Genomic DNA, 52,820 nt, shown 5'->3' with positions numbered 1-52,820 from the left:
CACACTGACACCACCCACTGGTGACCGCGCGTTCACACACGTGCGCGGCGCGCTGTTTTGTTTCAGTCATCAAAGGAAAGAGATCGGGCTCTGTCTCAGCGAGTCATGCAACAAAACACAAAGCTAGACGTTTGCTTAATGAAAAAGTACTGTACGCCCTGAGAGACAGCAACATGCTGTATCACTGAATGCAAATTAAGATTCCTTAAAACCATTCGATTGCATTTAGGAGGATTTAATGCGCCAGGGGTTTGAAAAATGTCTGTGTAAGAGAAATCTTGCACTGCACTCAAAATGAAAATATTTTTTTGCTAACCTACAAAATGTCTTTGACATTTTAAATAAAAAGGGAACTGTTGACCTCAATTTATTTAGTTTTAAGGAAGGTTATACAGTATATCTCCAAGGATTAAATATCAAGCCCTTATCTTCAATACACACACACATTATTAAATATATAAGAGACATGAGTGACATTTTGTTTTCAAAAGTTGTGTTTTTTTCTTTGTCTGTCTGTGTTGTAATTAGTTTTATTTCCAATTTAAAAACAGACAGCCAAACTCAGTGTTCTTGAAGCATATCATCATTATCATTAGCTGCATAAAAATAAAGAGGAATTGCATTTGAAATATTGGGGTAAATTTGCAAGAACCCTAAATGAGCAATTGATGAGTTGCTATTAGTTTCCAATCACCACCAATTGTTGCGCTTGGAGATTTATGTGCGATTTTTAGTGTTTTAGATCTATTATGTGTGTTTTCTGTTATCTATCTATATCTTTGAAATAATTTACAAAATAAACATTGCCTGAAAAAGCCCAAATCTAATTTCACTACATGTACATTTTAGACCTCCGAGAAAGAGATTTCTTCTAAGAATAGAACAACACAGATCAAATCCCGAGTAATAGTCTGAATGTGTTTTGTTTCAACAAGAAAGATCTTGAAATTATGCAGGAGATTGTCTAGATGGCATTGCCTGTAAATAAACAATTGAGACCCGTTTTCACATTATTCCTCAGAGGTGTCATACACGAGAACAATAACTTAAGTAAAAAATGATTAAAATCAGAGGCTGTTAAAACACACACACCTGCCTTCACAAGACACGTGTGTCTGACTTAAAGCTCCTGTGAGCTCAAGCTACATAATAAACAGAGCTTTTGCCTTTACAGCCCCATCACAGAAGAAGTTCCTCGGCAGTCGCAAATCCTTCAGTCTTGTGTGGTTATTTTCTGTGAGTTTGAATGACATTGATGGTGGCCGTTTGAACAGCTCAAAGGCATACAATGCCTTACAGCTCTAAAACTCTAGCCCTGAAGAATTGCGAGCATTCTGGGGTCTCTGTGTGGGTGTTTGAAAAATGGTACTTGAGACAGAAATGATGTTTAAATAACAAAGTTCGTGGCCGCCCGCGGGGAAGCCGGCACAGCAGGATTTCGCCACAGATTTCCCGGACTCCATGAACCCACAGGTCCCTCTCGCCGTAGGCCAGCTTCGGCCTGCTGCCAAACATCCCTCCAGCAGTTAACACTGCGGGACGCCCACGAAACATTAGCTCACCAGCACCTGGAGCTCCGGTGCTTTACCACAGATTCCCCGCCCCTGGCTCTTGGCCCACAGCGCCTCCGTCGACCACTAGCGCGAGGCTGCCTCAGCTAGCGATGCAGGCGCCGTTTCTTGGTCATTTCCCAACCACCTTAGTAGCCGCTGCTAGCGCGAGCATGGCTCCGCTAGCCGCTCAGGCGGCCCCCACTCCCCTCCTTTTCTCTCTTCCGCAGAACCGATCGAACTTCTCATTGGCTACGGTGACAGCAATGCCAGTGCCAATTAACGCACCAGCCTTGGAACCGCCTCCAGTTTCGGGGAACATCAGATCTCAGATCTTGACAGGTGCGGACACAGACCTTTATTTTCTCCTCGCACCTTTATTACCCCCATCAACCGAGCGGCAATCACTTAAGGCGATCTATCACTCACGTTTGAAAATCAGTCACCCAACCACACCCGCACACTGTTTTTACCCGAAATTAACGTCGCTTTTTCCGTACACAGACGTGATCAGCACTGCGTTCCCTCATAGGAGGTGAGCTGGGCGATTACCTCGCCATCGTGGCAGAGCTCACTCTCTCCTACGGGGGCGCGCATTTCTACACGTACCACAAACTTTTCTCCGCCAAATGAGGAATTTTCCCTGCACTATCATAACATTACTTTAATGTAATTACCAAGCCATTACTTTATAAAACATGCAGGTTGTGGCGCTCGACTAGCCAAAGTCGATATTACATCTGCGTTTAAAGTAATGCCCATCCACCCAGACTTCTGGCACCTTTTCGGCATTCGATGGCGCTATTAAACACCATGTTTATCCTAGCCTTTTTCGGCTTTCTAAGATGTTCGGAAACTTCCACCACATCCATCTTCAACCCCGTAATCCATCCAACGTTATCGGACCTATCAGTACTCGATTCATAGGCTGGGCTCGAACCTCTACCACTTCAGCCTTCATCTCCCTAGCAGGAGATCTCACCGCCATTGCAACCGCCTCAGCAATCACCAGGGATTCAGACCCCACCCGCAGGGGCCATCACCCAAGTCTCGGGCTCTGCCGCAGCAGACTCTTCAGCAGAAGCCAACATCGCAGCAGCGACCTCCTCAGCTGAGGCCAGTGCTTCCATCCAAGACATTGAAGTCAGCATTGCAACAGCCTGAGCCGGGGACAGCTTTTTCATTCAAGCATGGAAACAAGCACCGCGACAAGCACCCAAAGAAGCCAGAATTTCCATCTAAAGCGCTAAAAAGCCAGTGTCGCAGCAGTGATCGCCACCGCAGAGGCCAGAGCTTCCATCTAAGGCGTCGAAGCAGCGATCGCCTCCGCAGATGCCAGAGCTTCAATCTCAGGCATCAAAGCCAGCGTCGCAGCAGCGATCGCCTCCGCAGAGGCCAGTGCCTCCAACTAAGGCGTCGAAGCCAGTGTCGAAGCCAGCGTCGCAGCAGCGATCGCCTCCACAGAGGCCAGAGCTTCCATCTAAGGCGTCGAAGCAGCGATCGCCTCCGCAGATGCCAGTGCTTCCAACTAAGGCATCGAAGCCAGCGTCGCAGCAGCGATCGCCTCCGCAGATGCCAGTGCTTCCAACTAAGGCATCGAAGCCAGCGTTGCAGCAGGGATCGCCTCCACAGAGGCCAGTGCTTCCAACTAAGGCGTTGAAGCCAGCGTCGCAGCAGCGATCGCCTCCGCAGAGGCCAGTGCTTCCAACTAAGGCGTCGAAGCCAGCGTCGCAGCAGCGATCGCCTCCGCAGAAGCCAGTGCTTCCAACTAAGACGTCGAAGCCAGCGTCGCAGCAGCAATCGCCTCCGCAGAGGCCAGTGCTTCCAACTAAGGCGTCGAAGCCAGCGTCGCAGCAGCGATCGCCTACGCAGAGGCCAGTGCTTCCAACTAAGACGTCGAAGCCAGCGTCGCAGCAGCGATCGCCTCCGCAGAAGCCAGTGCTTCCATCTCGCGTTCTGTCATCCACGACTTTCTACGGATCAAGCACAACAGCAGCTTTCTCCCCAGCAGGAACCTCCATCAGGGACACCCATGAAGATGTGTTCATTTTAGATAGTTTCCGAATTCCTATATTTACAACCTCCACGGGCACTTGGCCTACTTCCAGCCACTCATGGGTTCCAACTTCTCATCACTCCAGCAGGCATCCTCACTCCATATCAGTCTCAACCATCCTTGGAGGAACCCCTGCCCCATTCTTGCCTCATCACAAACCACACCTCCTAAGGAGCCATCATCCTCTTGTCCTTATCCGAGCGCAGTCCACGGCTCCATACTGTTCAGCACCGCGCTTGGGGGGGTATGCGTACTCCGGCGGCTGTCCCACTTCTTGCTTTATGGGGTGTGCTCTGGGCTCAAACCGGTTCCGAGCTCGGCGCACTCACCCTGACCAAGGTGTAGTGTTTCGGGTTCGGATAGATCTGCGAGCTCGGAGCCCGCTTCCCGGACAGCACGCCAAATACGCATAACCTTCATAACCAAGCTCTTGCTTTATTATCCCTATCAACATCACTGTTATCTGCGCAGGTGAACTCGTGAAATGATGTTTAAATAACAATGTTCGGGAGGAGCCGTAGCATATAATCAGCCGGCTGGTCCACAATCAGCAATCACCGCACATACACAATCGGCCATTGTGAGCTCGCTCATAAATAGAGAAACCATCTTACCTGCTCGATCTCCTAAGATTATGCATCCCTCCTCCACCCCGGCTCCTCTACCAAACTCATTTTCTTGCAAGAGCCCTGGGGGGTGTGCTCTGGGCTCAAACCGGTTCCGAGCTCGGCGCACTCACCCTGACCAAGGTGTAGTGTTTCGGGTTCGGATAGATCTGGCAAGCTCGGAGCCCGCTTCCCGGACAGCACGCCAAATATGCATAACCTTCATAACCAAGCTCTTGCTTTATTATCCCTATCAACATCACTGTTATCTGCACAGGTGAACTCGTGAATCATGCTGGGGTGCACTCACAGAGTTCTGCTTCAATTCATTAAAAAGAAATGCTCAATGTAGACTTGAAATTGCATTGGAGACACTGGAGAGCATTCAAGCGTGATGAGATTTGACGCATTGACAGAGAATATCGAGACCTGATTAGTTCATTATGTTGGAAGTGTTTATTCCCCGATGGTTTGCAGACTTGCGCCTTAAACCTGCTTTGAGTGTTTTATGGTATTCTCCATTAGGATCGACATTTTATCTCGTAAGTAGTTGAATGCATTCAGCTCAGATACAAGACCACCTGCTTCCCTATACACACACACATATAGAGAAGATAATTGGGCCTATAAGTAGAAAACAACATCAATTCAATTTGCGTATCTGCTGCAAATCCAGCTTGAGGACAGGGATCTATCCGACAATCTAAGATGGCTCATGTAATTCTTCTCAAGTGCAGGTTAATACAGCACATCTGAGGGATTTTCCAACATACAGTAGCTGCCAGTTTTGTATTAATATATTATGTAATAGCGCAATGTTCACACACCACCAGAGGGACAAAGATGCATTATTGCGCCGGTCACTGAGTCCATAAAGAAAGGACCCATCACACACAAACCACTGAGGATCTATTACATTATTCTAAAAAGACAAATTGCAATATCATTCTAACACAGCGACGAGAAGGCCTGAGTTACCAGAAATCCATAACACTGTTGTCACAAATTAACTTATCTTAGCTTTTATAACTTCTCTTAGCAGTTATCAAACGCCATAACATGATGAGAGAAATTAATATACTGACACCTTCTGGTCGAAGTGTTAATAGCACTGTAGCTGCCTGTACCAAACAGTTTTATTAATATTGGTGAAGACATTTATCCACAGCAGCTTCCCTATATGGACTGTTGAGCTGTCGATATGTATATGTTTATTTCAGACATAACACATTTGCCAAGATTCAGCTTTCATTTGATTTAAATAATCATTTTGCGTAACTTCAAAAATCAAATAAGGAGGCATGCTTTCACTTTATAGCTACACTTTGGTCTTAATGGTTCTCAGTCTCTTCTATCACAAAGAGAGGCTTTACTCATTGTAATAGGCCATTACGCACATTATGTGTGTGGTCTACTGTGTCTTTGGAGTTTGCTACAGACTCCAAAGACACAGTAGACCACACGCATACACGCACGCACGCTCACACACACACACACACACACACACACACACACACACACACACACACACACACACACACACACACACACACACAGATGCACGTGTTTATGATTTTGCTGTAATTTCTTCACCATATACATTTATTTTCCGTATTATTTACACTTGCAAAGTAGATGCACCCTCATTACAAAGCCAATTTCTCATTAGCCTATCACCTCACCATTTAAAAGGCCTGAATACGAAATACTGAATGAATTTGTAATATATATTTTGAACTTATTAAAAATATTGCTTGAGATTGAGAAGGCATTCCAAAATCACATCTTGGTTGTCATTTATTTATTGCATACTAATGTGTGTGTGTCTTATGAGGACACTGAAACTACCAAACTGTGAACCTTTTTTAACCTGCACAGAAGGAAAATGTTACTGTAGATGAAAATGTTACTGTAAGCAGACTACCATTTTCATTACAATTTACAATTTGGTTTGACTACAAAAAACTGTCATCAGATGCACGTGCCCGGGTCCAAAGTTAAAGAGATAGTTCACATAAAAATGAAAATTCTGTCATTATTTCTTCGGCCTTAAGATGTTTCAAATTCGTATAAATGTCTTTGACTCGACACAACAGAAGATATTTTAAAGATAATGGAAACCAAGCCATTCTGGGCACGACAGTAGTTTTGTTTCCTACTATAGTATAGGTGTGTACCTTTGTGTTAAATAAATTGTACACTTCTCTCAACTGTTATTGGTCTAGCTTTTGTTGAAACTAACTTTGTATTAGCACCTATCCTACTATTGCTCTTTTATTACATATCGCTTATTGCTCCCTGAATTAGGATAAAAGCGTCTGCTAAATGGCGTCTGCTAAATGTAAATGTAGATTCCCTAGAAATGTTTGGTTACAAATGTGTAATGTAACCAAATGTAAATGTACAAACATTCTTCCAAATATCTTCTTTTGTGTTGAGTTCAACAATACAGATTCGGAACAATCTCAGACAAAATTAATGATGATAGCATTTTTTTCCTTTTCGGGTGAACTATCACTTTAACATCCAGTCTGTGTTTGGTTATTGGTCAGGCTACAACAATTTATTTAAAAATGATATAATGTCTAGGAAGTTATGTTTTAACCGCAATGACATTTGTATCAGCTGAAACCTTCTATAAATAAAACCTGGTTCATTTTCTTAAGGGTTAAAGGAATGAATTAAGGTTTGTTTTTGCTAACATGGACTACCTATAGCGCACTGTTTAGGATGTGTATTCGGTTCAAAGCTCTCGCAGCGGCGAGGAAGGAGTTTCGTGTATTCCGCGCGCACGCCCCCTAAACGCGTCTCCTCCTCTTCTCCTCACATCCATCCATCCATCCATCCATCCATCCACAGGAGAGCTGTTCTCCCCCTCCGTCCGCTGCTCCCCTCATTTATCCCTTTCGGACGGTCTACATCCTCTGACGGAGGACAGAAGCAGCAGGGCGGTGGCAATCGCTGGCGTGAGACCTCAATGGTCGACATTTGGACGGTTATCCGAGCGTCAGACCTAGAGAGACAGGTAGGGCTCTTTGTTGCGATACCTCCCGGTATATGCTCACTACTCGCGTAGTCACCGCGGTAAATAGACTGGATGTATAATCTTGGTGTTAAAAACGAGGGCTTCGGCGTATGTAGTGTACCCTTGCAAGAAGGTTGAAAGTGTGTGTTATTCGGACATTTAACAGCAGGCCGGGTGTCTTAACAATGAATCTCTTCCGTCCATCGGTCATGTGGTTATTTTATCAACGTAAAAACCGGGTAGCGGACAGGGGAAGGATGCCGTTCTGTCTAACGGGTCATGCTGAACAATACCTGTGACGAGAATGATCTTGCACGGGTATACAAACCCATTTCACAGAGATCACATTGTGTTAACGAACTGAGCTTATACAAATCCTCACACTGGGTCTAACTGTGACTTTAGGCTATTGTCGCTATTACCCTGAGGATGCCAACTCTTGCGTTTCGAACTCATCGTGTAGAATAGCGTTTAATGCTCGGGCTTGCGTCATTTTAAACGCAGCTTTTTGCGGTGTAACCGAGATGTCAAGGCTGTAGTTAATGAAAAGAGGGTGTGGCACCGGGGGCAGTCGCGCGCGCTTCGCGTGGCTCGAGAAGCCAATTAAGCGAAAGATGCTGAGACTCGGGGAGAGAAGGAGCGCATATGCTCGCGAGCGCAGCGCATTTCTTTACAATAAAAGAGCTGCTGCCACGAGCAGATGGGAAGATGAACGTTTGACAATGCAATTCAAAAAACCGGTCTTGACCATTTTTTGTGGAGCTACAGGGTTTGTTTTGTTGTGCGTGTCTTGTTCAGCATCAGAGTTCTCTGTGGGGAAGTGAAATAGGTTGTTTTCTTTAACTTACAACCGACCAAGTCAAGTTGCGATTCCCAGTGTCATGGACAACCTGGATGTAGCCTCATTGGTTTGTGTTCCAATCCTGCAAAAGCAATCGTTTTCCCTGGAAAAACATTCATTCATCTTAAATGAATGAATGTTTCTAAAATGAAACATTTCTAGTTCTTGTTATGAAGCCCATTGTTATTTGTAAATTGTAAGCGACTTTTCAAGACAAATGCAAAAATGCGATGAAAAATGTGTTGGTCAAAAACTATAACGCACCATTGTTTTCCTAAATTCTTCAAAATATTTTCTTTAGTGTTCAATGGGGAAAAAATACTTTTATTCTTTCTACTATGGCACTGCAGTTGACGGTGCCACAGAAATCTCAGCTAATCTCCTACTTTCTTCCAAATATCTTTCTTTTTGTTTAACAGAACAAAGAAATGAATGAGGGTTTGGGACGACTTGAGGAAGAGTAATTCATGACAGATCTTTTAATTTTGGGTGAACTATCGCTTAACCAACTTGGATTTTAAACGTTCTTGATAAAATAGAACGGTTACTCGCCCATGCAAAACCAAGTCTGTGTGGTATTCTGGTCTTAACATAAAATGATCATATGGTTAGGCCTCTTCTTGAACGTAACTTGGATTTCTTTTCACATCTTTCATCTTTCTGCCAGGGTAAAAATTGCAAGTTTGATTGCTTGGAAAAGTAATAACACACCTCAACTCAACAAGCCGCATGATTCGAGGTATCGTTCGCTTCCGTGGCATAAACAGAGCAGGCCGAGTTACGTCTTAAGTTTGTTCCAATCCTCAAGCCTGAGCGGTAGTAATCGTGATAATTAGCTAAAACCAACAGTTTAATTCCTGACAAGGTTGTTTATTGCACCCAGCATGCTATTAATGGCTGTACAGTTAGGAGATATAATATCTGACTGTCATCCTCCAGACGCTTCCAACATACTCTCAGCGTTCCTTTGTGTTTCATGAGTTCCTCTGTTTACTGACATTCAACGGGTTGTACATGACAAGGTCCAGCCCTTTGATGATGTTGCAAAGTTCATCAGGAGGTAATCGTGCAATCAGGCTAATCAATAAACTAAACACTTATTCTGAAACCTAAGGCAGACTTTCTGCTTCCCTACCAATACAGCCATCAACTTAACAAGCAGTGTTTGTTAGGAAGCAAAAATGTTGTGTATCACGGTAAAAATGACAGCATGCAGGAATGACATGAGGGTGGGTAAATATTGAACGATTTTTTTGTTTTGGGATGAACTAACTATGCTTTGGTTTATTTTTTAACCAATCAATAAATTGTTCATACCGCTCGTGGGATGTTACAGTTAGCAAAGTATACATCAACAGTCAACCAGCCCATCAATGCGAGTTTCAATCTAATGTCTGTGCAAAATCTGTCTCCCTCAGGAAAACGGTCCATGGTTTAACCCTAGAAACCATGTTTGCTTCAGTCGTGGTAAAACCGTATAAACCAAAAATGAACCAGATGATAATTATACTTAAACTTTGATCATAGTAACACACTATAATCATACAAACCAATCTGCCAAAAACTAATTTACGTTGCTTCTTAGACAAGATATTCAAAAAGACAAATATTCAACCTGATCTCACGGGAATTCGTACATTTTATATAAGGTGGCAGATTCGTATGAAATCGTATGATATTGGACAAAAACATACGATTACTAGGAAAAAGCAACACTGAAGCCCCTCCCCACCTTGTAATATATGCACAAATTCCTGCGATTCGAACGTAGGCATTTGTTCATAAACCATTTCTGGATATATTAACGTTCGTTCATTCATAAGGTTACGAAGGGCTAGTCGCAATCTTGTCCGTTACGTCAAATGGTGTGTCTCGCTGATGTCGGGTTTGATCGATCTGCCCCGAGCTCAGAGGTCGGATAACTGATTTCGTTTGCCGTTCCAGACGTTTACTTTCGGAATTGAGGTGGGCAATACCTGAAATCGGAGTTGGCAGGGACGCAGCGTAACACACACTAACCCTTCTTCTCCACCGTCCAGCAAGGCTGGCTGTGTGAAATTCACTCCTTTTGTTTATAGTATCATAACTTTGTGCTTTGTCTGTCCACCAAGGGGAGGACAGCTTGGATAGCAGAGGGTACCTGTATGATTGGATCAGGGCTGCAAAGATGTTTTGATGTTTTCTGTAGCTAACAGATGGAGAGGAGTCTCCCGTGGGAGCTTATTTGCCTATATATGTGTGGGTGTATTTTATGTATGAAGCTCTGTTCTAACAGAACAGAGAAATATAAATTATTCACAGGCCTGTTAAGCTTTGTGGTCTAAAGGGTGACAGCATGACTCGGCCTGATTGCAGTGAGTCAGCGCAATCTTCTCTTGCCGCTTCATCAGAGCCCCTTTCACATTCATCGGATTCACTGACATCTTTTAAATAGACAGCCAGGTGGAAATGAAGGGGAAGTGCAGCGATGTGTCCTAAAGAGACATTTGATACCTGGACCTAAATGTAGCTTCATTTCTAAAAGATCAGATTTTTGCTCTGCTTTGCCCTTGAGGACTCCGGAACACAGGAGACGTGTGGATCAAGATACTTCAAAAGAAGGCTTGTGTAATTAGGTTGGTTTTGGATTCACCTGACCTCCATTGGATTCATTTGCATTAGACACGTACTCACCTTACGCCGAAACAGGATGAAACAGAACGCAGGGGTCTTAAGATGCACATTTGACTTCTTTTAACTCGACACGCTGTAAAATCGGACGCTTAGGGCGGCGCGCCAAAAAATCGTTGTGATGGCTGAAGGTAATGTCTGTCTGGATGTGTAATTGGTGTAGATGGGGTGCTTTATAGTTTATTTTAACCTCAGATCGTTGGAGGCTAATGTGAAGGCAAAAATCGCTATTATGAGGGGTTTGTGGGTTTATTCTTAATCTTCAAACCCCAGGTGTTAAACATTGGTTAAACATTACTTATTGAGAAAATTGTTTATGGAAACTAATATCACAGAGGCCAGAAAGCAACCTGTTAAAGAGTCCATATTGTGTTCATTATAAAGTTTATAATATTATTTATAGGGTTTGCTGGAATACATTTACATGATTTAAAGTTGAAAAAAGACATTATTTTCTCATACCGTACATTAATGCAGCAGCTGTTTTCACATTCTGCCGTTAAAAGCCTCCTTCTGAAAAGCCTTGTGTGCTCACGCTACACGTTACTGGGTTCACAATTATGATTGTTTTACCATAATCTGAACAAACTTTGAAAAAACGAAGATTAATATCAGATTTCCAAAACCCCAACAGTTTTATTTCAAAGTGAAATAAAACGTTCTGTATCCCATGACTCTGAATAGATTAAGGTTAAGCTATAAACTATTGGGACAACTAGGATAAGCTATTTGAATGCCATTACATTTTAAATACATCAATACTTCACCTAGTTATGTCTTGGTAATAATGACAGGACTACAACGTCACAATCACGTATTGGAAATCACCAAGACACAATGCCATCATGAAAATGAGGTTTGCACAGAAATGCAAAAGCTTTTTTTACTAAACAGTGAAATGTTGGATCTCAATGTTAACCATCGTGATCTGAACCGATCAAGACACATTCTCATGTTCAAACAGAGATTGAAAGCATGCGGTTTGATGTCAGCGTCAGTGATGACAGATGTGTCTTAATGTTTGTTTCATTTAACAGAACCCTTAGTTTTGAAAACAGAAGCGCTCATTTGCATAACCCTAATGAGGCCGTCTGCCTATACGCTCATTTCTAAGTCCATTTGATCTCACAGTTGAGCAATACATCTCAAGCAGGGCACTCGAGACTCATGAGACGGTGAGTTAAATGGGATAGATGTATTGACAAGCGAATAAGTCTGGCCAAAAGTGCCGGTTAGTAATTTGTGAATTGAGTTGGCCGCTTTGGCTGCCATTTTAAGAAATTAGTTTAATCAGTAAATGAGCATTTTGTTACCTCAGGCATTCTGCCACTGCGCCCTTGCTGGGCCTGACAAGGGCTAATCTAGTTTTCTTCTTACATATTTTATTTTTAGTCTCCTATTTTGCAATACACAGACTCTCTGCTAGATCTGCAGCTTAAGTTATTTACTTCAAACCGTCACGACTTCAAAATCATCATATTTAAATTCTCTCCGCACAGCAATTTCAAGTGCTTTGCCCAATGCTAAATCCTCACCATGATAATGAACTTCTTCTGTGGGAAAGAGCAGCCAAGCAATGATTCACAGTTGTTTTGGGGGCTTCATTGGTTATTCATTTCATCCCCAAAACTCATCATGATGTGAATCTTTAAACTCAGTTTAAGACCCAGAAAAAAACAAGCTCCAGTTGTTATATAGAGTATTCTGATGTCAGTCATCCAGAGAATGCACATCGGCACCAATTCTTCCTTATTTCTTTTTATGTTTTGACGGCCACTTTCTCCATTGACAGTTCATGTTTGTATCACCATGGCAACGAAGTTTTTTAACGTCTTACCTTGTTGCCTCAGCCTTGCATGGCTTTTTGTTGTCATCTTCCTGTCTTTGGATGGGTTCCTCAATCAATATGTCAACCCAAACTCTGTCATTGTGTCACGCTGGATATTTTGAAGTAGCTTTTTCTAGTAGCGGTTAAAATAACTATAATAATGAAGGTATTCGTGTTTTTCACAGGAATTGAACTTCATTTCATCTAGGATGAAGACGCTAAGTAAAATGAATCAAGCTAGCCCTCGGCAATAGGGATTCCTCCAGGAGCCTCTGTAATTTGTGATACAGCTAAATTTTATTACAAAATTAGCATCGTCAAATTTGTTGTGTCCGCATCTTTTTGTGACAGCTGTAGAAAGGGAGGATTTCGTAAGAAACACACATTCCACATTATCCCCCCACATTCTTTACTGATAACTGATATATGGAAATAATGTAAAAACATGTTTGAAACATGAATATAATCTGTATAATATATATTATTTTATATATCAAAATATATATAGTCATGCACAAGTTTTCTATTGAAAAAAATGGGAACATGTGTTATAAATGGGGCAAAAAAAGACACTGTTTTTGAGACACAACATACTTTGTTGGATTTCTCAGAAAGCAATAATACCCAACAAATGGAGATGGGGTGACTCTTTATAGAACATTAAATAGTTACTATATTTAGATTTTCATGTGCACAGTTATGAGGAATATGTACCATTATGGGTGTGACATAATGACAAAATCTTTGAAAATTTTAATTTGAGAGACATTTTAATTTTTAGTTAGATAGTAAAAATATGATCCATATTCTTTAATAATCATACAGATGTAATATACAAGTACAGATTTACTATTCATAGGTATGTTTATAGGTTAAATTATATATTTTTTATTCTGTAAACTACTAACAATATTTCTCCCAAATTTTAAATAGAGAAATTATATTCGCATTTATTTGCAGAAAATAAAAACTGGAGAAACCGGTCAAAATAACAGATAAGATGTTCTTCTTTTTTAGACCTCAAACACAACGAAGAAAACAAGTTGATATTCACTGTTAAGCAATAATATTTGTACATTTATTTAGGAAAAGTTCAATAATTCTTTAACATTGCTGTTGGATGACTTTGAGGTTTGATTTTGTTGAAAATCAACAAGCACTGGACTGGAATGGCCAAATACATCTAGAAATGCTGATTATTGAGAATGGTCTCTTACATTTGTTTTCATTTGTTTGTAAATGTAAATAGTTATTTTGAATTCTTCTGTGTGAAATAATCTTTTAATGCAGTCATCTAGGGTACAGATTAAGGCATAAAGTATACGTTGAACCACAAGAAATACTATTATACAGGATTTTTCAAGGTTGGCCTTGAGGTGATGCTGCTATAGTTGAGCAGGATGTCCACACTTACACTGGACTGCGTTTTATCCCATCCAAGCAATAAAAGGCCTCTCTGGTTTAAGGTTTAACACCCTTGCTGAGAACCCAACATGCTTGGCAGCTTTTCTATTTAACTCCTGTTGCTTCATAGGATGCCTTTCAGAAACACAGGCAACATCCCGGATCGATTTCAATGGGCTTTAGCTTCAAACCGCTGACATAAAAGACTCATTCTTGGGACTCTTCCTAGCTGGACTGTACCTCAGCCAAACTTGGGTCAGAGTGGTTTGATGGATTGGAGGTAAACAGCATTAATATGAATGCTTCAATTAATTTGAGAGGGGCTGTGTGTGATGTGCATGCTAACTAAAGGCCCTGAAGGAAGACGCTTTACTTGCTTTGTTTTTCTCCTCCTCTACGAGTGTGATTATGCCGATGATATCATCGCTTCTTTTTGTTCGCCACTGTTTGAAGACTCATTGGCTCGAGGCTGCAAATTAATCCAAAGTTAATATGTTTTGCCGCACATGAGCGCCTTTGACACGTTTACACGAAGGCTGTGAATTACGTCTTTATAGACGAGACGTGCTGTTTGAAAAGATACATATGGTAAGTAGAGCTTGCAAAATTGAGATAGCATATCCACAGATTTGTATATACAACTCAGTTGATAGAATACTTTCAAGCATTGAAAAAGGGAAGTTTTGTGTCTTTTGAAAGGGCACCACAGGGCACCTTCAAAAACAGGCTCTGGCCATCACTCTGTCTTCATGTGCCAAGATGGGAATTTACTAAAAATAAATCACGGCCGCTGGTAGTGTTGTTTATTTGCATGCAATGCACGTCTGTGTTCTTTTTGATACACGACTAAAGGAGTTATGCAGGTCACGAATTATGAAATAATAAAACAATTTAGCTTCCGCTGCATGAATTTCTCTTTTGCAAGCTGACATTGAGTTTTGGTAATCTAGTTGTGGAGGATGAAGCAGACCACCTTGATCTGGCGTACCCAAGTACATTTCTTGTAGGCACTCGAATGGGCTTTTGTAAATGCTGCAAGTGGTCTTGACGATACCATCAATCTGGTTATGGCCAATTACTGCTGCCGTGATCAATAGAAAATGCACACAAACACTTCTTAAACTAAATTCTTGTAATAGCGCAACAATAGTGCCAGACAAAAACCATTGACTTCTGTGAATATGATGAAGCCTATTTTGCGTAAAAGACGAGACCTTGTATAGAGGTAGGTACTTATTTACACAATGGTTATTAGTTTACTAGTACTGAAATACCCCACTTTGAAGTGCCACAATTGTTCAGTGATTTCAGAGTCTATCCGTCATTGCATCTGCTTCTTGCACATTTTGTCCTTGCCCGAAATCGTTTCGTGTAAACTGTAGACATGTTTGTCTTGAGTTACTAGAGCCTCTGCCCTTTCCTTTCTCCCAAGCTGGCATGAATTATGCCATAAATGATGGATTCCTTTAGCAGATTGCTCTACAGATGAGCGATCGTGCTCGGAGCTACGGAGAACCGCTCGCCAAGTGTAGATCCATTTCCCAACAGCAAGGCTGCAGCGAGCGAGTGAAAGGGAGGATGCTCGATGACAAATGGCCTAGTGTGGCCGTCATTTTGCAGGAAATGATTCCCCATCATTTTGCTGGTGTAGAGGGCATTTATCTACGCAGACTGGCATCTTGAGCAACATTATAAAACTATTGCTGTAAAAAGGTTTTGTTTGTATTCTGTGATTTAGTATTTATTCTGAATGTAAACATTAATGTAATAATATGAGACATTTTTAAAGTGATTTTTTATTTTAGTCTGAGTTGTACTTGAAAGTCAAAGAGGCTGTACCTGTTTTATGATCAAGGAATTGAAAATAAAATCAAGAGGTATGGCTACAGAAAACAGACTGTAAAGAGATTTACAATTTCCTAGGCTCTATGGCAATGATGTTTTGCTCCAATGACCACTTGAATTTTATCTTTTTTATTTTCTCAAAATTATTTTCTACTTTTATTTTATACTTTGCGCTGCCTCCACAAAACCTAGACTCACCAAGAGATTATTAAATATACATTAAAGGGATAGTTCGCCCCAAAAATTCTTCAATCATTTATTCATCCTCATGTCATTCCAAACCTGCGACTCTTTCTTCTGTAAAACACAAACGAAGATATTTTGAGAAATGTTTTAGTGGCTTTGTGTTCATACAATGAAAATCAATGGGCGGCAATGTTGTTCGGTTAGCAAAAAAAGATCTTATTTTGTGTTCCGCAGATGAAAGAAAGTAATACAGGTTTAAAATGACATGAGAGTGAATAAATGATCAAAGAAGTTTCATATTCGGGTGATATATCCCTTTAAAGTTAATAAAAGTGTGAATAAAAAATGTGTCTCTCAACAAAACTACTGTGCCGTGCTTCATAAGGTGTCACAGCTACTGATGATTTATTCATTTTTTATATTAATGTTACGTTTCAATAATAAAAAAGATTTGAAGATCTAGTTCTAAGTCATCTTTTGTTTACAATGCTTTGGAAATCATGAAGCACAGACGTTCTCTTTGTCTACCTCAGAAATGAATAGAAACTTGGCACCAGAATTCAATATGTAGTACATTTAGGCACACTGGAGTACAGTAGCCTACTTGTCTCTGGATTATCTGCTTGCCCTTGAGCGTAAAGATGCATCAAATTCAATTGCTTGTATTTTTTTCTCTCATCATTTGGTTATTTCTTTTTTTATTCGTAATGATTGTTGTTAGGCTTTGGTGGTTGAAGGTTGCTATTTTAATAGCCTCTTTTTCTATGTCTCCGGTTATGTCCATATGGCCTTGGGCGATGCCAGCTCACCACGGAGCCATCAACGTGCAGCATGGCAGAACTGGCAAACCAGAAGTAGCTGTCTCGTTCTATTATGTCTGTGTGTGAACATTTTATGATCATTGCAGATAAATCAATAATCCGTTCAGATGGTTAGCGATCAAAGCTGAGTTCTGACATTCTATTAATAAACAAAATAAGATTGCTGTCCAAACATGGCTTTGGCTCCAGATATGTTTAAATTCTCAGTGCAGCACTTGGATGCTATGAAGCAGCGTGATCTCTCTAAAAAAAATGTAATGACCCGTCATCATTTGTGTCAAAGCGGTTTTGATCACGGACAACTCTTTGCTGGAGATGATGCTGCACATTAAACAGAAAACATATTCTCTTCTCTTCACCGTGACATTTTGAGACTGCAGAAAGCTGAAAGAGTGCATGTTATTACTTCTGTTTGATAAAAGCATCAAGCAAATAATTTTTAGCTTTTTTACAACATCCACTTCATTTACATATTTAGTTCATCCAAAAAGAATCTTGTATCATTCACTTATCCTCATGTCATTTCAAACAAGTTTCTTTCTTCCGTGAAACACAAAAACAGACATTTTGGTCTAATATACACACAGGTTGTGTATATTAACATTTGGCAAGTGAACATGCATTTAGCACTTTTTTGTCAATGTTTTAAAGGTTCAGTGCATGAAATTTAGCGGCATCATGTGGTGAGGTTGCCAATTGCGACCAACGTCTCACTCCACAACTCCCATTCGAAGCACTACGGTGGCTGACACAGAACTAAGATGTCGTCACGTTTTCGCTTCTTTGCCGAAGGATATAACGTATTTACGAAACGCGCTCTGTAGAGCAGTTTTTCTGTTTAGGGCTACTGTAGAAACTACATGGTGAATTCCATGTAAGATCCAAAAGATGATAAAAGTTATGCTACCGTCTAGGGATTTACTGATGGTCCGTGTAGTTTTTATTTATATAATATTTATATAATAATTTGCTGTATAATCATTTATCTTTAAAAGGTCCAATATGTAATTTTTTGAAGGATCTATTGACAGAAATGCAATATAATATCCATAACTATGTCTTCAGAGGTGTAAAATATATTTGGAAGTATCCTTATAACAAGAAAGATTTTGCTCCACATTGACTTCCATAGTAAAGTGAAAGTCAAGTTTCACTTTTGCCTTTCCAGCTTTATAGTCTTGTGTTACCCGCAGCAACATCTCTAAGTTACCTCAATATCCGTCTATTTTAAAAAACTGTCTTTGCTCCACATTGCCGCGAAATAATAAGGCCAAAAGTAAATAAACTCCTGACAGAAATGAGATTTTTCTCATGCGCAGTACATGAATGTATGCGTTTTCAGACGTTTCAGTGTGGATGTGGAGCATTTGAGAAACGCTTGAAAACGCTAGTGTGGACTTGTTTCTCCTAAAAATTTACCAGGTGTTTAATCTAAGAAGATATATAATAATACCTTTCTCGCTTCTGCAGAGCATTTAGATGGAAAAGGGAATGTTAGAAGCATGAGAGGCTAGACCAGATGTGCTGCAATTCATCTTGCACAGTTTCGGAAATCTTTCTCTTTAAGAGGTTTTACAATTTAAAATTACATTTACTGTAAATGTGCGTTTTAAAAGAAGGTTGTATTAAAAGCAAGATTTAAAGTCGGCATGAAATTAATAAAGATCATTCTAATTGTTGGTGGTGAAGTATTTATTATAAATGATTTATCCTTGCACATCATTATATTTTTTAATTAATTTGCACTTGTTGTCTTTAATCAAAAACGTTAACCTCCTCCCCTCTCAAAACTACCTCTTTTCATTTCTGGTCATGAGGAATGGCACTTCTGAAATGAGAAAGGTAAAAAAAATTATCATTTCAGAAGTCGTTTCACTTGGGTATACATCAAGGTACAGAAACAAGATACTACACCAACAGCTCAGATATTAACATTTGGTGGTTCAAATACCCATGTGAGGTGTTTGTTCAGGTTCTTAAAGCATTTGTTCTATTTTTAGTGCATGATTTTTCATAGTCAGGTAAGTGCCATTTTCAGGATTTGTCACATGCATAACAGGATATATTCCTCATGAATGGGCACATGAAAATTTTAATATAGTTTAATATCCTACAAAGTTTTTAGCACCCTAAAAACCGTGTACTTTTTTTGTTAACATCCATAACGTAATGTTCATTTCCATTTTTAAAACAGAAAACTTATTAACAAGGGTTTAGTAAAATGTAAACAAATTGTTCAGTATATTGTTAACAGATACTTTCTCTTAGTGTTTTTATGTCACATCCAAAACGTTGGAATGTACACTATACACTGTGGAAAAGATAATATAGGGCTAAGTATAAGATAAATCTAAAGTAAAGACATACATTTCGAAGATAGAAATGTAAGGAGTGTAGGCGAAGAAAAAGGAATTTCAACTTGGAATTAACCATAAATATAACTTTAAAATGTATCACTTGTGTTTTTTGGGAATCAAACCGATAATCTTACCATGGCTAGTGCCATGTTAAGCTACACGAACTGTAGTACTAACAACGTCACCATCTTAAGTCAAGTGCTTGGTTATTATACTTTACATCTTTTTAAAGCAACACTAAATAATTTTTGCTCACTGCTCCCCCATCTGGTTGATAAGTGCAATTGTCTGTTACCAGTGTTGTAAATAGTGTCGCTGTATAAGCTTCCCATGGGTACCCAATACATGTGAATTTGTTTAAGTAAGCTGATGGTACTGGCGAATGCAGAAACGTTGTTTGGAAACCATGTGGCACTCTTCCGCAGGGAGAGGATGGGCGGGGCTGTGTGTACCGACCTGAATACAGAACTTACAGTGTGTGGTTGTAGCCGGTGTGAGGATGCTCAAGTTGCAGTGGCAGAAGAATATCTCTGTTTGAAATAATTTTAGAAACATTATTTTAAGGTACAAAGTGTTGCTTTAATCTCCACGGATATGTTTCTTCAAGTGCAAATTCCCATATGTTTGGTTTAAAAACTCAAAGGCATTGAATCTGGATATTATATGGTAATCTTGGCTTTTCTTGCCGCTTTAGTTACTAATGTCACATTATCCATCATCTGTTTACAAGCAAAATGTAATTATACAGTGGAATTATAGTCTCACTTATTAGGTAGAGATTATTTGGATCTTCACTCCTTCAAAAGTCTTTTCTCGTCCAGCTGTCTGAGAACACATTTTGTCTTTATAAACAGAAACAGAATCTGATTATTTTATGTATTATTGTTCAGTTTAGTGGACGAGACATTGAAAATGGACTTCTGCGCTAGTGTTTATAAAGTGTTTATAGGCTACATGATGGATAGATTCGGTGCAGAATCTTAACTTTATTACAATAGCATTTTTTATCAACGTGGATGAAAGTGGTCTGATAATGAAGTGCTATTATTTTGTGCAGCTATGCGTGTCCCCTCAGAGACAGTGCGTTTGGTTCCATTCTAACGGGTTGCTTTGTGTAGTTTCATCTATTCTTGGATATTGTCTTTGGGGGGAAAATGGCCACAATGTTGTTGTTGTTTTTTAAATCCGTTCATGCTGTGGCTACATTAAAGCAAACACAGTTTTCTGAACACTAAGCAGGGTTGACTGAGCTTTCAGAAGAAAGGACAGCTTTGCTCCCTAAGCCATTCGTTTATGAACCTTCAGAGTATTTAAAGTCTAAAGTTTAAACGCTTAAATTAAGAAAAACAGCCTTCCCTTTTTATGTGACAACACATATAAAAATGAAAAATTCACACTGTTCATTTCAAGCGGCAGAGGCCACCGGAATAGAAGCCCAGCGCTCCGCGTCACATCTACAACGCGCGTCTGACGCGTACCTTATGCATGCGCATGCTCGATCAGGATCCTAGTTTACACCCGGACGCAGGATGGGACACTTTAACTTTATTTTTATAATGTTTCAGTTAAAAACGTGTGGCTCATATCACCGTTATCGAAATGACATCTATCGCGATAGATTTCATTGTTATCGAATTATGGTCCTAATTTCTGTCAATAGATCCTAAATAAAATACACATTGGACCTTTAAATACTAAATATGTTTTATACAAATATTAAAGCTGTGGTTCCATTACTGACCAGACTGTTGGACCTCAATCTATTGAGAGTTGTAAAATGAATTTATTTCTGCACTTTAAGGTGACCTTTCTTAGACCCCATCAATATATTGATCTAAAGACACATTAACAGAAACAGAAGCAGCTGGAAATGCAAGGACCTGCTACTATTTTGGAGCTATTTCCTTCTGTCATTTCACTTCATTCAGCCATTTGTAGTAACTGAGGTTTGACTGTTACTCCGCGGTCACCTACAATCATGAAGCTGTTGTGCTTACATCGGCATTGTGGGTTTGAATCTGACTTAAGGCGTTTATGTGAGTTTTGTGGTACTCCAAAAAATATCAGGCCTTTTGGATCTAGATTTCTCCACAATCCAGCTATTAAAGAGCCAGAAGATTCAACACAGCGGACTCTCTTGCAGAGCTTCAGTTAAACCCAGTTCATTTGTAAAAGAGAAAAGTCAGCGACTGAAGGTAAATGTATAGATCGGCCAGATCCTTTATTGGTCTGGCTCTTTGCCTTACGGGTGAATTATGTGTCAACTTCTGCACAGCGAACAGAGGCTAATGGGGAGGTTTGTTTGTTTGGACCTGGCTGCTTATATTTAGTGATATTCAGAGATTTTAAATGGGGGAGATGTTTGGGGCTTTTAGAAGCACAGCGTGACGCAAGTGAATGAGATGGAAATGAAGGCGATTAGCATATTCACAGTGGTATCAAATTGTCAAGCTGTGACACCTCAACTCCATTAAACACAGAAAAGTTTATGTGCTATAAAAGGCTTGCACTTTTAGTCAGGTTTTAAGGAACTGTCTTTTTTTAGATTCAACACCTACTACAACCGCTTCTCCAATCTATTTTATGGCGGTCCTGTTATTCTGGAAACGAAATAAACAACAGCACAGAGAATAAATCAAATCGACGTATTAGTACGGTTCCTCTGAATTTACTGAATTAGTTGGTGACTTTCCTCAAAGTGTATTTATAATAGTGTGTGAATTGTGATTTCATATAAGATCAATATAAACGCATTCATTCAATTTGATGCCGTGCACACGGTTCATAGTGTCTTATTGGTTTTTCATGAACATCCCTCGTTCACACAGGTCAGAGATTTGGTGGAGATTTGGTGGAGTTGTGTATTTAAAGAGACAGGTGTAGCAACAAGACCAAGCGGCAGTGCTGCACAGTAGCAGAGTGTACATCTGAAGTAAAAACATTAAAAGTAAAAAAAAAACATTGTCACATTGATGTTCCTGTTGGGTAAACATCAGATATGGTTGTAATATGAGTAAGAATATGTTCAGGACAGAGTGTAGACACTATTAAAACTGATTTCAAATCATTTACTGTGAAACGTGAAAAAAGAAATGTTATGCCACTGTTGCTGTAATATAATCTCATAACCTCATCTTTCCAGCCTTAACACCAGCAAGATTTCAATTACAGATAAGATTATAATGTTGTTATAATCCTGAAGATCATTAAGATTAAAAATTCTCGTACAAAGCTATGGCTTTAGAACACTGATTTTCCTGATAGTGTTATTTTTTGGGTATATTTATAACATTTTAGGAAATATAACACATTTACTATAAAATCCACAGGAAATCAAAACTGACCCTGTTTACGTTGTAAATGCAAATTACTATAAATGTAAATTTTGCCATTATTCATTCTTTGTTCACGTCAGTTTGACAGATCAGGCAGAACATCTGTTAAAGAGACAGTTCACCCAAATAGGAAAATGTGTTCATAATTTATTTACCTTTGAGTTTTTCCAGTTCTGAAAAAAAATTGTTTTTTGATGAACACACAGAAAGATATTTGGAAGAATGCTTATGACCAAACAGTTGCCACCATTCATTACCACACAAAATATAATGTAGGAAACAGTTCTGGGGCACTTTTGACAACCAATGTCATTTTCCTACTATGGTAGTCAATGGGGTCCAAGAACTGTTTGGTTACAAGCAAGAAACCAAGTGAATGAATAATTGAGTAAATGACGACAGAATCTTTATTTTTGGGTGAACTGTCCCTTTAACTCCTCCCCTCAAACTGTCAGTCTGCTTTGCGAAACGCCTACTTCTCTAGATCCAATCCATTTACAGAGGAAAGACACAAGTCACACACAAACATGTCACAATACTTAAACAATTACGATTTCCAGTTCACACAGGTTTTAAAATACAGAAGTAAAAGAAGAGTACATCGAATTAAAAGTAATTAAATAAAACTAAATATAAATAAGAAATTATTGCCAGAGAAAAATATGTTTAAATAATAAAATGTACAGTTTGAAAGAATATACATTTTTGTCTGAACTATTTCTTTAATAGCTACTTCCATGGACTAATTTTATACTAACTCTTTGTATTGGTTTTTTCCAGGACTATCAGTGATCACTATGTCTGAAAGAGGTTCAGCCACAAAGAACACAGCCGACGGAGACAGACGGGGCTACTCGGTAAGCCTTAAATCTATTATTCTACAATATCTATAATGTATTAAAAAATTATATATTATAACATGCAACTGTGCACATTTCACGTTGTACAGTAAGTAATGCATAGCAGACATTCACCTCGACCACATTCAGACCAGTTGTTTTTCTATCTCCTCTGGAGAGCTTAATGTTAAAGCTACTGGGCGCGCTTTCATCACTTTCAATTAGGATCACGACTCAAAGATGTCGGACGAGCACCGAGACACTGATGATTCCTCGGAGAAAACCCCAAGCAGGATGTCCAGATCCCCTCAGAAATCCTCCAAAAGACCAAAGACTGCAACTGTGAAAGTCACGCTGCTGGATGGATCTGCCTACGAGACCGGAGTGGAGGTACAGCAGTCGCCTGCACGCACTGAAACTCATTTGTGTTGTTTTCAAGAAACAAATATTATGAACAGTATTTCACAGACTGTCCTCCAGTAGCACTGTAGACACACTGGTACGCGACTGATCAAATAACAAGATGAGGTGAAAAGAAAATGATAAATCCAGCCTTTACAATGTGTTGATTTTTATAAAGTGTGGACAAGCTGAATGATTTCACTTTAAACATTGAATTCATTCGATTTTGGGGTGAACTGTTCCTTTTAACGCAGTGGTTCACAAAGATTTTTGTTTTAAGACCCCCCTTGTGTAGACTGCATTGCGGCCCCCCCAAATTAAGATTTATAATCTAATCCCTGAGTTTGAGAAGCACTGCTTTAATCGCATACCATAACAAAGTTATGATATTTCTGGTCGTGAATGTAAACTATAAATTGTACGGCCCCTCTATGCGCACCAACATTACTCCAACCTATTAGAAATGCCTTGAACAGGCAAAACAATCCAACGTGATCTATGAATCTCACATTTCATTGCCTTCAACGGCATTTCACAGCCCGCAACTGCAGTCCCATCTTCCCCACTGCAGTGCTCCTGGGAATGAGCAATGAATGCTAGTGTGGGGGGGATGTTCATTGATAGGTGAAAAGCCCTCCCACACTAGTCGCTCTCTAGGGAGCGTCACATACTGCTCTGAGATCAGCCTCACATCTGCCTGTGCCCCGGAGGGTCTGACCAGCTGATGGATATATCCTGTGCGGAAACAGACACAGCTCATCTCCGGGGTCTTATTCATGGCTTTCTAGCCACGTGTCCCATCCCTTTGCTATTACTGATGTTGCAACACCAAGAAAGAAAGACTCCAATGTAAAGGTCAGAAGGCGTCTTATACTTCCAGCATTCTACGGCTCGCTGAAGAGGGGGAGGATGGGAAATCTATAATGGTGACATGTTAGCGGTCCCATGGAGTAAATAATGCTACTGTCTTTCAGAGGAGGGTTATGCCTCACCAGACATGTGTGCAGCCTGGACCCCTGGCTTAAAGGGATAGTTCACCCAAAGAAAAGGATGTAATTTCATCTGTATTTCATCTTGCTTTCTTACGCAGAACACAAAAGAGGATATTTTGAAGAAGTTGTTAACTGGCCCCATTCCCTTGCATTAGTGTCAAATTAAAGGGATAGTTACCCAACAATGAAAATTCAATCATCATTTACAATCTAAATATACAGAAATGACTATGGATTTAAATTCTGATCCAAGCTGATCTTTTCTGATCATGGAAATAAACGTATTGGCCAAAAGTGATGTCCAGAAGGCTTATTTGTACAATATTTGCAATATGATGTATATGGTACAAAATTTACAAAACTTTTAGGGTATTTAATTCACTAAATAATTTGTCTGAAAGGGGTTTTATTGCAATTTACGAAAATGCACCAAAAGAAGCTCATGGAAAATAAAGCAAATATTGACAGTTCTATCTGTTATTAATATGTGTTGTTCCTCTCTTGTATCATTTCTTATGTGCCGTGACTTTATAAGCTTCGCATGTGTTGTGTCTTTTTTTGCCAAGTCTCCATTCATTTTTTTTTCCAAAGCTGATTACATTTTTAATATCACATTTGAATAAAGAGTAAAGATGGCAATGTTTTTCCAAGGGTCCCAAAGCTATGTGCTGTGAGAAACTCCATAAAATCTCTCAAATCCTATTCAAATGTGAGCATACTTTTACAATTGTAAACCTTTAGGTCAGGATTCTGATTTCAAGGCCCCCAACTGCAATATTTGAAGGCCCCTGCTGACAAAAACTCACAATTTCTACCCCATATAATATTTTAGAGCTTTTAAAAGGAAAAATGTTTATTCATTAATTCATTAAAAATATCTTGGTTTTTAGTTTTTAAATGCATCGCAGTGCTCATTTCTGTCTACAAGCTGTCATCTTGGGGTCCCCTTGTGTGCCACGGCCCCCCGTTGAGAACCAGTGTATACGGTGCACGCTACCATCCCTTTAAATTGGGTTGACTTCTGAAAAATACCTTAACGTGGTGGAGGGGTTTAAGTACCCGAGTGACCCTAGGAGCTATGTTGTCTGGGGCTATATGCCACTGGTAGGGTCTCCCAAGGCAAACAGGTCCTAGGCGACGGGTCAGACTAAGAGTCGTTAAAAAATCCCTTATGATGCTTAATAAATCAAGGACCGTGACGTCGCCCGGTATGGCGCTACCGGGGCACCACCCTGGAGCCAGGCCCGGGGGTGGTGCTCGTATGCGAGCGCCTGGTGGCCGGGCCTTTCCCCACGGGGTCCGGCCGGGCTCAGCCCGAAGGAGCGACGTGGGGCCGCCTTCCCGTGGGCTCACCACGTGCGGGAGGGACCACAGGGGGTCGGTGCATAATGGATCGGGTGGCAGTCGAAGGAGAGTGTCTCGACAGCCCAATCCCTGGACACGGAAGCTAGGACGTGGAACGTCACCTCGCTGGTGGGGAAGAAGCCTGAGATGGTGCGTGAGGTTGAGAGGTTACGACTAGAGATAGTCGGGATCACCTCTACGCATGGCTTGGGCTCTGGAACCACACTCCTCGAGAGAGGATGGACACTTCATCACTCTGGAGTTGCACATGGTGAGAGGCGGCGGGCTAGTGTGGGTTTGCTTATAGCCCCCCAGCTCTCCCGCCATGTGTTGGAGTTTACCCCGGTGAACGAGAGGGACGTTTCCCTGCGCCTACGGGTCGGGGTTAGGTCTCTCACTGTTGTTTGTGCCTACTGGCCAAACGGCAGTGCAGAGTACCCGACCTTCTTGGAGTCTCTGGGAGGGGTGCTGGAAAGTGCTCCGATCGGGGACTCCATCGTCCTACTGGGGGACTTCGAAGTAAGGGAAGTAAGGGAAACCGTCAAGCTGAAGAAGGAGTACTATTGGGCCTGGTTGGCTTGTGGGACTCCTGAGGCAGCTGACGGGTACCGGCAGGCCAAGCGGACTGCTGCCCGGGTGGTTGTGGAGGCAAAAACTCGGGCCTGGGAGGAGTTTGGTGAGGCCATGGAGAAGGACTATCGACTGGCCTCGAAGAGATTCTGGCAAACCGTCCGGCGCCTCAGGAGAGGGAAACAGTGCCCTACCAACACTGTTTACAGTGGAGGTGGGAAGCTGTTGACCTCAACAGGGGATGTCGTCGGACGGTGGAAGGAGTACTTCGAGGATCTCCTCAATCCCACCGTCACGTCTTCCACTGAGGAAGCAGAGGCCGAGGGCTCAGAGGTGGACTCGTCCATCACCCAAGCCGAAGTCACTGAGGTAGTCAAGAATCTCCTCAGTGGCAAGGCTCCGGGGGTGGATGAGATTCGCCCTGAGTACCTCTAGTCTCTGGATGTTGTGGGGCTGTCTTGGCTGACACGCCTCTGCAGCATCGCGTGGCGGTCGGGGACAGTGCCTCTGGGATGGCAAACCGGGGTGGTGGTCCCTCTTTTTAAGAAGGGGGACCGGAGGGTGTGTTCCAACTACAGGGGGATCACACTTCTCAGACTCCCCGGGAAAGTCTATGCCAGGGTACTGGAAAGGAGAATACGGCCGATAGTAGAACCTCGGATTCAGGAGGAACAGTGTGGTTTTCGTCTGGGCCGTGGAACGCTGAACCAGCTCTACACCCTCTACAGAGTGCTGGAGGGTTCATGGGAGTTTGCCCAACCAATCCACGTGTGTTTTGTGGATTTGGAGAAGGCATTCGACTGTGTCCCTCGCGGCATCCTGTGGAGGGTGCTTCGGGAGTATGGGGTCGGTGGTCCTTTGCTAAGGGCTGTCAGGTCCCTGTGCGACCGAAGCAGGAGCTTGGTTCGCATTGCCGGCAGTAAGTCGGACTTGTTCCCAGTGCATGTCGGACTCCGGCAGGGCTGCCCTTTGTCGCCGGTTCTGTTCGTAATTTTTATGGACAGAATTTCTAGGCGCAGCCATGGGCCGGAGGGTGTCAGGTTTGGGGACCACACGATTTCGTCTCTGCTATTTGCGGATGATGTTGTTTTGTTGGCCCCTTCAAACCAGGACCTTCAGCATGCATTGGGATGGTTTACAGCCGAGTGTGAAGCGGCTGGAATGAAAATCAGTACCTCTAAATCCGAGGCCATGGTCCTCAGTCGGAAAAGGGTGGCTTGCCCACTTCAGGTTGGCCTGGGAACGCCTCGGTGTCCCCCCGGAAGAGCTAGAGGAAGTGTCTAGGGTGAAGGATGTCTGGGCATCTCTACTTAGACTGCTGCCCCCGCGACCCGTCCCCGGATAAAGCGGAAGAAAATGGATGGATGGATGGACTTCTGAAACAGCGGCTTGTTCGTATGCTGCCAAGCCTGATTTAAAGTTGTTATTGCCACATGACACAATGCCTCTTATAGTAATAAATTACCAGGGTAATAATTAAAGCCTGTTAATGAATATCCGGCTGTCACAACATTAAGGAGCTGCATGTAAACAAAATACTGTATGTGTCATTTTTCTTACTCATTACAAACCTTGTCCTATCGGATGCTTACTGGAGATGTACAATATCGCATGCAGTCACTGTTGGCAACAAGTACTGTACAGTACTGTTGGTTACTCGTGACGGAATATTAACTGTGAAATTGTCTTTACATACTAAAATAATTTGTTTGGGTAATTGAGGTCCTAACAGTCCTTTTTTGTGGTAGCACACCCACTCTTTCTCTCTTTATAAAAACCTTGTGTTTCAGCCACGAGAGGCCAGTGAGGCGACACACACACATGCACACAAAACCTTAGCAATTCTGTTGCCATGGAAACAGCTGCGCTGTATCCCTGTCGCCGCGGGAAAAGGGCTCCCTAGGCGGCGAGTGCTCAGTGTTTCTGTAGAGAGGCAAAGCCAGGGCTGGTGTCTCAAGCGTGCTGCATATGCCACTCTTTTGTGCAGAAATGATGGGTGTGGTCAGATGGCAGCGCAAATGCTGAGCCTTGACTCAGAAAATAAACGACAGGAATTAATTTATTTGGGATCTGTTACGAGTGTTTGATTTGTCTGTAACCCCCATGGTCTGTTGATGTGACTTGCTCTTGCGTTTTGGGGTGCCGGAGACATGTAGAAACACAATGCGTTTGAATAAACTGAATAATGAAGATAAGATGAGAAATTATTCCATTATTTATTTACTATCATGGCGTTCAAAAACTGCACAACTTTCTTCTGTCGTAAACAAAATAAGATATTTTGAGAAATCTCAGTGGTTTTGTGTTCATACAATGGAGGTCAACGGGGGACCTTACTGTTTGGTTTCCAACATTCTTCAAAATATCTTCTTTTGTGATCTGCAGAAGAAAGAAAGTCATTCATGTTTTTGGGGTGAACTATCCCTTTAAAATCAGTTCTTGTACGGTTAGTGAAATCGAATGGTATATTATCTAAAATTTCAATGATATACTTGGTCCCATAAACCTCACAAACATTAAATGCGTAAGAGGCCATTATCTCATTTCTCTTTTTTCTGTCACTTTTCCTCAATGTGTGTTCGTGTGAGACAGAAGCTCTGTAAGGGGCAGATGTTACTGGATCTGGTGTGCGAACATCTCAACCTGCTGGAGAAGGACTACTTTGGCTTGACCTTCAGTGACACAGAGAGTCAAAAGGTCAGAGTTCACCTTTTGTCATCCTTCACTGCTTCTCTTATTCAATGGTGTAATTAGTTTATAATGACAAATCATTATACAATAAACAAAGGGGTCATTTGCTAAATAACACAAAATGTCACAAATATTTGTTTTATTCTGAATGTTTTATTAATATCAATCAAACTGAAGTTGGATTGTTTTGATTAAGGAAAAATACAGCTAACTTACACAATAAAACAAAATAAAAACACGATAACACAATAAAAGCATGATTTTGAAAATAAAACAAAAAGGTACTGTATACTGTATCTATCTGTTTTTGCAAGTAACTCTTCAATTGCAGTCCACAGAGAACACATTCAAGGTGGGTGTATATTCTCATGGTACGTTATTTCTTTTCTAAATACCACGTCCTATTACTTATCATTTCTTATTTAAATACCAAACTTTGAATGTCAGTGACCCTGAATATACTATTTCCTTTGGGAACCCCTTCCTGAAATATATGCAGCTATATTTTTTCATGCATACAGTGCCGTTTATATCATTTATACTGTAAGTGTGACTCTCAGTCATTCGAAAACCACTTTAAATAAATGTATCGATTGACTCACGGTTAACATGTACAGTAGTCAAATGCAAACACATTTTCTTTCATTTGTAACTAGGCAACAGAGGATGTTGCCCTACGCGGGTGACATGCTGTGAACAAGAAGAATCCGTTGTTTTCCACGTACATACTGACACAAGCTCTTTTTCTAAACATGCACCATCACGGCCTCTGTTGTGCACATAATATGAGATGATGGTGCTTGTTAAGTGGCTTTACGGTCTTGAGAATCAGTCATTAGTGCAAGATTTGATTGACAGAACCGTTCTTGTTCAAACTCCAGAATCTGCCTGAGCCACCGCACCTCACTAGATTCCCTCGGTCTAGTTCCACTTGATTGTTTTGCTCAGTGGTTTCTTGTGAACGCTGCTATTACCAGCTGGGATCTTTGCCAGGCCAGCGAAGCTGATAGACTGCAGTTTGAAATGTGAACGATTTTCGTTTCAAAACCACATGCATCAAACGTCGGGGAGAGAAACTTGCGGAGAGCGCAAGACGCTAGTGCGATGCAGTAGCATATGTGGGTACATTTTTCAAAGGTGATGGGGAAGATTTATGTCACGACATTTTTTCGTATCAGGCTGATACAAATAACCATAGAAAATGAGGTTGAGTGGAGGAAAGAACAGTGATTTCGTAGGCAATTTTCAGTTGTAATTGATGGATGTCGATACTGTGAGATGGGAACGAGGCACTTTCTATTCATTTCATCTAGGCCGAGGTGAGCTGACGTTAAACGTTTTCAAGTGTCACCAAGCTTTGGGTGACCTTACTGAAGTGCGGCGTGGGGAGATGACATTTGTCTACTCTTTTACTCTTCCTTGAATATTAATGCACTGACCATTTCATAGAATATGTATGAGGCGATTGCTCCTGCAGAGCCACTGAATCTTTTGTTATTTTTTTAAATCTGGTTTTCTTCTGTTTTTCAGCATTGGCTCGATCCTTCGAAAGAAATCAAGAAGCAAATTCGTGGTAAGTGTAATGAACATAAAAGACTCTGGCTTTGTAAGCTCATCCGAGTGAGTCTGATCAATGTGTGTTTTTTAGTGGGTCCCTGGTATTTCTACTTCGCTGTCAAGTTTTATCCACCCGATCCATCTCAGCTGATTGAAGACATCACGCGGTAAGTTCATCGTCACGCGTTGCGACTTTTGTTCCACCGATAGGATTTGCAAAATTATCAATTGTTTTGTCCCCATGTGTCATTGGTCTGATAAGTAGTCCCAAAATAAGGGCATTGGTTGAGCCTGTTGTGCTGGTGAAAATGCTTCAATGTTTTGAGTCACAGCGTTCACACTTTTAGGGAAAAACTGCTTATATATGGCTTGACTACAGAAGATAGATAATCATTATTAGACAGATTTATCTCCTCCACCCAGCTATCCTATCTTTGTCTTATCTTTGAGAGTTGTGAATTATTCTCATGTACTTATTGTTTCCCTTTCCCCCACATGGTAACAATGTTCCCCTCCAGGTTTCATTGTAAGATTGAATATAATAAAAATTTGTATGTAAATCGCATTATGGTAGAGGTTGATGAATGCTTCTTTAAAGGTGAATCATAAAGGTCAACCTTTGCAGAATTCAATATAATGATACGTCTATAACCGCTCAGCAGCATGAGACATATTACAAGATCCAAGTCCAACAGTGATAGGTTTAGGATAACTTATTTATTCACTTAATATATTTTCTAGACTGTAGAATAATAAAAAAACGAATAAAAAAGATTATGTGATGTCACTGTACCATTCTGTTCCCATGCCTGTTTTCCTTAGCATCCCCATTGGACTCAATCTCCCATCATCCCTCACCTGTCCCTGGTTTGCCATCCCCTCCAGTCTTCCCATGCATTCGTTGTCCTTTCTCTGTTTATGTTTGTAGCATTGGGTGCCACTTGCTAAATGAAGCAAAGTTTCTGCTGTTTTTCCAACACTGAATCTAATAACACGTTCTTTTTATGGTTTTCAGAAGATGAGGATTTGTTAAAACCGGTTACCTTGTGAAAAACTGTATGTTTTCATATATTGATTATAGTTGAGTATTTCATCTTATTTAAAAACAAGCATTTTTCTACATACAGCTCATTTTTCTGGGTTCCCTTAGAAATGTTCCTAACAGATTTGTAGACGTATACGTGTGGGCTGTTGTTTGACATGTTTTGTTGTGTGTGGACAGGTTTTACCTGTGTCTGCAGCTGAGGGAGGATATACTGTCAGGACGTTTACCCTGCTCATTCGTCACTCACGCTCTGCTGGGCTCCTACGCCGTTCAGGCTGAGCTGGGAGATTACGACCCGGAGGAACACGCGCCCGACTACATCAGCGACTTCCGCTTCGCCCCTAATCAGACCCGTGAGCTGGAGGAGAGGGTGATGGAGCTCCACCGCACCTACCGGTGAGACGAGATGACCTCTGCAGGGAGCTGTGATCACAGATATTAGTGAACTGCAGCACAAGTGCTCAACAGAAGAAATATTCAGCCACATCTCATAATGATGTTTTTACACTTAAAAATGCGATGTTATAAATATTTCTTTAAAAATGTCTTGTGCTTAGGGGCATGAGTCCTGCAGAGGCTGAAATCAACTTCCTGGAGAACGCCAAGAAGCTCTCCATGTATGGTGTTGATCTTCATCATGCTAAGGTAAGAGGCTGTAGATACGTTTCAGTTTCTTTTATGTACAGGAAACTCAAAATGCACAAATGAAATATACACTAGACCAGCGGTTCCCAAACTTTTTTTCCTGCGCACCCCCTTCTATGTCCCAACAGGGTTGGCGCACCCCCAATCCCCACTTAAAAAAAAACGCAACAAAGATTTGTTTTATCGCCATATAAAGACTCATGTTTAATCATGCGCAAAAAAACAAAACACGCATGACAATAACATCAACAAAATTTCAATATAATACAACAACTTTTTTGCCTCTTTCACTCCAATCATACACTCCACCATCTCTTTGGCCGCTGGCAAACACACGTCTTCGGCAATTGTGTGCGGCAGCCCCTTTCTCCCCACTCTGTAACTGAGTAGATATGACGCCCGTAATGCGTCTTTCGTAGACCCAACGCATGAATGAAACTGCATTTTTTTTTGGCTTTTCTGTAACTCCTCCAACTTTGCTTTAAAAAATGTAAGGGGCTTTTGGCTTAAATTGCCATGTTTCGTGTGCAGATGACGACGGAGATAAGACGGCTTCAGACAGCTGTTTGCTAGAACTTCACTGCACAACACGCACTGAGGCTTCGGGCAATCTGTATCGCCGATCCAAGTGAAGCCCAGACTCAGATAATTGTCATCATATTTCCTTTTTTTTTTCCCTGTCTGGTGTTCACCCTCATCACCTCTTTTTTGCCATCTCCTTCCCTCCTCTTCGGTTTCCTGCGGCGCATCTTCTGACTCCCGCTCATTTTCTTTCTCTATTCTCTCCGTCTCTGTTGCCTCCAAATCCTCACTCTCTCTTGGTCCCTCTCCTCCTTCGTGACTGACAACTTTATCATAAGACGTCCTACTTGACAGTTTCCCTGATTTCAGCCAGTTAAGCATATTTATAATATGGAATGAATGAAACGAGTTGGCAGCATATAGCCTAGCGGCTGCAGTGCATGAAAGAAGAGCAGTGTAGAAACGTAGAAGACAGCTGCAGTCTTCTTCTACGTTTCTATCAAAAACTAATAAATTATAGTTTTTTATTTAAAATAAAAGCGATTACAAAGGAAATGTTTACTGTTCATGTTTTTTTATTGTATGGAAAAATCCCACTTAAAAAAACAGATCGCCATTACATTTTTCCTCTCGCGCACCCCCTGGTGGCAGCTCGCGTACCCCTGGGGGTGCGCGTACCACACTTTGGGAATCCCTGCACTAGACTAATGTTGCTCATGTTTTTGTTAGGGGTCTTGTGGAAGCACGACAATTTTTTTTAAATCACCACAGCCATAAAAATGTATGAATAAACACTTCAACTTTATTAAAAGCAACATAGATGGCATATGGTTCGTTTGATATATGGGTCAATGACGTACTGCATAAAGATTTTCGACATGCCAATTTTATACTACAAATAAATCATATGTATTGCAGTTATTCAAACATTAAGAATGTGATAAATGCAGATTCAAATGGCTCATATCCTTAAACAAATGTCATGTGGTGCAACCGTGATTTATTTTTAATTAATTCATTTCATTAAAGTGTTTAGAAGCAAAGTATTTTCATATCTTTGTGTTTTTGTGTAAGTAATCCTCTCATAATTTTGTCTTCCTAAATGAACAAACATTTGAGCAAAATGAACAAACTTATTTTTCCTGAAAATTGCACACAACTTATATAAATGTTTGAAAAAACACCATTCAAACATTCATATTTCTGCCACAAAAACATATGTATTTTGTTTTAATATTATTGGTCGCACTACACGATAAGTGGTCTTTGACCCTTATATACAGTATATTAATAGCATGTGTTCTTTCTTCTGCAGAACACGAATGCTGGTAACCGAACAGCGGCGGTACCAATTTACTTCTGTTATAGGGACACAAAAGCAATGCAAGTGAATGGGTACCGCTGCTGTTCGGTTACCAACATTCTTCAAAATATCTTCTTTTGTGTTCTCCAGAAGAAAGAAAAGTTATTCATATTTAGCTTAGCATTGTGAATTGGGATGAAGACTAGTTTGAACACTTCTACACTAATGTTTTTAGGTATTTGTTTAAAACTGTTTAATTCGACCCAAAATCATTACGGTTTGCAACGTTAAATGTTTTGTACGTTTTGTTTGCATTTGTGTGTGCGTGGTAAAGGACTCTGAAGGCATTGACATCATGCTGGGAGTGTGCGCCAGTGGCCTTTTAATCTACAGGGACCGTCTGCGTATAAACCGTTTTGCCTGGCCCAAGATCCTTAAAATATCCTACAAGAGAAGCAACTTCTACATCAAGATCCGCCCTGGAGAGGTAGAGAAAAAGGTCTTTTGAGATTTTCCAGGTTTTTCTTGTTGGACATCGCTTGCAGATGCATGTTGCAGCACTCTCTAGATAAGGCCGTCGCGCCGAGACTAATAGCGTGGGCGAGAAAAACGGGCGTATAATTGGCATGATGTGATTTTATTAGAAAAGAATGGGAAGTTTTCCGAGCATGTGGAATTCCCGTACAGGCATTCAAAAATGAGCCCGTCCTCTAAAGGCCCGTGTGGGTGTTCTTCCACAAAAGATTCACACAAAAGCAATGAAATATTTCTTAAGCACATTTCTAATTACGCCACTTAAAATGAATTATTTCTCAACAAACACTGTTTATATTGTTTGAGGTTCTGCTCTTTAGTGTTCAGAGCCGCTGAGTGTGGAGAGAAGAAGAGGGTTTTAAACATTAGGCTGAGCTTTGAACATTTTTGCCTAGTGGGCACAGAGAGAAACAGAGAGAGGGAGAGATAAGCACAAACTAAATGGATATGGGGTTAGGACAGAATTCAAGCTTGAAGAAAGAGATTTTGCAGAGGTTTTTATTAAGCGCTAAAGAGTCTGGGGTTGCGTCAGCGTCGCTTTCTCTGGCTGCGCTCTCACAAAGGAATTCTCTGCCCCGGCACAAAAGCATCGCTGTTTTTTTTACTCTGCCTATTATGTGTAAGGGTCAGATATGAATGCTTAACAATATTTCAGTGACTTTATTTGAAATTCTTTTCCGGTCGGTATCTTATCAATGCAATGGGCATGATTCTGTGAGCCTTGTGGATATTAATATTTTCCGTCATTGTTATTGAAATTCTCTACAGCACTCTTTTGAAATTCGCACGCCGTGCTGTTTGGATCAGTTTGAAGGCGCACAGAATTACAGCCTGCCGTTTGATAGCTTCAGCAGCAAACAGATTTTACACTTTGTCAAATTGCCTGTCAAGTAACACGCTACCCCTCTGCTTTCCCTTCACACCCCTTACTTTTCCCCCAATCACATGCCCACACTCCCCTGCACCTCAGTACGAGCAGTTTGAGAGCACTATCGGCTTCAAGCTGCCCAACCATCGTGCCTCTAAGCGCTTGTGGAAGGTCTGCATTGAACACCACACCTTCTTCAGGTAGGCCTGCACTGACCCACCACCCCTGCCACAGCACCGAGCACTGAGAATGATGCACGTTTTCCTCTTTTGTTGTTTGTTTGCACCTTTATTCATTTAGAGTCTGAAACTTGTGGTCTTAAAACCTCTGAAAATCTTATACAGTAAAAGGGATTTAGTCTAAATGATTTATGGTTCTGCGTAGCCAAGTACCCTACGCCATAGTCTGCTGCGCACCTCTCCAAAAATGTCAACTCGACACGGATCGCAAGCACTGCGATTGGTCTGCTTGAACCCTCTCCCTTCAGGTCAAAAAACTCTCCAATAGCGATTGGTTTAATCATGCGCATTTCCCAATGAATTATCTCGAAAAATAATTCTGTATTTAACAACTCTAGCTGCAAAAGTAACTGTTTACTTGCCGTCATCACTGCTTACACAACAAACCGCTTCTTCTTCGGCTCTTGTCTTGGTTACACAAGCAACACGCCTCTGGACACTGATGCCTATGGCCATTGCCTATCGACACGGACAATGACGCACAAAACAGGCGTGTTGCCTACGGCGTAGGTCCGACGCAGAAGTTCAAAACACGCTTTAGCGTGTTTTTGGATTTAGAATAGATCACAGTCTAGGTCCATTGTACGTTTTGTAATAGTTACATAAATCATTCATCTGCACATTATACTGCAAACTAGTGTGGGGAACTTCTCATTAGGTAACACATTTAAACAAGTTAAATTCAATTTCTGGCTTTGGAAAAAAGGGAAAAATAAGTTAAACACTTCATTTTTGGATGTTTTAAATAAGATACTTGGACTGACAGCTCAGGATAGGGTTGAATCATACATTTGTGAGTTCTTACTTATCTTGGTGCGTAAAGTCCACACTAGAGGCTTAGTAGTTTTAGTTCATTTGTAACTTAGTATTTTATTCGGTTGCACAATTTTTTCAAGGCAGAATGTAGCTAGTACTGTAGGTCAGAAGGTCTCCATAAAGTAATGCGTAGTTGCGTAATGTTTACCATCAAAATTGCCATCGCAACTTTTAAATTTGTGATCTGTTGTGTTGCAGTGCTTTCATTGAATGGTTCTTCGTGGAACCAAAATTGCGGCATCACTGTAAAGAACTTTTTAAGCACATTCATTTTTAAGAGTGTGCTCCTTTACGTCAAAACTACGCTAAGATGTAACTTTCAAACAGCTGGTTCAACCAACCCCTGCATCTTAGAGGACCTGGGGCCTCATTTATAAAATGTTGCGTAGAAAGTGTCCTAAATTAGATTTTCGATAATTTCTCAAAATGCGTATGATTCATTGAACGAACGTACGCACAGAAAACGCGTGTCACCTCTCTATCAGATGTGAAATCTGTAAATCACAAATGATCGTGAAATTGCGCGAAGATGAAATATTTCAGATTTCCGCTTTAAAATGATGTCTAAATAATTTAATTGATATATGAAAGAGCAATTGTCAACGTCCAAATCATATACAAGAGGCAAGAGTGACTAATATTTCCAAAAATACGCAGCACTCGGCCAAGCAAAATTGCATACGTCCGCTCAGACCCAGACGTGGCGCTATGCACTTTTCAACTTCAAAGACCGTTTTTATAAATATTGAACGTTGCCGTGGATTTTTGCGTACGCACACTTTTTGATCAAATCTGTGCGTACAGTTTATAAATGAGGCCCCTGGTCTTGACTTCAGCTCTAATAATAGCATAAAAAATTTGCAAACATTTACAGTTATTCCAACTTTTTTTATTCTTTCTCGTACGTTTTCCAGACACTGTTTCTGCTTCATGTGCCTCTCCTGTAGGTTGGTCTCTCCTGAGCCTCCTCCGAAAGGTTTTCTTGTGATCGGCTCAAAGTTTCGCTACAGTGGGCGGACCCAAGCTCAGACTCGTCAGGCTAGTTCTTTGATTGACAGGCCAGCTCCTCACTTTGAACGATCGATTAGTAGGAGGTACCTGCTGTCTCGCAGTATAGATGGAGGTAAAAAACGAACATTTTTGTTAGCAATCATTTGAGACGCTTTATGTCTGGTTGACCTTCAAAATGAATCCACCACGTGCCAATAACCTTCATCCTCACACCTTACGGGCTCACACTATGTTTCGAACAAACTAAATTTGTCAGCACATATGCTTGTGAGACTTTGTTTTTAGATTCAACAGGATACCAACCCATGTTGTATTTCCTTGCGACTCTTTTAGAATCTGCTTTAGGGGACACCATGGACCGACTCTCCCAGCACACCTCCTGTGAGCCTGTGCCCAATCTTCCCAGAGATGAGGACCAGGATTACCTTGATCCCAGTCTAGATCCGGACCTGGATCACGATCATGAAGCTGAAGATCTGCGGCTGGAGAGTCACTCCACCCCCTCTAGAATGGTGGAGCTCAAGGTTCTGTGCACACAACGGCAATTAACTTTAACATCTATTTGATTTATTTTCTTGTTTTGGCTATTCTGTAACTTGGAGGTTAGTTCACCTAAAAATGACATTTACTCAGCCTCGAGTTGTTTCAAACAAGTATACATTGTATTGTTGCACTTTGGAAGAAAGTTTGGAACCGAACCGAACCATTGACTTCCATAGTAGGAAACGAAACCACTATGTAGTTATTGGGGCCCCAGAATGGTTTGGTTTCCTACATTATTTTAAAAATGTCTTTTGTGTTCAACAACAAGGGGGTGAGTCAATGATGACATAATTTTCATTTTTGGGTCAACTATCCCTTTAAAGCTATGTTTTAATACGCAAAACTATTCAATAGCGTGTTTTAGTACCTTTTTGTGGTTTAATTAATTGTATATTTGTAGATATAATAGGATATTAAACTATTGTGAAACCGATTTTCATATACATTGTATATATATATATATATATAAAATGATGCAAAGTATACATAAACAAAGAAAAATCACTTTAACCTCTGTGGCAGTCAAAGCAAGCTAAAGCTTGTATGAATATTTTTATTTGCATTATAGATGAAAATTGTAAAGGTTCTCCCAAAAAACATGAAACAATTCCAAACACAACATGTTACCCCTGACTAAAGGCCTGTTCACACTATGAACGATAACTATACTCTGATAGTGCTCCCAACAATATCAATCCTACTCTGTTTAAAAAAAAAAAAAAAAATCCTTTAATTTTTTAAAGATATTGTTCTTGTCTGAACAGGCCTTTACACGTCCCTGGCTGGTCCTTCAGATTAACATTAATCAGACTTCCTCTTTAAAACATACTGCAGTCCTAATCTTTAACATATTTCTATGCTTGCCTGTAACATCTATATAAATTGAATTTGCCTTCCTCTAACGCCTTCCAAATCCACCATGGCCTGTTCGCTGATATCCTCAATCTAATTCAGATTCTGCACTGTTCTCCCCCCTAACCCTTCACTGCTGTTCTCTAACTATCGCTTTTCTCTTTATCGTCTCACGGACAGAGGGAGGAGGCAGGTTCTCCTGTAGACTCTAAGACAGAGGTATTTTTTTGGTCTGAAGTACTTATCTGTTTGTCTATCTGTCATTGTCTGATATGCTCTCCAAATCTGCCTACACACTGCCGCATGGCTTTAGAGTGCCTTGATGAAGAAAGAGACGGGATTCCTACTGAAATCAGATCATGTGTTTTTCCAGTCGATGTAGACTTCATGACTCGTCTTGAGATCCAAATGGGACCATTGTTCATGGCACAATTATATTGGTTTAGTGGTTCTTTGTAATCTTTGGAAAGCAAGAAGTGTGATGTATAGATTCAAAATTATGCGTTTTTATTACATTTGTTCTTAAAGTCAACATGAAACAAGAATGAATCCATGAACTTTCTTAATTTGTTATTTCAAAGGAAAGAAATAGCCCTCTAAATAAATCTATATGAAATAGATCTAAATAAAATAGATCATTTTATTTCATTACGTTAATGCATTTGGCAGGTGCCAAATTCTAAGTGAATTTTACCCTAAGCTTTATTCTCATCATAGGGCAAACGTAAGGTAGAGAAGGTGAAGATCCCATGCATCTGTGCAGTGTGTGTGTTTGAGAAAGAGTCCAGCGCTCTTAATGTAGTTTGCCTGCGGTTGTGGCAATGTGCCGGTTACTCCGTTCCTCTGCTTAAGCTCATGATCGAATGGTGAAGGGTAAATCTGAAGCACATACAGACTGCTCACTGTCACTGCAATACTAAGGCTCATGTTGCAGGTGAATGCAGGCTTTTTAAAATCTTTCCACTATATAGTAGTTAACGCAATAATTTAATGTCACTTAATGTTAATGTAATAAAGACAGCAGCAATAACATACCTAGCTTTTAATGTTCTATTTTAAGTGTATAGTTGCATCACGTATGATGAATTTATTTTACAAGAGATATAAGAGAGATTATCTACAAAGGATCCTGGATGCTGATTGGTGTTTAACGGTGGTTATGAATTTAATGGGGTTATGAAATTAATATGATTTAATGTTTGTATCACTGTGTTTTTGACATATATACTGATGACATCAGTATTTTTATATTTGGAAAGCCATGCTGTATGTAATATATATATATATATATATACTGTATATATAAAACTTTATTTAGATGAAGAAATGCTTCTGAAAATCGAATTCGAAGGACAATAATTGCCCCTCCATTTAACTGAATTTATATTTAGGTTTTGCTATGTTTTAGAGTGAAACATTTCATGATCCAGCCAACTATAGATCAATTAAAGGAGCAATGTGGAGATTTTAGCGACATCTATCGGTGAGGTTACGAATGGCAAAAAATGGCTCACTCCACCCCTCCCTTTCGAAACACTACGGTAGCTGATACAGGACTAAGATGTCGTCACGTTTTCGCTTCTTTACCGAAGGAGACGATGTATTTATTAAACCCGCTCTGAAGGCATAGTTATTATTATAATGATTATATTATTATACTAACTATAGTTTATTATATTGCATTTCTGTCAATAGATCCTCCAAAAAGTTACACACAGCTTTAAAAGATCTCGTATTGTTAAATCTACCAAACCGTTCACTTTGAAATACATTGCATAGGCTTCAATGCCATTTCATGTTGACTTTAAGAATTTCTTATTTAACCTTGATTATTATTCTGAATATCACAGCAGGGACTCTTTGTAATCTTACATGGGAAATAAGGCATAGTCTAAGAAACAGGGGTATTATATCCCAGATAAGCCTCATATGTTGCTATGTTGCTGTTGATTTAGTCTAGAGGCTGAATGTTTTATGTATCGATTTCTGTCATAGCTGTTTTGTAGATCAGTTATATTATTTATCCATGCTTGCAGATAATTTCCAGTACATGCCAGTCTTCACCTCATAAAACATGTACAGTATGAATAAATTGAAGAAAGCTCAGGGGATTTGTGTCACTGGATTGGATCTATCGTTTTATTCTATTGTACATGTGTATGTGACTAAGCAGAATTTAAACCTCCGGGGCAGTGACACAACTCTCTTTCACTATCTGTACTTCCACTGCAAACATCGACGTCTGTATAAGATTTCCTTTTCTGTTTGGCTGCCTGCTTTATAAATTCAACCATGCTTTGCTTCTCTGTCTCTAATACCTCCCTTTGCCTCCGTTCCTTGGCTTGCACCATACCCTCCCCTTCCACCACCCCTTTTTCCCAGTCGGACCAGGACTTGGCCCCACGTCCTAAACAGGAGGTACTGTTTTTCATAGACCCACTGCCTGAATGTGTTTGTAGTTTGTCTTTTTGTAGTCATCTTCTTGTGGATGTAACAGAAGCGGAGACGCAGGTCCATCTGACATTTTGTTTGTTATCTGCACCAGGATGATGTTTAAAGTGCTGCTTTTGTCACTGGAAAAACTATATAGTGACTCATTGCTGTTCCAAGAACAGGGCTGATTTTGACAAATGTTTGATTTGTTTGATTTGATTTTACAGCGTGACACAAAAAAACCCCAGTGTCTTTAATCTTCAGTCAAATGATTCTATGATTCTCCATTTGTATTTCAATCAATTCTGTAGCATATCATATAGTTATTTTAGACGTTTTTATTTTGTATAATGTAAATTTTTTCACCGGGAGGCCTAAAGAATGAACATACACATATTTGTCCTCCAGTGAAACCATCCTTAGCAGAAGGTAAGTGCTGCTACCCACTGACCTGTTTGTTTTATAGCAGTTCCTGGATAAACCAGAAGACGTGTTGCAGAAACATCAAGCCAGCATCAACGAGCTGAAGCGAGCCCTGAGAGAGCCAAACAGCAAGCTTGTTCACAGAGAGAAACGTCTCTCTGGAGCTTCATCCGGCAGCACTCCTGAGAAAAAATCTGTGAGTAGCCGATCCCTACAAGGGAGACGTGTGTCAACTTCTAAAAAGCAAAATGTTTTATAATTACTTCTATTTTTGTTATGAAAGAGCTTTGAAATTTCTGATCCAGATTAGTTAGATTTTTATCAGTAGTAGTGCTACTTTGTTATTTATGCACTTTTTTCTGTAACTAATCTTTGTTTAAGTGGATGCTGGTGAACCATTTCATGTCATGGCTCTGTTCAAGTATTAGTAATGATTCTGAACCTCAATTGAAGCTGGCTGTGGAGTGGTTTATTTGAACACAGCATGAATTCATTTTTCAAATGAATGTTAGAAAGGCAAGACTGTTGCCTTAAAATAAAAGTTAATGCCATTTTAAATCATTCTGATGGGTTACGTAAACTATTCCTTTTTAGTTTTTTCAAAACATCCGTTCAACATTTACATAAATCACAACTTAATAGCATGAGTTTTACCTCCAGGCATCTCTTAGCATACTGAACACAAGATTTGCGCTATGCAAGTTACAATAGAGTTTATTGGGGCACTGATAGGCCATTTAAACTGTTCACTCTATTGATATATAGGCCTCAGAGGAGTTCCTATTGATTGAGAAGCAAGATGGTTGTCAAAGAGACCTGTCCCTCAGTAAAAAAGAGGAAAAGAGCAGGAGTCCTAGAGTAGCTTTGTTAGCCAATGGATTCAACAGAGAGACAGACGACAGAACGGGAGAGAAAATCCTCGCCCCACACAGCGACACAAAAGAAAAACACAGTGTGTCCAAAAGGACCTCTGCAGAAACGATCTTATCACCAGAGAAGCCCCTGAGAAATAGAGCTAAAAGCCCCGCTTTAAGGTACAACTATTTCCAAGGTGCTGGTTCTTTGCAGGAGAAAGCGTATGATAATGGGCACCTGCAGAACAGATGTTTGTCAGAGAATGTGTTTCATGGAAATGGATACGATGAATATGCAACAGAAAAACATTGGGTCAAAAAAAGAAACAATCAAATGGGTGGAACCTGTGGAGAAGATGAGAGTGGAAATCAGGACGTGGAGAAAAGCTTTGGTGAGGCTTCTCCCAATGCAGCTATAGACAAACATATGAGAAACCGATATCATGAAAGCAGATGGGAGAACCAAACCTCAGATACAGAGCCAGACATCAGATCTACCACCGTACAGATGCAAATCCCTAAAACAGGAACTGGAGATATTACGGCGAAAAGTGCAAAAGTCCAGAGACATGACTCCAGTGCCAGCGACACATCGCAGTCTGAGGTGAAGCGAATAGTCCCCCTAAAGCCTGAGAGGTCAAAAAAGCTGAAAGGCAATAAACCGTCCAAGCTACAAGGACAACCAAGTCAGAAAAGCAGTTCAGAATCATTTGACGAAGGGGAGAAGTCTAAGGAAGAGCAAATTGCTTGTGAGGGAAATGGAACGTCCGCTAAGCAAGAAGTGTCCCATAATTGTCACAACAGAGAAGTCAGAGAATACACCCCGCAGTATCTTCAAGACAGGCACCAATTACGGGATTTCCAAAACAACGCTGACAACAGACTTAGTATTGAACAAGATCACTTTCTGTTTGAAGATCCGTCCTCTATGTTTGACTTTGCGAGCAATTCAACGTTTTCAGCCTTCGATCAGATTCCCCATTTGTACCCACTCGTAAAATCCCAGAGGCCGAGAGATGCACGCACCAAACAGATCCCCAAAAGTGATTCCAACAACAGCCTTCACAAGAGCTCAAGCGTGGAATCTTCCAAGAGAAAATCAGTGGTAACAACTGCTTGATATATGCTTGTCATTCACAGGAACTAAAGCATCGCATGAAACTGCACATCCATTGTAGTTTTGCATATCGCACATAGCAATAAAGCATAAGCACCTGTTTCTGAGGGCATTTTAGGAGAATAGTGTTTTTACCATTGGCTGATTGAGGTGAAGTACTAAAACCGCTGTCTGATTGGATGAGGATGTGCCACCTCCTTTTCCTCGCCCACCTCCACACAGCTCAACATTTGCTTGCAAATTTAAGAAAACACTTAGGATCTTCTACATAATCTCCATCGCTTAAGCTTCAGGCTTCCGTTCCACTAACTTTTCACATGGCGTGCGGTCTTTCCTTCCAACATTCTTTCTCTAGTTCTCTATTACCAGGCATGTAGTCGTTGCAAGGAATCAAAAGCCTGTGCACCATGCCGTTATGCTAAAATGCCATTTTTGCAAACCAGAGGGCTTGTGCACTTGTGCAAAGTATGACTTTCAAAAATGGCCATGTTACTGCTCATGAGACAGTATCTGAAAGTTGATTTAACACGGAATGGTTTTAGCTGGTGTTTCGGAAGATAATATACCCTGATTCATACTGCAAGAATTCAGATTTGCCACTGAATAAAAAAAAAAATATATTTTTCAAAAGTGTGGGCAGCCTTGAGGTTTTAGATTTGTTTTGACCAATTAGCCTGTTTGATAGAGCAGTTGAAACAGTCACTAGCTAAAATCATCCAAAAAGAGTTTGATACAAAGAAATGCTGGTAAACCTTTAGTCTGGCAGTACAACGACTGGACTTGAAGTTCCAGACCCTCATTGGGTATCACGATGTTAGATGATTTCACCTTGGTTTCTTCAGCGGCACTTAGTGCCAGATTGCACCCTGTTGTCACATTCTAGTTTAACTTTTAATTGTCATGGTGCAATTTGCTGTAGTTCACACTGTTTAAGACGTCTCGTTTGTATCAATGTATCGGTCAGTGTAACCGATCAGTCGCTAATGTTTGCTATTTGATTCAGGGCCTAATCTGGGCTCCTTTCCTGTTATCTCAAATTTCAGTGCACTAACTTTGCATTGCTCTTCCTATTATCTCATCTCACATTCCAGGAGCCCCTTCCCACCCCAGCAATTCATGCGGAACCTCAGGAGGAAGCCCAGGTGCCTCATTTTTCCACTCATCTCACCTACCACTACCTCCTTGCTAATCCACAAGCTCTTTTACATTTCACATAAACAGCCTTCTGTCTTCAGCTCTCGCCATAACAGCATGAAATTAATTGCATGATCCACAACCATCCCACTCCGAAATCCGACACAGAACTGTCTCTTATTGCATCCAACACATTGATTCCTTGGCACTGTGTTAGCAAGTTCAAGGCTTGCCTCAATTAGCATGAATCTAACACAAAATTGTCAAAACAAAACATCTGTAATGAAACAGATATGGCTGCTGAGGAATAACATAGGAACTACAAACATGCAGTAAAGTGCAGTATAATGGGGGACATGTCCCATAACATGGACCTTGTAGTATTTTAGTCCTTCCTCAGAGACACGTAATGCTTCTTCATTAGGAATATGTCAGTTTGTCTCCTGAACTAATCCCTGCATCCCTACTAGCCTCTTTAACCATCAGCCATTCTAAGTGTGTCACAAGCTTCCTGTCTAGTATTGTCTTGTTTTGTATGTTTTTCAGTCAACATTTGCTCTTGTGGCACAGCTGGTTCCTTGCACCAAGATCAGCTTTTTTTTCTGCTTCTTCAGAGAGAGCCCTGGGAGAGACGCCTGGGATCGGTGTCAGAAGATGACCCCGACCTGGACGCTCTTTACCTGAAGGAGACCCACCTGGGCATTGAGCGCAAATGCTCGAGTATCACCGTCAGCTCAACGTCGAGCCTGGAAGCCGAGGTGGACTTCACCGTCCTCATGGACTTTCAAACGGGCATCGAGGAGTTTTCTAGAGGCATGTCCGAGCTGGGAGAGAAGGACTTCTCGTCTGAGTTTGGCTTCTCTGAGCGGTCCACCCATCCAGCGTTTATACTGGGAGCAGATCCTATCTACTTTCCTGAAGACAGACCAGTGGAAGTACTGAGGCCAATAGAGAAACCCAAACCCGTCGTAGAGCAGAAGCCCCCGGAGGAACGTAAACCAGAGGTAGATAAGCATCCTTTCTGTTTCAATTGAAGTGGCTGGCTCACCCAATCACCTGCTGGAAATGTGGGATGTGTAAATGTGCTAAAGATTGCAATCACATACCATTTTATTATTTCTCACGTTCTACAGGGCATATCAGAGCACCGCATGAAATTACATTGGAATTTGAGTTCATGATTGATGCTAATTCCATTCCATTTGACGCTCCCTTCTATAGTTGAATATCTTTCAGTTCAGGTTTGATTTTTAGATTTTTGTCATTTCATCTTATTTGTTTCTTTTTCTTTGACCCATGACTCATCGTATGCTGCCCCGTCTTCCTAAATCTGGTGATCAGTTTTGAGTTATAACTTTGTGTTTCATTTCTTTTCCAAGCCTTTCGTACCCAAGAAAGCTCCACGGTCGGTAAAAACCGCTCAAGCCCTAAGGAAAGACTCTACAGAACAAGCTAATGCCCAGTCGATGAGGCTTGAGAGCTCTGAATCGCCCCTGATCCAGCCTCTCAGCAGAGAGAGCAATGAAATCATTGCCTCCAGGGCTCTGAGGAAGACTGAGGTCAAGATCGAGACGCAGCCCAATGGTTCTGAGGTCACAACAACCATAATGGAGATCGCAGACCCGGTAGAGACCTTTTGGCTCATCATGCTTTACTGGGGAAATTTCACAGTATAAGTTAGAAGAACATGCTGTGAAGATGATTGCGTGTCAATTACCATCAATTACTTAAGTGTCTGAGTAATTACCTGCCTCTCTATTTGCTGTTATAGGACCATGGTATGAGCAGCATGCGAGAGGCTGCATACTCAATGGTAGAGAGGGTTTCTCCTGTAAGTGATCTTTAAACTCAAAACTTATTTCTATAAAAATCTTCAGCTAACGTGCAAGGTGGTATGATAATTTTTTTTGCTTAACAATGGCTTAATTTATATTATTGTATAGGTGAACCTGGGATCATTAGGAAGAGAAGGTTCTCCTCTAATGGTAACTGAGAACGTAACGTCGGCCACTACAACTCATGTTACTAAGGTATCAGAAATGGACTGTAGCCTTGTGTTTAGAGTTTGTTTTGACTTTCCAGTTTGAAAATGTTGGTTAACATTTACGTTTTTGTTTAACAGACCGTGAAAGGAGGCTACTCAGAGACAAGAATTGAAAAAAGGATTATCATTACTGGTGATGATGATGTTGATCAAGATCAGGTTTGTGCAGATTTTTTTTGTAATTGGACAACTAATTTAAGAAAAGAAAAAGAGAATATATTTGTTAATTTACTTACACCTGATTTACAATAAATACATAAATGTATATCAGTCTCTAGCCGTAGTGATTGCCCATAGTATTTTCATCTGGAACACAAACTATTTTATATTGAATGTTATCAATTTACAGTACTTGGCTAGTATTATAATTGTTTTTATATTTTATAGTCAAATATATGCAAATTGACTTTTTTATGAAGAGTAAATGTTGTTAAGACTAGTTCATCATTAAATCAGAGTAAAATTCTTTAATTTGTGTCTGTAACATGATTGTGTTGACCTAAAAATATATTATCTTACCTTTTAAGATTTAAAGTAATAGTTCACCCAACAATTTAAATTCTGTCATCATTTACTCACCATCTTGTCATTTCACTTGTACGACTTTCTTTCTTCCACAGAACACAAGAGATACTTTGAAAAATGTTGCTTACCTACACCCATTCACTTGCATTGGTTTTGTGTTCGGTTCCAACATTCTTTAAAACAGCTTCTTTTGAGGAAGAATTGGATCATTTTTGGGCGAACTATCACTTTAAGACATCTGTGAGGTTATTTGAGCTTTAAGATGTTCTTTCTGGAAATCCTTTATTCGATTTATTTCAGTGAACAGAAACTATTGATAACCTTTTTTCTGAAATCTAAATGTTAGAATAAAATTGCAGTTAGGAATCATTTTCTTTAAAATGTTTTGTGAATCCTTATGTTTATAGAATGTTATTCTGAACTAGTTCCTTTAAAAATACAGCGAATTATGCTTTTTATGACATTTTGAGATAAACCTATTTTTCTGTAATGAAAAAGAAAACATAAATAGAAAACATTTCTATAGAAAACATAAAATCATACTAAACTAACTAAATATTTAATCTAAGGATGCATTATATTGTAGAAAATAGAAGGCTATTGCATCATATACAAAAAATGAGGAGACAATTTCCACTTTTCCTTGAATCATCCTTTCTAGATGTATTGTGGCCAGTCTAGTCCAGTGTTTGTTGAATTAATAAAATCAAACCTCAGGAGTGACAAAGTCATCCGACAGCAATGAAAAAAGACTGACAAGACACATGAAAACTGTGATAAAACTCCAGGTTATCATATAAAAATAACTGTCTATCTTTTCCTAAATACATTTAAAAATATTCACTTAAAAGTAAATATGAATATGAAAAAACACAGAGCATCTTCTCTGTTATTTTCACATTTTCTGCAAAATAAATGCAAGGGGAAACAATATTTTTATTAGAAATTTGAAAGAAATATTGTTAGTAGTTCACAGAATGAAACAACAATTTTAACACATACCTATAAATAGTAAATTTTTCAGCAAAGTAAAAGTTCTCCGAAATGGTCTCTTTATTAATTCAGTGGCTGTAGATTGTGACTGCACAGCCGTGAAAAGAACTAGAATGTCTTCAACAATCAGAGTGTATTTTAATAAATGCTAATTAATTAGCATCTCAGAAGACTCATTAGCAATACATAAGCTGCTTGTTTTCCCCATTTAACCTCAGAAATAAATGACTTTTCACAGGCGCTCGCAATGGCAATAAAAGAAGCCAGGCAACAGCACCCTGACATGTTGGTAACCAAGGCTGTAGTTGTCAGGGAAACAGAATCTTCCACTCAAGACCCACATGAGGAATCGAAGGTATTTGTAACTGCCGGTCCCCGCGTGCACAATTATTCCATCCGTTTTTAAAATGCATATTAGGTTTTCACTTCAGTGTTTATCTGTCATATTGGGTTTGCTGGTGTATTGCTTTTTGACAAGAGTGTAATGACGTGCCAAAAGCGGTTCAGTCATCTCAGTGTTAACTCTGCACTGTTTTAAACTACTGTTTAAATATATGACCGGGTTATATTATCTATTTATTTCTGCTTTTCTCTCCATCAGTCCTGATCTTCTCGGTTATTCATCAAGACGTTTCTCAATGACTGCCAGTGGATCATCAACATCTGGAAACCTCTTTCACCAAGCTTCTAGACCCGGGACACCAATTCTTCCACAAACACACACATACACACACACACACACACACACACACACACACACACACACACACACACACACATATGCTGCCTCCCTGATGTCAGGCATATTCCTTCCTATATAATTTCTATTTTGTGTCTACATCTGCTGTGGTAATACGGACATCTGTCCAGGAGGCACAAAATCTCCTCGACTGAGCGATGCTCGGATGGACAGTCTCTTCGTCACATCAATCAGAAGATTTAGTTGCCATCGTAGTCTATAACTCTTTCGTCACAAATGTGAAAACTAACCAGTTGTACTCTAAACAGCGCAACGGTGACCTGTCGCATGAGACAGGGTGCTTTTCGATGAACTTTGCTGAAGATTACACTAAAACCCAAAGTATAGTTCCCTTTTCACGCGTACGCTAGTGACAGCGTACAGTGCGCATGCTGCCAGAATAATCATATGAATAGTATGCGCATCACCGAGATTTTGTTTCCTTGCATACATATGACGCACAGGTCGAGCATGCGCATTACGTTTCTTGCAGTGTCCTGGGAGCATCGATTCATAGATTCAAAACCTGACCTTTGTACTCCCGGAGAATTATTGCAATGTCGTAATGCGCATGAGTTAAAACCGTGTGTACGTATATGATTTAAAGGAAGTATACTGTGCTGTACGCGTACGCTCATGTACACGTAAAAACAAAGTATTCCAAGGGCTTAAGTGGAGCAACAGTAGCATCTGTTGAGTAGTTTTCCCAGAGCTCAAGGAGATGTTACACGGAAGATCTTTTGCAAACACCAAACTGTAGATTAAAGCCTAGTGTACTAGCAGAGAGTTTGTCCATGCTTTATAGATGTTGTTATGTTGCTTTTAGATTCTGAACCTCATCTGCATGTGGCAAAGCATGTGGCAAAGCAGCGTTTCAAATAAACATTTTCATAGACGGTCGAAAAAGCTAAATACAGGGGTCGATCTCCTTGAGCAGTAAAGAACAGATTGTAGAATAAGTAAAATGACCAAACTGCAGTCATCAGTATATATGTCCATATAGGTTTTTAATATGGGCATACAGTATAAGACAATTTCATTTTATTCTGGGAATTCCTCTTTATAAATTGCTGCTTTTAAGTTTTATAGTTTTGACAAAATCACTTTTTTGTTATTGTGGGGCCCGTACATATGCTTCGTAGAGAGAAATAAAAGTAATTTTCAGTGCAAACTTTTCCAATGTACTACTAGTAATCTTTAGATCGTAGATATGAAATATCACAACATTTGACCTGTTTTTTAAATGCACGACAAAATGAAACATATCTGTTTGCTGAATGCTCCGATTCTACATCTAACGTTTAATGGTGAAACATTATTTAAAGCCCAGGGAGTTATATACATGACAAACACAGTTATTGACCAGTGTGTTATATGCATGTGACTCCCTTTAGACTTTATTAGACACGAAAATGATTTACTTTCTAACACGCAGACGATTTTACAAATTCCCAACAGCTCAGCAAGTTCATTGTGTGATTATTGTATTATTTTTCCGCTGCCTCATACAATGCTGTGCCAATGAAAATAATGAAAACAACTTATAAAAGTTCGGGTTTGTAAGATACGATTCCTATCGCTGTGATAAATGTCTGTGCTGAGCCTGTGGCTTGGTTTTCAGTGAAGCGTGACCCGTGAGCCATGATTCTCTTTCCAAATGTTCCTAAAGCAGTAGAAGTGTGTATGTGTTGTAGTGTTATATGGATGAATGAGCTTTGAAAAAACTTAGCGGATTTTAAATTAGAATGAAAGAAAAGCTCTTGATGATAATATTTGCCAATACGGTGAAAGGCTTGTTCTTGTGTATCTATAGGATTTGTTCAGGATCTGTGAATATTGTAACACCTTACACAACTTGCAGACATCAAAAAGGAGACTTGAATCCATACCTTCAGATGATTTCTGAAGACTTAGATGCAGTTCTTGAATATATGAATGAAGTGCCATGTAAAGGTTGAGGGTTGGACTCAACCACAGCATTCTTTCGCCAGTGTGTTTGTCAGAGTTTTGTCTCATTACAAGGCAGCGTCCTTGGTCATGCTGTATATGTCGCATAGAAAACGAACTCTGGAAAACACGTTAACTTTAGAAAACTCTGTCTTCAGCATCGGTTTCCCTAAGATTCCACCTGCCAGCTACTTCTGTTTACACTGCTATCTGGTACTTTCTACTGCTTGATTTTGTGTGTTTGCTGTACAGTGTTCAAAATAAAACAGAGATCCATTCAAGTGTTTAAGCCTCCAATATTTACAGATGTGTACACATTTTGTATTGCTTCTACTGCCCTCATGTGGTTCATGGGAAACACTCTTTTTCAGAAGAAAGCACACAAATAAAATGTAATGAAATATCACGTGAAGTGCAAACCTTCATGAATGTTCACCAAAAAGAAACATTTGTTTTACTCATCATCACGTTATTACGAATCCGTGTACTGTACCTTCTTTTTCTCCAGAAATGAGATTAGATTTTACATGTTCACTCCGCCTCTCAGTAAAACTGCACCTGTCACAAACATTAGAAAGCCACATTGTGAGTTTTTATTACTGATCTGAATTCGAGAGCATCGTTTTCCAAGTGCCGTCACTTGGGAGTTTCTGCTAAGCTAAACGGTTTTACCATGAAGACATGACAGGTGTTCCATATTGTAGACGGAAGAAAAAAATGTAATCCTTTTTTGTCAAATCATTGACATTTCTTATTTTTTGCTTCTTCCCTGATCTGGTTCTAAAAAAATGAAAGAGCTTTCCGTCACGCTAAAACCATTTTGTCCTTTTTGAGAGAAACAACATGTTACATGTTTCCTCATTTCTGGACCACTTTGCAACTGATCCAGAGACACTTCCTGTTTCCGTTTTTTATTAGTAGTATTTTTAAGTATTAGTTTATTTAGTTTGAAAACAGATAACAGTTAAAACATTTCAAAATCATGTTTTTTTAGAATGTTATCATGTTTTATTGTGTCAGGTAGGTTTTTTTTTGTTTGAGTTATTATTGCTTTATCAAAACAACCCAACTGCAGTTTGATTGATATTACTTGACATGCACAAAAAAACTTGATTTGCTTGTTTTTGCAAACGAACTCCTCATATATAAATTTAGTAAACATTTTAAATCGGTTATAAATAGGCCTGTATTGTATTTTGTCCAAAGGTTTAGTAATAAAGAACTGAAACAGGAAGTTATTCTGGACCAGCGTTGTTTACGTCATTCAAAGAAGTCTATAAGGCGGTTTGGATAAAAGAGAAAATATATTACAGTA

General features: G+C 40.2%; 1 protein-coding gene across 1 annotated transcript; it reads left to right on the top strand.

The window, feature by feature from the left end:
- Positions 1-23,320: 23,320 nt before the first annotated feature.
- Positions 23,321-51,784, top strand: LOC306906234 (band 4.1-like protein 1; the record flags this gene model as incomplete). Its single annotated transcript, XM_079477452.1, has 22 exons — positions 23,321-23,380; positions 23,588-23,752; positions 29,263-29,367; positions 30,892-30,934; positions 31,010-31,085; positions 32,141-32,359; positions 32,521-32,608; positions 34,768-34,920; positions 35,938-36,035; positions 37,838-38,013; positions 38,235-38,425; positions 39,477-39,515; positions 41,679-41,714; positions 42,196-42,348; positions 42,918-44,111; positions 45,872-46,261; positions 46,637-46,882; positions 47,029-47,088; positions 47,201-47,287; positions 47,380-47,460; positions 49,058-49,174; positions 49,421-51,784. 22 exons carry the CDS (start codon positions 23,321-23,323, stop codon positions 49,424-49,426), a joined length of 3,783 nt encoding a protein of 1,260 aa, XP_079333578.1. The 3' UTR covers positions 49,427-51,784.
- Between the last annotated feature and the right edge of the window lie 1,036 nt (positions 51,785-52,820).

Source organism: Barbatula barbatula (genome assembly GCF_947034865.1).
Source record: "Barbatula barbatula genome assembly, chromosome: 17".
NCBI lineage: Eukaryota > Metazoa > Chordata > Actinopteri > Cypriniformes > Nemacheilidae > Barbatula > Barbatula barbatula.
The sequence above is the reverse complement of the archived record's forward strand: the minus strand, read 5'-3'. Positions and strand labels throughout refer to the sequence as shown.